This window comes from Sturnira hondurensis, unplaced genomic scaffold, assembly GCF_014824575.4.
Source record: "Sturnira hondurensis isolate 20B ecotype Veracruz unplaced genomic scaffold, ASM1482457v3 Scaffold0008106, whole genome shotgun sequence".
Lineage (NCBI taxonomy): Eukaryota > Metazoa > Chordata > Mammalia > Chiroptera > Phyllostomidae > Sturnira > Sturnira hondurensis.
Genome location: NW_028080737.1, coordinates 232,998 through 305,086, shown reverse-complemented (window position 1 = coordinate 305,086; position 72,089 = coordinate 232,998).

The following is a 72,089-nucleotide window of genomic DNA, read 5'->3' as shown; positions in this document are numbered from 1 at the left end:
CAGACTGGTAAGAGGGGCAGAGTGGGCAGCCCGTGGAGAGGGGTCATAGCAGGAAAAAGCAGTGGCTCCAGACCAACCCACGTGCACATCTGCAATAGATGGCAGATCCCAGGCATGGGGTGGCAATGGGCAAACCCAGTGAGGGCGTAAGGCGGCTGGCTGACTATGGTCACACATTCACGTGCAGATAAACCAGGTGAAAAAATGGACAGTGAGACAGACCGCACAACCCAGGTCCCCAGCATCGGGAAATAGAGCCTAAAAGTGCCAATTGAAAAAACTTTCAAGGGTTGAGGTGCTGTGAGAAGATCCCAGCCTCACAGGAGAGTTTGTTGGAGAGACCCACAGGGTCCTAGGACACACACAAGCCCACCCACTTGGAAACCAGCACCAGAAGAGCCCAATTTGCTTGTGGGAAGTGGCAGAGGGGACCAAAATCCAAGAGAGAGCAGAACAAACGCTATTGCTCCCTCTTTGACCCCGCCCCCAGTCACAACCAAGCAACTGAGATGTCCTGCCCTGGTGAACACATAAGCTTCCACCCCTCATACATAACAGGCGTGAACAGACCAAAACATTAAGGATCAAGCAGAAGAACAACTCAAAGCCCCAGAGCCAATGCTTCTAAGTGACAAAGAGATAGCTAACCTATAGGATGCATAGTTCAAAATACTAGTGATCAGGATGCTCACAGAACTGGTTTATTTTAGTCACAAATTAGATGAAAAAATGAAGGCTACACTAAGTGAAATGAAGTAAAATGCACAGGGATTCAATAGTGATGGAAAGAAAACTGAGACTCAAATCAATGGAGTGGACCAGAGGGAATAAAGAAACAATGAAACAGAAAAGAATGAAGAAATAAGAATTCAAAAAAATGAGGAGAGGCTTAGGAATGGCCAGGACATCTTTAAATATTCCAACATCTGAATTATAGGGGTACCAGAGGGGGAAGAGGAAAAGCAACAAGTGGAAAACTTATTTGAACAAATAATAAAGGAGAACTTCCCCAGTCTGGCAAAGGAAATAGACTTCCAGGAAATCCAGGAAGCTCAGAGAGTCCCAAAGAAGTTGGACCCAAGAAGGAACACACCAAGGCACATCATAATTGCATTAGCCAAGATGAAAATGAAGGAGAGAATCCTAGAAGCAGCAAGAGATAAGGGGACAGTCACCTACAAAGGACTTCCCATTAGACTGTCAGCGGATTTCTCAAAGGTGACCTTACAGGCAAGAAGGGGCTGGAAAGAAGTATTCCAAGTCATGAAATGCAAGGACCTACATCCAAGATTGGTCTGTCCAGCAAAGGTTTCATTTAGAATGGAAGGGAAGATAAAGTGCTTCTCAGATAAGGTCAAGTTAAAGAAGTTCATCATCACCAAGCTTTTATTATATGAAATGTTAAAGGGACTTATCTAAGAAAAAGAAGATCAAAAGTATGAACAGTGAAAGGACAGCAAACTCACAATTATTAACAACCACACCAAAAATACAAGAAAACTAAGTGGACAGCTAGATCAGGAGCAGAACCATAGAAATGGAGATCGCATGGAGGGTTAGCAACAGGGGAGTGGGAGGAGAAGGGGAGAGAAGGTTCAGAGAATAAGTAGCATAGATGGTAGGTAGAAAATAGGCAGGCAGAAGGGCAAGAGTAGTATGGGAAATGTAGAAGCTAAAGAATTGTGACAAATGGACATGAACTAAATGGGGGGAATGGGGGGAGGGGGTGTGCAGGATGGAGGGGAATGGGACAATAGTAATGGCATAATCAATAAAATATATTTACTTTGTTCTTCTTTCTCAAAATTGCGGCTGCTATTTGGGGTCTTTTATGGTTCCATATAAAGTTTTGAAGTGTTTGTTCTATGTCTATGAAATATGCCATTGGTACTTTAATAGGTATTGCATTAAATCTGTAAATTGCTTTGGGTAGTATGGATATTTTGATGATGTTAATTCTTCCAATCCATGAACACGGTTTCCATTTGTTTGTGTCTTCCTTGACTTATTTCTTCAGTGTTTTGTAGTTTTCTGCATATAGGTCTTTTACCTCCTTGGTTAGATTTATTCCCAGATATTTTATTTTTGTTTTTGCTATATTGAATGGGATTTTTTTTCTTGATTTCTACTTCTGCTCTTTCATTGTTGGTAGACAAAAATGTCTTTGATTTCTGGATATTGACTTTGTATCCCACTGTTTTGCCAATTTCATTTATTAGTTCCAGCAGTTTTTTGGTAGAGGCTATAGGATTTTCCATGTACACTATCATGTCATCTGCAAACAATGACAGTTTTGTTTCCTCCTTTCTGATTTGGATGCCTTTTATTTCCTTTTCTTCTCTGATCGCTGTGGCTAGAACTTTCAATACTATATTGAATAGAAGTGGTGAAAATGGACAACCCTGTATTGTTCCTGATCTTAGTGGAAAAGCTTTTAGTTTTTGCCCATTGAGTATGATGTTGGCTGTAGGTCTTTCATATATGGCCTTTATTATATTGAGGAATGCTCCCTCTATTCTCACTTTGCTGAGTACCTTTATCATAAATGGGTGTTGTACCTTATCAAAAGCTTTTTCCACATCTATTGATATGATCATGTGGTTCTTGTGTTTGCTTTTGTTTATGTGGTGTATTACATTTACTAATTTGCGAATATTGAACCATCCTTGCATCCCTGGGATGGATCCCACTTGGTCGTGGTGTATGGTCTTTTTGATATATTGTTGGGTGTGATTAGCCAATATTTTATTGAGAATTTTAGCGTCTATGTTCATCAGCGATATTGTCCTGAAGTTTTCTTTTTTGTTGTGTCTGTATCTGGTTTTGGAATTAGGATGATGCTGGCTTCATAAAAAGAGTTGGGGAGTTTTCCCTCCTTTTGGATTTTTTGGAATAGTCTGTGAAGAATCGGGGTTAGTTCTTCCTTAAAAGCTTTGTAGAATTCTCCTGTGAAATCATCTGGTCCAGGGCTTTTGTGCGATGGGAGTTTTTTGATTACTTCTTCAATTTCATCTGGCGTTATTGGCCTGTTCAGGTTTCTGCTTCTTTTTCATTGAGCTTTGGAAGATTATATTTTTCTAGAAATTTTTCCATTTCACCTAGGTTTTCTAATTTCTTGGCATACAGCTCTGCATAGTAATTCCTTACAATCCCTTCTATTTCTGTGGTATCAGTTGTAATCTCTCCTCTTTCATTTCTGATTGTGTTTATTTGGGTCCCCTCTCCTTTTTTCTTGAGCCTAGTTAACGGTTTATCTATTTTGTTTGTCTTTTCAAAAAACCAACTCCTGGATTCATTGATCCTTAGAGTTGTGCTTTTAGTCTCTATGTCATTTAATTTTGTTCTGATCTTGGTTATTTCCTTCCTTGTACTTGCTCTGGGCTGTCTTTTTTGTTGTTCCTCGAGTTCTTGGAGGCGTCGGGTTAGGTTGTTTGTTTGAAATGTTTCTATTTTCTTCAGGTAAGCCTGTATTGCTATGAACTTCCCTCTCAGGACTGCCTTCACTGTGTCCCATAAGTTTTGGATTGTTGTGAGTTCATTTTCATTTGTTTCCAGGAGCTTTTTTATTTCTTCCCTGATTTCTATCTTGATCCATTCGTTGTTTAATAGCATACCATTCAGTCTCCATGATTTTGGGTGTTTTTGGTTTTTTCCTGTGGGGTTAGTTTCCAATTTCAGTCCCTTGTGATCAGAGAAAATGCTTGGTATGATTTCTATTTTCCTAAATTTGTTCAGTCTCGTTTTGTGTCCTATCATGTGACCTATCTTGGAAAATGTTCCATGTGCATATGAAAAGAATGTGTATTTAGCTTCTTTAGGATGAAGGGCTCTATATATATCAATTAGGTCCATTTTATCTAGAGTGTCATTCAATGCTGCAATATCTTTGTTGATATTTTATTTGGAAGATCTGTCCATTTTTGGCAGTGGGGTGTTCAAATCCCCTACTATAATTGTGTTGCTGTCAATATCTTTCTTGAGGTCCTCTAGGATTTTCTTTATATATTTGGGTGCTCCTAAGTTGGGTGCATATATATTTATGATATTAATGTCTTCTTGGTGGATTCTTCCCTTGAGCAATATGAAGTGACCTTCTGGGTCTCTCTTTATGGCCCTGTTTTTGAAGTCTATTTTGTCTGGTATGAGAATTGCTACCCCGGCTTTTTTTTTCTTGTCCATTTGCTTGGAAAATTTGTTTCCAGCCTTTCACTTTTAGTCTGTGGTGGTCTTTTGACCTGAGGTGGGTCTCTTGTAGGCAGCATATGTGTGGGTCATGCTTTCTTATCCATTCAGCTATTCTGTGTCTTTTAATTGGTGCATTTAATCCATTTACGTTTAAGGTTATTATTGAAAGGTATTTGTTCATTGCCATTTATGTACCTGTGTTCCTCTCTGTCTCTCTCTTTAGTAATTCTTGTAGAGCTGGTTTGGTGGAAGCGTATTCTTTTTGACTTCTTTTGTCTTGGAAGCTCTTTATTTGGCCTTCTATCTTGATTGAGAGCCTTGCTGGGTACAGTAGCCTTGGTTGTAGGCCTGTGTTTCTCTTTACTTGGAATATTTCTTGCCATTCTCTTCTTGCTTGGAATGTTTCCATTGAGAAGTCAGTAGCCAGCCTTATTGGGACCCCCTTGTATGTTACTTCCTTTTTCTCCCTTGCTGCCTTTAGGATTTTCTCTTTGTCTTGGAGTTTTGCCATTTTAATGATGATGTGTCTTGCAGTAGGCCTCTTTGGGTTCCACCTGCTTGGGATTCTGTGCGATTCTTGTATCCGTGTCAGTTTATCTCTCCTCAACTTAGGAAAATTTTCTGTTATTACTCTTTCAAGTAGGTTTTCTATCCCTTGTTCCTCTTCCTCTCCTTCTGGTATTCCTATTATTTGGATATTATTACGTTTCATGTTGTCTTGCATTTCTCTTAAATTCTCCTCATTTTTTCTGATTCTCTTTTCCCTTACTTGGTCCATCTGGGAGATTCTTTCTATCCTGTCTTCAATCTCACTTATGCGATTCCACCATATCGATTCAGCTCTAGTCTTTAGCATCATGATGTTCATTTTGATGGTTTTACAGCACTGAGGTTTTATAGCTGTGTCTCTGCTTTTTGGGCAGTTTGTTTTTGGTTCCATTTCTTCACATCCAGATGTCGACTATTACTGCTGTTGTCATTAAGCCTGCAATTACCTCCGTCTACCTTTTTATTATTAATCTATTCTCGGTTGAGAAATCAGATAACCAAGTTTGTTAGAAATCTGTGTTAAGCTCTGAATGAGGGAGCAGGAAGTTTCCAGTGTTAGTACAACATCTAGAGTGACTAAGAGACTTTTTTTTTTTTTTGAGGAATGGAATGATCTATTTATTTACTTATTTACTTTGAAACTTTTTTATTTAAAAGAAATTAAGCTTACAGAAAAGTTACAAAAATACTATCATAAATTCCTATATGTGCAAGTCATCAAGATTTAACAGTTCTTAACTTTTTATATTTTTTTCTCTGTGTCTGTCTCTTTGCTTTCTCTCTCTATGCTGTTTACACACATGCATACATACATGTATGTTATTACTGTTATTGTTGCTACCAGTATTATTGTTGTTATTGTGTGGCTGAACCACCTGAGAATAAATTGTAGACATCATGATATTTTAATCCTAAGTACTTTTGCATGTACATCATAGGGACATTCTCCTATGTAATCACAATACAATGATCAAATTCAAGAAATTTGACATTTGTACAAGACAGAGATTCAGAAATTTGGCATTGATACAACTATTGTTTACTACATAGGCCTTATTCAAGTAGTGCCAATTGCCCCAATAGTGTCATTTACAGCATTAATTTTTTGATCCAGGATCCAAACCTAGATCCTGTGTTTATTTTAATCCAAGACCTTGTAAAATTACTATTGAGTTAGGGTCTGTGTTCTGAGAGCTGAGGATGCTGAGGAATTCATCTTTAGATAATGAGTGCCTCTCATAGTTGACAGCTAGAGAGGACTTTAAACTTTTCAAAAACTTCTTTCACTTACTTATCTCATCTGACCCTTATAACAGCTCTGTAAGGTAAATAGGGCACAGGTTAACATTTCCATTTTATGGATGAAGAAACAGAGTTTCAGAGTTCAAGCGAGGAAATCTGTGGTATAGCCCTAGCTTTACACTAAGTCCATGGGCCTTTCCTCCACTCTCCAGCAGATTAATGGGAAGATGAGAATTTAGCCAGGCCTCACCCCTGTGGGAGTTTGGCCCTGCTGTGGATGACACCACCTGTCTCCCAGTTGATATTAGTCCCTCTTGTGCCAGGGACTAGACAAGCAGAGGTCTAGAAGAATGCCAAGGTAAGCAAGATAGAGGCAATGGGGGAGAGCCCTTTCCACTCCCCTAGTCCCTGACTGCAGTGTTACTCTATAACATTTGAGCACCACAGTGGGCCAATGCTGAGCTCAGAAACCACTTTATTCATATCCTACAGGAGAAAGGCGTGGCCTGATGATTCTCATGGTGCCTTCCTGTCACATAGTCCAGAATACTTTGGCTGCTCTATCCATAAGCCTTTGGCCCTTATCACTTTAGCTTACTCCACTGCACTTCCAGCTGCCAGCACCTCTGTAGCTCTCTGTCCAAGGGCTTCTGCTGTGCCTTTACACACAGTGAGAGAGGATTGGTGCCAACCTTCAACTCCTGACCCCTCTCCTGGGAGCAAGCCTAAGCCAATGCATTGGTTGGTAAATATTCCAGCTTCCTCTTCCCCCAGATGGGCAAACTCTGAGACATGGGTGCAAGGTATAGTCCTCAAAATGGTGCCACTCTGGGATCTGTCCATTAGTGATGTGTGATACATACAGAAATTGAGACTAAGCATTTAGGAACTTCCATATTAATTTCACAAAGTAGTTATATATCTCCTGTACCTAATGATAATAAAAAATTAGGGTTTGTATTTTATAAGTTTTTGTTTTCTTATTTTTTTCAGTAATTCATTTTTTATTGTATATTCAAAAGTTTAAGGGGAAAAAGTTTTGGTCCATTTTGGCTTGAAAATTTAAAAAATAACCCTAATCCTTCACCATAGGTAATTTGAGGAGAAATGTCCACCATTTCCCATATGGTACAGTGGGATTAAGCCCAGGTTGCCCCTACTGCTCAGTAATGATGCCCTATTGGTTATTTTCCCTTATCTCTTTCATCTCCTCACTACCCTGCAGTGATTCCTGAGATATTTCCGTATATAGACTATTTACACACAAATTCTTCTCTCAGGATCTGCTTCTTAGGGGAAATCCAGCCTAAGACAATGATTCAATTTCTTTGCAATTTATTCCAGAACCTAGTTACATCCTATGATTTTCAAGTGTTTGTACTTTTTAAATGAAATGCCTAAAGATTCTCCAAGAAAATACCTTTTAAAAATACAAGACTTTAAGAGAATTTAGAATAATTCAGGAGGCATTTTTTTCTATTATAAGAAACATGTATTCTCTTACATTTTAAGGCCAGTCAGTGCTCAGTGTTGAGTAATTTAGTGGCTTAGTGTTTCATTAGGTACCCAGGTTTTCCATTGAAAGGCATTTTCAACCCCTTCCATGTCTTAATTCATTAAAAAATTATGGATGAGACTTCTGAACTATGATTATCTATAGTGATCTACACCTTAGTTTTATAGAAGCATCAACTTACCCACTGTATTCTACTCCTTTTCCCCTGTTTTGCCCCCGCAAAAAGCTCAGGTATTGCATATACTGTTTGTACCTATCTGCTCAGCCCAGGAGGTCTCAGGACCCTAGGAGAGACAAGGGCTTGGAAGCAGGATCATATACATTCTTGGAGTCTTCTCATGCAGAGGATTTCAAAGGATCTGATCACAAATCAAAGTAAAAAGCCACAGTCTTGGCTTTGTTCCCTGTCTGCTGTTTGGATATTTTATATTATGCATGGACTGGGGAGTACCCATGGCAGGGCCTACTGGTTATAACCACAATCAATCAATCCTAACCTATTTTCAGAAACTGCCAGCCATTGGGACAACTTCCAGACCTATTGGAGCCCCCCTTTTTTCATTATTTAAAGACTGGTGAAAGGATCTAAAAATACTAAATGAAAGGGTCAGGTTGACCAAGTGACAGGCTGGCTCAGAACTTGAGGCCCAGGCTATCAGAAGAACATTAGCACCTTGATCTCTGAGGCAAGGCAGGCAGACTGGGCACCCAGGCATCATTTTATCCCTGTCATTGTAGGTAACTCTGGGCAAGCTTCACAGCTATAGTCTAATGCAGAAGAGGTGCCAAAGGAACCAATAAAACATTTAATACCGGTTGTTCTACTGTGTTCCCACTCTAGAACTTTGCCCCTAGCCAAGACACAGTGATTAATATTACAAAATGCTGTAAGCAGTGGCCCAGGGTAATATCAATGGTTCAGAACAAGTATGCACAGCAGCATAATTAGGAAAGGGGAGCAATAAAGCGATGGCCTACATTGTCACCTTCAGATTAGGGGTGCCCTATGAAAATACAGGATGGCCAGGTACATGTGAATTTCAGATAAACAAATAAAAGTTTTTAGTATACGTATATCCCAAATATTGCATGGAGTATACTTACACTAAAAGAGAAGATTGATTGTTTTTCTGAGATTCAAATGTAACTGGCCATCCTGTATATTTATTTGCTAAATCTAACAACCATACCTTGGATCCCTGGTACCATTTCTGCACATCCCTCCCCTCTTCATGTGGTTTTGTTCCCAATGGACTGTGATTCTTGTTTTCAGGCCTGCTCTTGGGCTGCTGAAGCTACTTTACTTGCAGATGTAGGCAGTGGAAGTGCCTAGGAGTTTACATACCCCATCCTACCCCAGTGTGGACTTTAGCCAACCTCCAATGATTCTTGGGCACAAGACTTTGAAAGCCCAGTTCTCTTGTCTTGGGTTCAGCAAGAGAAGTTCCCCTCTGCAGAGGTGGGCCCAACATAACACATATGGTTGGCTTCATCCCCTTGTCTGTCCTGCTTCCCCCAATCCTTTACCAGTTTCTACTGGAGCACTTCCTTTATAAGCCAGCTGCACTGGAATTTTCAGCTCAAGGTCTGCTTCTGGGAAACTCTCTCTTAGCTAAGCAAGGCAGGGGTATTTAGAGGGTGGAGAGAAGGTTTATAGTGAATTGTGAAGAGGGAAGGGAAAGGCAGTAGGGATGACTTCTGGGGAGAAAGGCCCTTGCTCATGCAGGAGAGGGAGGCAGTGAAATTAAGGTTCCTTGACTCTTTCTTGGCTTGGCCAGAGTTTGAGTGTTGCAAGACATTTGGCATCCTCAGAGGGGCCTGGGCACCCATGTCCTTTGAGGGAACCCTCAATTGTCATAGGTATTCCAAAGCACAAACTCATATCAAGAGCCCCATAGGCCCTCATCCTCCATGGCTGCTTGTCTCAGTTCAGCCACTGGTAAGACTTGTAAATGCTTAACATGCTGTCTGGCATGTAGAAGGTACTCTGGATATGCTGGAGGAATTAATGATTAAGTGGAGTTACTCTATGCCCTTATAGTCCATAAGCCATGCTTCTCTAAGGCATGCCTGGTCAAACCAAGTTTCTCCAATATGCTAAAAATGCACCAAGACATGGGACATTTAACAAGCCTCCAGATTCTTAAGAGCTGGACCAGGGAGGCCAGGCACCATGCTTTGCACTGTGGAGAGTAAGAGCAGGCAGTGCTGGACTAGTGCTGGAACAGCTCTGGTACCTTAAAAAAGTAAGGTTATTCTCAACCTCAGCTGCACATTGAAGTAACTGGAAAAGCTTTAAAAAATCCTGACACTTGGTTCTCACCTCTAGGGATTTTGTTTTAATTGGTCTGGGCATGGGTCAGGCATCAGGATTTTTTAAAGCTTCCAAGAAATTCTTTATGCAGCTAGAGTTGAGAGTCACTGGACTAGAAAGTTCCTATGCCTGGATGGAATGCCTTTGGGCACCTTAGATTAAATGGGATGATGGTGTTCCTGATGGTCAAGGCATTTGGTTAATTGGGCTCTGTCATTTAAAATTCTGGAGTGTCTTCATTTAAGGAAATAAATGGTTCCTGTACTGAAGGGTGTTGTTATGTTTCAGCAGTTACTAAAGTGGTTCTCAAATCTAAACATACATCACAGATACCTGCAGTGCTTATGAAAACATAGGTTGTTGGGCCCTGCCCCTAGAGTTTCAAATTCAGTAGGTCCAGGGAAAGACCCAAGAATTATAATTTCTAATAACTCCCAGGTGATGCAGATGCTGATAGTCTAGGGAACACATTTGGAAAACTACTGAGTTATTGAGAACTGTATTTGGGTCTGAGCTGCCTCTCTCTCTCTTTTTAAAAGATTTTATTTATGTTTAGAGGGGAAGGGAGGGAGAAAGAGAAGGAGAGGAACATGAATGTGTGAGAGATACATCAATCAGTTGTTTCTTGCATTCCCCCAACTGGGAACCTGGCCCATAACCCAGGCATGTGCCCTGATTGGGACTTGAATCAGTGACTTTTTGATTTGCAGGTTGGCACTCAATCCACTGAGCCACACCAGCCAGGACTGAGTTACATCTCTGGAGAGTGCATTTTGCTTTTACTTATTTACTCCCTATTGGTTTATGCCTCAAAAGTGTCCTTAGAGTCTGTGTATTAGTTAGTTTTTGTGTGATCATGCTGTGTAATAAAGTTTCCAAATCTCAGTGACTTCAAACTGGAAACATGTATTTCATACTCACAGATATGGAGGTTGGCTGCAAGTCAAGCTGGGCTAGATCTAGGTCTAAGCTTCAGTTAGGGTTCACGTACCTCCACACAAATTCATTCTGAGACCCAGGTTGAAGAAGCAATGACTACCTGGGACAAGATCTTTTCAGAATGAAGAACAGAAGATTCAAGAGGGTAGAAGCGTAAAGATTTAGCTTATAACTGACACACTGTCACTTTCACCCACATTCCATTGGCTAAGACAATTCACATGTTGAAGCTCAAAGTCAGAGGATAGGGACATATACTTTTTACATGGTAAACAGTGTCAGAGGCAAGGAGTAAAAAAATGATGGACAAGTAAAATGATCTATTATAGCCTGTTAGGTGTCAGGCTCCACATGAAGTTTGGGAGGGACCCCAAAAAACAGAGCGTCAGCCTCTGAGAAGCACAGATTAGCAAGAGAGACAGACAACGATAGAAAAGGTTGCTATACATGAATTACAGGACAAATGAGTAGCAGAAATGTGGAAGTGAGAGTGACTCTCATGACTAGGATATATACCCTCCCACACTGTGCAACCAAGGTCCTTAGAGCTGTGCCCAAGCTTCAGTTTTGGGACCCAGGACTGTGTATGGGAGCAGCTGAGCTGGACCACAGCTGTAGGGCAAATGGAATTGGGCATGTACCTGAACTGGGACAAGTGTGTTCCAGAAAGTCCAAATTACCTAGTCCAGAGCAGAGAACAACTAAGAAGGAGAACTATCTTGTTTTTTTGGCACAGAAAATACCAAACATGAGTGAGCCATTGAGGAAGTGAAGCCGATGGTGGAGGCAAGAGATTTGAAGGTAAGGGCCATTTGATAGGCTGCATATTGCACTAAATTGGGGGACACTATCAAGTGGGAAGACAGGAAAAGGGAAGCAGATTGTGCAGCTTTCCTAGAGGAGAGGGCATTCCAACTGTGGGGCATAGCTGGTGAGTAGAAGTTCGTTAGGAAATGGAGGTTAGATGGTAGGAAGGGGAGTGTCAGGGATTTGCTATAATTGCAGGAGCACATAGACCCTCTCCCTTGCCACAAGGTTCCTGCAATTGTTATCTTTGACCCCCTATTCCAGCAAGCCAGCATTCTGCTTGGTGCTCAAGGTTGCCTTGTTGCCCATAGCTGTCTCTGTATTTCATAGGTCACTGCAGTTTTGCCTCTGAGGTTCAAGGATTTTTTTCTCTTCAAATATTGTAATCACCATTTTATAATCTTTGATTATAGAATACGGAAAATCCTAGTAGTATAACTTAAACAGTTTTCTGGGGACTGGAGCCTAGAACCAATGTGCCCAGTCTGGGGTTCATAAATAAGATCTGCCAGGATTGTTGCTCTTCAACTGCCCTTGCTGTGTGGGTGGGGGAGAGCCCAGTCTTCTGGGAGTCTTTATGTGGCTCCCAGAGGCAGGGTCAACTTTTAGCAGGCTTTTACTTTTAGAGAAGCACAGTAAATACCCCAGGGTGGCATGATTAAACCTTCAAAGTTCCCAGAGTCAACATTCAAGGAATCTAGAGGCCCCCATGGAAATGAGACTTCTGGGGAGTCTGCCATGACATCCCTAAACTGATGAGTTGATGATGCCAGTAGTACCTCAACTCCATAAAGAAAGGCATTTGAGATGGAAGTAAAAGCTTGCTCAAAGGCAAAGGGGTAATCATGATGGTGGTGCTGGGAGAACACGCTCAGTGAGACTGGATTGGTGGAAGTGGGAGTGGCTGCAGTGACACTGCATTGTCGGGTAGGGGCATGGTGGCTAAGATGGTTGGACTTTGTGTTGTAGGTGGTGGTAATCTTAAAAGCCATTAAAAAGAGAAAGTGGTATATCCCAAACTTTATTAAATTTCTGCTGAAAGTCCCATGGAAGATGGAAGTGCCTGGAGAAATAGAGGAAATCCCAGTTATGGCTATGCTTTTGGAAGCTGGAGAAGAGAAGATGCTGGAATAACTTTAATCTTTTCAGGAGGAATTTTGAAGTCAGCCTGCTACAAGGATGGAGCAGGTGATGTAAGGGAAGGAGCAGGCTGGATATTTCCCCCATAATGGTGTCTTAGGCTTTGTGTGTTAGGTGCAGAAACACTTGCAAAGTAATCACATGAGACAAATTTCTACTTCCACCATGATATATGTTTACTCCCACTTTCCTTTAAAGACACAACCCTCTCTTTTTGGCACTTTTGCTAGAGACATAGTTGTAAGAAATATTTCATGCTCCTCTTAATAACACCATACTAGACCGACAAAATGAAAAGAAATGATTTATGGCAACCGATTCCTGATCTCAATGTCACAGAGTAGTAGAGGATGCTGGGGATTGTGGAAAGCTAGATAGCTATGTCCAGATCTAGAAGGAGCCATTGGTTTCTCTACTTTAGCTGCTGGGCCAGATTTTTTACTTCTTCAAAAAAGTGGGAAAATACTTTAATATAAAGTCTTTCAATTTTGAAACATTGGCTATTAATCCATATTTTCTTGGCAATGCTGTACAGACCAGATGTGGAGTGTGGACTGCTGATTTGCACCTGTTCCTTCACATCTTCAGTGGGGATGGTGCATTGTACACTTTCCCCATGAGTGACAACTTCAAGACAGATAGCTATGGTCCAGATATCATGGCTGTATCAAAAGGCCAGAGGATTAGGGTGGGCATGGGGGTCCAGATGGTGGCCCACTGAGAACTGAAGGGAGAAGAGGTCATTTGCTTCTGGTTTGGTTCATTCCATGTCCCTGGGACTGCTCCCATGAGGTGATAGGGCCAGCTCCCCTTGCAATAATGCCTAATACACAGAAATCTAGATCAATAAAGATTCCACAGGGAGGAGGAGGGCAGGCACATAGAGGGCCAGATGCCTGACCAAAATCCACTGGAGTTGGGGGCAGCCAGACTGGCTGTATTAGTTTACTATAGCTACTGAATCAAAATAGGATCAAATTGATGGCTTAAAACAATGGAGATTGATTCTCTCACAGTTCTGGAAGCCAGAAGCCTGAAATCAAGGTGTTGGAAGGGTCACACTGCCTCTGTAGGCTCTAGGGGAAGATACTTCTTCACCTCTGCCAGCTCCTAGGATTGTTGAAACTCCTTGGTGTCCTTGGTTTGTAGATGCATCATTATAATCTCTGCCTTCTTCTCATGTGACCATCTTTCCTCTGTGTGTGTATGTGCGTCTCCAAATTTCCCTCTTCTTATAAGGAACATCAGTAATTGAATTTGGAATCCACCCTAATCCAGTGTGACCACATCTTAACTTGATTACACATGCCAAGACTCTACTTCTAAACAAGGTCACATTCTAAGCTTCTGGGTGAATATGAATTTTGAGGAGACATTATTCAACCTGGGACATAGGCCAAGTTGAATTCCTTACTTGTTCATCAGGTGAGCATCCAGAATAGTCTGAAGTCCTATCAGGTCATGCTGAGGCCCAGCTCTATGTTTTAGGCAGGAATGTGCCTCTGATAACCTGAAAGGGCAGGTTGGAGCCCAGGTCCCCCAGCGGCTGGCAGAGCTGTGGGCAGTCTCTCAGAAGGGGGTTTCGAGTGGAGGGCAGGCCTGAGCTCACCTGGAAAGGCTAATGGGGAGGCAGTAGGCACTGTGTCCAGTGCTGTACAGAGCATACCATCACCTGTCCCCACAGCTCGAGCAGTCTAGGTCTGACTCCAGGCTGTTGCTGATTTTTGAGATCTGCACTGACAAGGTAAACACAACTGCCACATGGCAAGGGCTCATGAAGACAGCCTTCCAGTGGTATGAGGATGAATCTCTGGGAGGATAGAAGGAGGAAACATATAATTTGCATGATGAAGTTTACTTTTGAGGCAACCCCCAGGGACTGAGAGAGCCTGTGCTTCAGATGTCATACGTGCATATGTATCCAGGACTTTCACATTTCTGTGCCCTCAGTATTTTCTATTCTCCCTCACATAGACTTCCCCCTGATTTTGTGTCCTTAAACTGGCTCTAACAGGAGGATCTCTGGTCTCATGGGCACAGGGAGCTGGGTCTACATAGGAAAGGTGGCAGAGAGCCCAAGGAGCATACAGATCTCCTTTGGCAGTTTGGACCACTGAAGCAGAGGCTGTGGGGTTCCTGAGTTGGAGAAGACATTAACTACCACCAAATCTAACCCTCCTCAGAGCTTTAATTTCTCTCTTTGTGGCCACTTCTCAGGGTCACTCCATGCTTGAAAAAAAACCCCATAGAGATAGGCACTTGCTACCCCCAAGGCAACCCAATTCATTTTAGACAACTCTGATCTTTATCAAATTGGTTCTGATGCGGTGTCAGAATCTGCTTCCCTGGTACTTCACCCCTTAATCCTGGTTTATCCACCAAGGCCTGGTGCACAAGTATCATTCATCAAATCATCAGCTATCAGAGCTGGACACCACCAAGACCAATTCCTCATTTTAAGTTCCCTCTCCTTCTTCTGATGCCATTTCCAGATACACCAGACTTGGCCAGAGTCATCTGCTGCTCAGGCATTTGTCTGTTTTGAATAGTGTTTTATTCTTATTTTTCTGCCAGTCTTTGGTGACTTTTCTGAAAAATTAGGTGGGCCTTGTCATCCCAGGAAGGAAAGGATGGTGGCAAAGGTGTTCTGTAAAGATATGATGAATGGAGGACCATGGCCACACTCATGAGCCCAGGATTGAAGTGTGCAGGAGACACACCACTGCAGATAGGGTGAGGGTGGAGGGTCTGTCTCCCCACAAACCTGAGGCCTGCATGTGACCCATGGTTCAGGCAGCTGCTGTTCTTCCTGTGCACACCCCAGTCTGATATAAAAGCATACCCATCAATGTATTTATAGAACTAGTAAATAAAGAATAAATAGCAAGCTAAAGTAGGTTTTGATTGCCTACGTGTTGGTAAAACCCAGCTGGAATAATTTGATTCATGCATGGAAAAATGCCTCAGAAGCAGGACCTTTTTTTAGTGTGCCTAAACTGAATCCCTCTTACTGCAGATAGAATTTTCTGCTCCTATAGTGTGAGTGCAAGACTAAGAATTAAAATCTAAAATGAGATTCCAACAGAAGTAATTATTTGCTCCCTTGAAATATACCAACTAGCCTTTCCCCAATCTTGCAGACAAAGCTGCTGAATGAAGGAAGGGGTGAAATTGTCCTTTTTAGCAGCTGGCATCTTTCTGGAGGGGCATCCCCACCCCCATGTAAGGGAACAAAGACTCTGTCATCTGCTAGACCTCTGGACATAGCCCCAAAGCACAGAGAGCTGTGTTTTTAAGCAAAATTAGCTGCCATCTGAATTTGATTTCTGTTCCCAGTATCAAGGGGCTGTGACTAATTTTATATTCTGCAAGTGGTTTTTGAGGAATAAAAAAATATATACTTCCCACCCCCAACCACCCACTTCTTTAAATAAGGGTTTCCCTTTCCCAAGACACCAGATTGCTTTGCAGACATTGCCACTCACTTGTTATGGGAGATTCTGTGTGAAGTTGGCATGGAGAAGGCATCATTACTCCTGTTCTAGGCTGTCCTATGGTTTAACAAACCTGGATTTATCTCTGACCCATGGCTACTGATAGCTGCTGCTTTTCCTGCCTATGATACCCCTCAGTTACACATACACACAAATGTGTGTGAGCACACATTCACACACATACACATGCATACACACAGCCTCAATGTGGTGACCATAAGAGTTAGTTTGAAAAATACTTTTGGGTTATATCCTAAGTAGGCTGGTGAAAAGATGGAAAGAAGCTCTAATAATTAGGGGCTTTGACTCCAGAAGGCAGACTCCCAGAAAACATTCCTTCGCTATTCTTGCTAATTTTTCTTTTATTTTAATACATGGTCTACCAGTTGAATTCTTAAGATTTGTTTTTTAAAAAATAGGAACACTTCTGAGAGGATGAAAGTGTTGCCAGTCCCTTACATTTTAGTAAGAATTAGTCCAATAAATTGCTTTCCTTTAAACACCCTTTTTTTTTGGGGGGGGGAGTTCAGCTACAGTGGGACGATGAGATTTGGAGTGATAAAAAGGGGTGATTTTAGTAATAGTGCCTTGGGAATGGAAAGAAGGTTACAGGGGCCAAGGACCCAAATGACAGGACAGTGGGAGGAAGAGAGATGGAGAATAGATAAGAGAATCCTCCTCCACCCCTAAGTAGATTTCCGTTCTCCTAGCATATTGCACAGACTCTGACATTTGGCTTCCAACACTTTCTAGTATTCAGATGCATGCAAAAGCTTTGGTGATTTGTCTAAGGAGACTAACCACCCTTTAAAACACTGTTTTTACAGGGATATTTGTTCCTAGTTCTCTACAACTGGCTTGTAAATGAATTTTTTTAGTCAGTAATTTAGGCTGTTCAAATGACAAAACCAACATTCAAGAAGGCAAAAAGCGATCATGTGTCATAGTGAAAAAAAAAGAAGTCATTCTTCCAGATGTAAGGTGCATCATTTCACAGATCAAGGAATGCTCTCAGTATAAAGATATCTATGAGGAGGAGCCTGCAAGGTCATGGTCACGTGCTTTGTCACTGTAACTGACCATCCCTTCCTCCTCTCTGCCACCCTTTATTTTCAGTTTTGTCCTGATAGAAGTTTTCCAACTTGTGGCCTAGAGGGCACAAATCTTTGTCTGCTGCTAAGGACATCCCTGCAGATATATGTTCTTTCCCACTAGAGGGAACTTCCAAGGAAACCTAATTACCCATATTCCAAAGATTGCCAAGGCTCCAGCAATTGAAATCATGCATAGCTTGTTGTCATAGGGTGTTACTAAAATGGTCAGAGGTCTGCACCTGTGATGGTTTCAGGACTGCAGGCAGAGGCAAGGATGAGAAGGAAAGAAGCCTTCACCACACTGGGCACCTTGGACTGAAGATGCCCAGAAGAAGCAGTGATGATTAAGCATCAGTGTCAAGACTAGAGAGGATGTTTGTACTCTGGAGCAAGTGAATAACTGCAATGGTATGCAAAATGTCATGTGTACATTTTTTTTTTGAGGGGGGAAGAAGAGAGCTCATTGTTCTATCAGGTTCTCAAAGAGATCCTGACCTCTCCCCCAGAGATTAAAAAACTATTGGCATAGATAATAATTTTAGCATCACAGGAAAAGTAAATGGTTTCTTATTAGAGAAGATACTCAAAGGAGAAAGATATGTAGTGAAATTATTGGGTTGATCAGAATATTTAAACTATGCTGCAGTAACAAATTCAGTGGCTTAACATAAAAAAGTTTATTCCTTACTCATGCTTTGTGCCTAAGATGGGTTGACTGGGAGAATATGCCCAGTGCATTCACATAGACATCCAGGCTGAAAGAGTTTGAACCTCCTCATAAGTTTTTCCCATCACCACAGCAGCTAGAAAACAAGGTGGCCCCAAAGCTCACTGTTAAGCTGCTGCCCAGGAGTGCTCATGTTTAATTTCCAAAACAAGTCACACAAACAAACCAGGAGGGGATGTGCTATCCAGCCATGTGCCCAAAAGGAGAAACAGAATATTTATGAACAGCCCTAATGACTACTTGTGCAATATAAAATTTTTGAAAGAAAACCATAAAGTGTTGAGCTCATCCACTTTAAAGATTAAGAGCAAGAAACATAAAACTGTATTCAATAAATATAGTAGATAATAAAAAGAATTTCACTTCCATGTTATGAACAATTAAGATAGGAAAAATTAAGAGGAAAGAGATTGAAAGAGAGTGAGGAGAAGAAAGTAGAAGAAGAGGAGAGAGGGAGGAAAAAAATGGAATGGGCTTTGTGACGATAAAGAGGAGGACAAAGTCAAAGGCCACAGCAAAGTTGGTCTTTTCTACCACCTGAATCCCACATCTCATATCATTTCACCCTGGCCTGTGGTGACCCTCCTGTGGCTCCAGGAGGTCAGATCCTCAGGATCCAGGAAGAAAATATTCAAATTTTCTCAGCACCCCATCTTTCTGAAGGCTGCCTTCAGTGCTCTGCATAGGGCTCCTTGCAAGAAATACCCTCACATGTGTGTTTCATGAGGGCAACATATGGGGGGCATCAAAGTGAAGCTAAAAGCCAGGCATGACCTGTGGGCCAGTTTTCCACCCCAGGTAATCTCTGTGCCAGTCACCATGGTTTTGTTGTATTTGAAGACCACCTGGACAAAGGCTGAAGACCTGCCAAAGTGTGTCAAAGAAGCAAGGAAACACTCCTTCCCTAATACAGGAACTTGATTCAGTGCACATGGTAAAACTGTTACATAAATATGCTAAGCACATACTTTATAATAGAAAAGGCTCGTTTGTTCTCTCTGTACGACTGCATGTTTTAAAGACAAAAACTAACCCCAAGGGCTTCATCTTCCCCACCCCAACTCCTTTCCTGGGCTCCCAGAGCCAAGCCTTCCTCCTGCCCTGGGACAGCACAGGCTGTCCTCCTGTGGCCACCTGCTATTCCTGCTCACCGCCCACTGCTAGGAAATGAACAGGCCAGCCAGGGCTTCTCTATGTGTTCCTGGAGGAGGTAGGTATATACCTACGTGAGGGATAGGAAATACCAAGGACAAAGGGATGAATCTTGGGAGTGACATAGGGCTTGCTTGGGTACCTTATATTTTCCAGATCAGTTTTGGTTCCTCTTTCACTACCATCACTGAGGATAAGGTGGTAAGAACTTTGCCATTCAAGAGCTGCGTTCCCTATATCAGTCAGCTGTTGCTGTTTAACAAGCTACTCCAAAGTTTGGTGGTCTGAAACAATAACTATTATTTGTCACTAGTCTGTGGCTTAGCCAGGTGCTTTTTCTGGTCTGGACTGAGCTCGTATGTCTGTTCACAGCCAGCTGGTGTAGAGCTGGGCTAGCTGAGGCTTCTCTCCCCATGGTCTCTCCTCCTTTGCCACGCCAACCTGGGCTTTTTCACTTGGCCATTGGAGGGTTTCAAGAACAACAAGAGGGCAAACCCCCTTGCTCAGGTGCTTTTCAGACCTCTGCCTAGGTCATTTTTGTTACTATCTCATTGGCCAAAGTCACATGGCTAATCCATATTAAGGGGTAGAGAAATAGACTCTATTCCTTGATGAGAGGAGTTATACGGTTATATTACAAGAATGAGTATATTGGGAGGGGAATAGTTTGTAGTCATGCTTGCAATCTACCACTCCTGGTTCTCAGACTTTCCATTCCACTTCTATGATGTATGATCTCCTTGATATATTCTTCCTCCACCCCATGATCTAGGACATACAGTCAGTATGGGGTTAATGTGTACTATACTGTGACAGATTTGGTGTACCAATGCACACGGGCACAAGGAATATCTCTGAGTGTATATGACAGCAAAAACTAATCCAAAATAACATGAAAGTTCTCTTAGGTTTAATAAGCAGTCTAGAAGCCTTGATGAAATTATCAGAGACCAAGGCTTCTTCTAGCTCCCTGATTTACCACCCCAGACAACTTTCCTCATCTGCATTGTAAAACAAGGCTTCTAGAGCTCCAGCCTTCATATCAGCAAACAGCAATATGGAGAAAAAGAAGAACATACCCTTCTCTTATAGAACTTCCAGTAGTTTCAGTCGCTCCCACTTACATCTCATTGGTCTGAAATTAGCCATATGCTTGGGTACAGAACACGCCTGCATGTGGGAGAGGCTCAGAAAAAGCTGGCACATTAATATATCTAATAAATTTTCTGTGACTAAGGAGGAGAAGCAGAATAGATGCTGGGATCTTTGCAAACGAGGTCTTTCACGAATATGTTATGTGAGTGTGAAATCATGAGACATCTTTGCATAAGTCTCATTTGTTTAATCATCAGACCTGGGGTGGATTCATGTTTTCTAGTTAGTTCAGTTCAGGTGAAGGCACAAAGTCCTCCGTCATAACCCCCAGGCAATTTGTCATTCCCTGTGGTCCAGGCAGCTTCTTGGGCAACACTTGGAGAGGGCCCAGGACCTGCTCACTTACTTCATCCTAGGGTTGAGATTCATTTTCATTTCATTACAATTTTAATTGAGATATGACAATCACACAGTAAAGTTTGCAAATCTGAAGTGTTCAGCTTGATGACATTTTACATATGTATGCATCCATAACTGCTACCCACATCAAGTTATAGAACATTTTCAGGCCCTCTACCCCCACCCAGAAGATTCCTTCCTACCTCTACTCCATCAATGCCAATTCCCAGAGGTAACCATGATTCTGACTTTGGTTAACATCAAGGTAATAAGTTATTTTCAGGCTGTCCAGATTCTTTCACATGGAACCTGTGCTGTAGGCCTCTGCTCTCTGCTTTTTTTTTTTTTTTTTTTTTTTTGCAACTCTCCTTTCTCCCTTTCTCCTGTAGCCAGGGAGGAAGAAAATTAGGAAACAAAGTTGTAGCATCCAGAGTGGGATGGAGGAATGACTAGATACAAACTCTTTCTGCTGCAGTTGACCAGAGCTACAATAATACAACACAATACCCTGTCTATCCCAGCTCTGGTTTCAATAATGTGATCACCTGGATGGCCAGGACCTCTGGACAGCAAGTAGTAAAACAGCATCAAGCAGTCATGCCCAGGTATGTGCTCCTCCCCTTTCCTCTCTGTGATCCTGGTCTCAGTATCTCTTAAGGCATCTTCATGCTCCTCAAGGAATATGGTTTTCCTATGTGGGTTCCCCTCCCATTACCGCTACCTAGGTGGATGTAGGCTGGGATACACCTAGGGATACAGCCCTTTCTCTGCTGGCACCTGATTAAAAAAACCGCATGATTTATAGGACAATTTCACATATTCTTTGTGGCTGCCATGAGTGATGGGTGGAGGTATATGGAAACCCACTGTGGTTCCATCGAATTGGCTGTATGGTGCTGCTAGACAGAGCACAGTCTCTGGACCAGTGGCATGGGCCTCATCTGGGAATATGTTAGAAATTCAGATTCTGGAGTCTCATACCAAAGTCACTGCATAGGAATATGAATTTTCATAAGATCCCCATGGTGTTAATCTATTCATAATGTTTAGATTGTGACACCAAGAGATGCCCTAAGGTGGCATGTGTATATTCAAGGAAGTAGGGTTCCCCAGAAGCACCTGGTTCCGGCTGGCCCCTTTCCAGTTGCTGTGCCCCATGTGGGATGGAAGATGGGTCCTGCTGCTGTATTATTCAGTGGAAGCTTCATTACTTGGCCTTTTTGACCCTGTCACCCCAGCTCTAGTTTTAGAAAATTTTCTTTTCTTACTACGAATCCACAATCCCTTATTTGCAACAGAAACCCACAGGTTTTATATAAGTTTGAAAGCAAAATCTGGTTTGAACTGACTTGGGGCTTTTTATAGTCATTATTTATCCCACTCTGTGTGACTATTCATATGTTTCAGCACAGCAATATTAATGAGTTTGATTACCACCTGGGGATGTTTCATAAGACATGGTTTCTATAGGTCTTCCCTTTCTCATATATGAAAACTTTTCAAATCTGTAACTTATCTGGCTTGAAGGGTTTCAGATAGAACTTTATGTCCTTTCCCCACATAGAGGAGGCATTCTACTTCTTTAAACCCCTCCCCCATTTTAAATAACAACATTGATAATATTGTCATTAATTACAAAAGTAATACTTGTTTGGAAAAAAATCAGACTATGGAAGTAAAGGGCACTGCTCTGCTCCTGATCACTGCTTAGTGTCTGTATTTATCTTTTCTTTTCTTTTCTACATGTGTATAGGTGTAGCCTGAGACATACACATGCATACACATTTTAATAATAAGCAGTCACACTTTGCATAGCCTCCTGTTCCTCCCCCCACAACCCCTCCCACACTTAAACAATGATTCAGGGGAAATCCTATGACAACATGTGTTTGGCAGAAGCTGTGGGTGCCAGGTCATATCCCTGGAGTCTTCCCATTTCCCAGTGTGACTTCTAACTACCAGGTTTCACATTTTTGGGCTTGAGGGCTTTCTCCAATGCTCTGCCAAAAGCAAGGAAGGCTGGAAATCCTGGGGAATTAACAGTCTAGGGAGCAGCCCTCAACCAAGGAATCTCAGGAGTTGGTGTGGGTTGCTGACAGCTCCTTGGTAGCGATAACTTAGAAGTGTTGTTTCCTATAGCTCCCCTGCAGGAATGAGCTCCAATTGCCCACAGTAGTAACTGGCTTGAAAATGCACTTTTTATTGGCTGCCTCCCCTCCCCTATCTCCCTTCTCCATTCCCCTCCACTTCCTACCCACACCTCTCCTGTATTTTTTCCATCTCCTGAATAAATAAATAATTTGCACTATAATGCTTGTCTCCGGGTCTGTTTCTACGGAAACCCAAACTATGACAATATAGAAATACCTCTTGCTCTTTATTAACTGCTGAGTGTGCCACAGTATGGATATACCATGATTTCTTTAACCATTCCCCTATTACAGTCCTATTATTGGATAATTATGGTGCTGCTAATTTTTCAAGGTGACAGATGAGGCTGTGGTAGACTTCCTTGTGCATATATGTGGCATGAACATGAGAATTTCTCAAAGAAAGACTCCTAGTGGTAGAGTTCCTGGGTCAAAAGGCATAGGCATTTAAAATTTTGATATATGTAGGTATTTCTCTTAAAATATTTTCGATGTTGCATAGTTTTGTCTTTTAGTTCATCTGCACCATCTAGGTGGATTCTGTCTTGCCCCTCTATTGAGAATCTGTACGCTCCTGGGAGTTTGTTCCAGAGTACTTGAGCTAGGGGGCTCCACTTGAAAGCAAGGGAGCCAGGGTGCTTATCTGCCTACTCCCTGACCATCATTGCTCAAGTCGGCTTCTGAGGGCTTTAATCTCTAGCACTTCTGTCTGGATCCACTCATAAGCCAAAGAGATTCTGGTGGACCAAAGAAAAACCCTGATGTGCACTGGCCACCTTTGTGTGCAGAGGGGAGTGCACGTCTGTAGGGCATTGACACCCATATCAGCACTCCTGTCCTCATTGGACCCACACCATTAAATTTGTTTTGTTGTCACTCTTCAAGCTCTGTTTCTGTTAGTGGGGACCATAAAAATATTGACTAGCACAACTTTGCTGGCTGTCCCCAGCCCTAGGCACTTGCTCCCTATATAAGCACCTGTATACTCGTTTGTGCCTCGCTTTTGGTGCTGATTGCATTTGCCCTTGTGGGATTACTTGGGTTTTCACATGTAGGCCCCTTTTCCCCAAGAAGTCTGAGGACATAACTCACTGTGTGCTCACTACATGTCAGGCCATAGCAAATCTGTGAGGTGAGTATTCAAAGTGTGTTTGATTGATGAGATTCAGAGAAATTAAGCAACTTGCCCAAGGTCACACAGCTAGGACAGGAAGCAGCAAAAGTCAGACTGGTGTCTGGGTGACCTGAATGAAAATCTGTTTTTTTTTCCCCTGCTTTTCTTGTTGCAGGTTGGTGCCTTGTACCCAAGCTCGGCAGCTATCATTTTTAACTCATCAGCATCTTCTCCCATTAAATGCCACACTATCAGGTCCCACCCTTGCCAAATAAAAACATTTTACATTACTTGGTTTTCCTTTTCCTGTGCTTGCTGGTTCCTCTCTAGATTCTTGGCTCAGTTATTTCCTTGCATTTCTCCCATTTGCATAGAAGTCTTTTCCACTTTGACATTATGGCTTCTTAGTACACACAGAAAGAAAGAAGCCCCATTGGTTTTGAACAAGGCCTGGGTTATTATCATTACCCTATGCCATAGAAAGGAAAACAGAGGTCCAGAGAGGCAGTGTGAGATGCTGAGGCCACACAGCTGGTGGGTGGCAGAGCCTGGCTTGGAGTCTAAATTTTTTTCTGAACCTCAATGTGTCTCCTTAAATACACGGTGTTTACAGAATTCCTGGTGGTCCATCCTATTGTCCAGACTCCCATTGGCAGCGAGCCACATGTGACCTCACTTAGGGGCGGAGTCATGGTTCTTGTCTTTATCAGCATTTGGCAAAATGAATTCCAGTCTCCACAGATGTGTCTGTGAAAGGGACTAACAGTACAATTCCCTGGGGAGCTGTGAGCATGAGAAAGGCCTAGTTCCAACTTCCAGTTATCCTCAGCCCATCTGGTCAAAGCCAGTCTTTCTTCAGGATCCAGGCCTGTGCTCCTCTGTGCTGTGGCTCACACAGCTTTGACACCTAAGGCCTGCAAAGCCCTGGCAGGGGAGGCTCCTCCAGGGGTCCAGGAGCCCGGAAAATGCAGGCCCTGTTCAACTGTCTCCCAGCAACGACACACACAAACATTTGCCGACAGAAAGAGGTGAGCAGCATTAAAGCTGCTTGACAGGGAGGTGATAGGGCAGTGGAGAGAGGCGGAGGTAGACAGTGTGTAATTGCAAAGCTGGAAGGCTGGCCTGTGGCCAGCACATTGAGTTTAACCGCCTGTGTCACTGCCCTTCACATCCAAGGAAGATGGTGCCTGCGGCCATGTTTCTAGGCTGAGTGCCCTGCTGTGGTCTGGCCTGAGCTGACCCTGGAAGTACACATGTGGGGGAAGCTTTTGAAGTGTGTTCCCATCCTTCCATCATAGCCTGGGTGGCTGTACCCAGACCCACCTGCGGAAGGAAGGGTCAGCTCTGGTTCTGGGGTACCACCTCCAGCAGAGTGCCCCGACCTTTGTCTGAACAGCTGGCGGGGCCTTGCATTCTTGAGCCTCCTCCTCCTTCCCCATTGCTGAAAGCTTGCTCTTCTAGAAACAGCCCACAGAGGGTCATTTTGGTGACCAAAGTCCCTTTTCCCAGATACTCTCCCACTAGCAGACCTGGGTGGGGCTCAGCCTAAGCCAGGAGCCGGCACAGAGGACACTGAGGCCTCTAGGTGGGTTTTGGCGATATTAGAAGCATCTGCCCTTGGAAGGCTAAAGATCCTTCCTGCTGTTTCTCTTTCTCTGGCTCACTTTCACTCAATGAAGCTACAGCTCAGCCCTAAATTAGCCACAAAGTCCTTCAAACATACTCACAGTGACTGCACAGTGAGGACCCAGGAAAGAGGCAGGAAAGAGGAAAAGCAGAAGCAAAACTCCCCCAAAAGGCAGCCAGCCCCTTGGCTTATAGAAGGTCAACCCGACAGTCGGCTGTGAAATTGGATAGCAGTCCTGTAGCTTCCAAGAAATAATTATTCCCAGGAAAGTGTTTTCAATTTTTAGATAAACTGCTGTTTAAGAAGCAGAAAGGACAGAACTCGAACAGTGGCAACCGTCTGCGGCTTCCCCCAGTGGGCCCGTCATTAACCATTGCTCCCAGAGCTAAAGGCTGCGGCTCTATCCCCAATTAACAGCCACATTCCAGCAAGCTCCCTGTTTATCAAGGCATTAGCGCTGACATCTGGAGAGGATTGAGCTCCCCATCCACCCACGCTGAGACCCATGGCTCCTCCAGCCTTTGCGTGGACAAAGGGTGGCTGCAGGGGGAGTCTCTGAGGCTCCATCTGAGGCTGGTTTCTTCCTCCTCCCTTCCCACCACCACTGTATCATTCTACAGCCAGTGGAGTGTGAGCCAAGCAGCCCTGTCCCTGCAGTGACACATATGCCTCTGTGTAACTGTGTGTGTGTGCACACACACATGCCTGTTTGTGAGAACCTTATGTTTCAAGAGATGGTGTGTGAGGAGAATTCTCCAAGGAATTCTCTGAGAACAGAAACAATTTCTCTCTATTGTCGAGCCCATGTGTGTATGTCAGGGTTGGGGCGGGAGGGGGGGGAAGTGCCACAGCCACTCCTCTCCTATTTCTCCCCTTCATTATGTCCCCTCTCTTTTTCCCTTCTTCTCTAGTCATGATCATGAAAGCATTGATTAAATACCCTTCTACCCCCTTCTCTAGGCCAGTATAAATTCTGTTGACCCTGTATTGTGCTTGGGTGATGTGAGTCATGTTCCCCCAGCCCTTGTTAGAACAGGAAGCTAGCCAGCTGCCTCATTCAAGGACCCAGGACCCCTGGGCTTGGGAAACTGTTCACTCTCCAACACCAGCTGTTCCCACACATGTCCCTTCACCCAGCCCTGCTGAGCATCCTCTCCTTAACCCTCTGCCTTTCATTCCTTCTGATGAGCTTTCACTGTTTTTGTGGCTACATTCCTTGGCTGGTCCTCTAAATGTGGACATGTCCTAAGGCCCAGTTCTCAGCAGTCCCACTTTTCTCTCTGCTGTAACTTCTCTTAGGAGTGTCAAGCTAAGCTATTTTTATGGGCTCAGTGGTGGTGACTTGAGGGCCTTGAAATCCACAGCTCTGGCCTCAGCCTGTGGTCACTTTCACCTGGATGCCCTTGTGGAACTTTTAAAAAAGATTTTATTTATTTATCTTTAGAGGCGAAGGGAAGGAGAGAAGTATCAATGTATGGTTGCCTCTCATGTGTCCCCTGCTGGGAACTGGCCTGCAACCCAGGCATGTGCCCTGACTGGGAATCGAACTGCGATCGTGGGGTTCACAGGCCTGCACTCAATCCACTGAGCTACACCAGCCAGGGCTGGAACTTTTGATTCAAAAGAATCTAATCAAAATCTTCCCCTCCCCTTTCCCCTAACAGATTTCCCCATTTCTATCAGAGATTTCTGTTACTCCACACACACAGGAGAATCAGGTCTGACTTCACTGACTCTCCTTCAAAGCTGGATTCCAAACCAAAGCTGGTTGTCACTCTATTTCTATACCCCCTCCCTCTCCTTGTCTCTCCTGCTATGCCACCCTTGGACTTTCATGATGAACTAGGAAAAGTCAGGGGTGGGACTCTTTCACTCAGGCTGGAAAGAAGAGCACCCCTAGGCTCATGAGGCTCTTGACCTTTGATCTCTCCTCCACATAGCTGCTAGATTAATCTGTATCTTCCTCTGCTGCAGGCCTGCCCCCACTCTGGGCCTTTGCTGGTCAGTTTTCTCCTGCCTAGAACTGATTTAAGTAAGAGATTAAATGATACAGGTGCCAGCCCTTTGCAATTTGTGGCTTTGGATAAATGCTGGTTACTATTTAAACAAAAGTGAAAAATGGTGGGGTGGGCTTGAGACTTACCTCCTTAGCAGAAAACTTCTGAAGGGGAGATATGTTATTTTGCCTGAACACTCAGTGTACATTGCCTGTCTTCTTTCAAGCCATTAGTTCAAGTCAAGCTAGCCATGCTCCCAGGGTCATGGAGTAGGACATGGCCCAAGGTGGCCAATTCTAGCCAGGCAGTGACAGCTTTGGAGATTTTTCTGGAACAGTTGGGAAAGGACAACTTTTCTATCACAGTTGCTTTATTAATAAAATATAAGTAACATAACCTGAGGTGATAATTATGACTGTCCCATTTTTGCCAATGGGGAAACTAAGGCATGGAATAGTTATACAACTTGACTAGGTTAGTACAATAAATTAGTTGCAGAGGCAAGATTTGATTCCAGGTTGGCTTACTCCAGAGTGCTTGCTCCTAACCACTCTGACCTGCTTCTTCTTAAATGTATTGCTGATACATCACTTGCTTTCCAGGCCCTCTAGGTTGCTTTGGGTTCTGTGTCCCTGGAGCTTCAACTTGGCATCTGAATTTCTTCTCCTACCAGAGTGGTATAGGTGTATCATGACCACCTTTGATTTCTTGGACCCCTCACCTGAGCATGCTTTGGAACAGCTAGAGAGCCTGGAATATTTATTACCACTCACAGCCATCCTCTGAAGGGGCCTAGCCTGGTTTGAGTCCTGTATGCATTATGCATGCCCCACCCCATCCCATTGTGGGTGGGGTGTGAGTGGCTCCTATCTCACACCTAACTGATCTGTCTTAGCTGTCCCTTGGTGTCTTTACTTCCAGGTCTGAGGCCCTCTGGAGAGCCTTTACCTGGTGGCCTGTGTGGCCAAACAGTTTGCATTTCCATGCAAGAGAAGTGGCATTAGAGCTACCCTTGGGATGTAGCCAATTGTCCCCAGCCCTACACTTTGCTGGTTGCCTAATTTTGCAGAACTACATAGCTATAGCATATGTGCTGAAGACAATCCCCCAGAGTCACAGATTTAGACTCAATTGGTGAAAACCTTTCTCTCTCACCATCTCCAGCTATATAACATCTGCACCATGTTACACAGTTTTTTAATTCACATATCATTTTATCACAACAACCTTATTTGTTGTCATTATTCCCATTACATGGATGAGAAAATTGAGGCTCAGGGATGCTACAAGAGATGGTAAGATGGAGACTCAAAGTAATGTGTCTTGGTTTAAAGGGATAGTTTTGGTTTTTTGACATCACAGGGATTTGGCCCCTCAGTGAAGCTCCTCGATTTAACAAGTATACATTAGGCATTTTTTTTGTCTGCCTGGCACTGAACTAGGAGTAGGAAATATGGAGGTGATCATAGAGTTTAGAGCCCTAGGAAACAGCAACTTTCATTGTGATAAGAGCCAGGATGGTGGTAAGGATAGAGTAGTATGAGAACACAAAGAAGGAAATTATGAATTCTCCCAGCTGGGGAAGGTGTCAGTATTAGAGAAGTTTCTAGAGAAGTGACAGTCACCAGCTATTCTTCTATGATACACAAACAGGCCAAATAGTGGAGATATAGAAACGAGCTTCCAGAGGACAGGGACAAAATTCTCATGTTTTACCCAGGCTGGCTTTTATGGTTGCTCACCTGTGAGCTGGGCCCTTCATGCACATTTTTAAAATCCTCATTACAAATGCAAGATCAGCAACACACCCATTTGATAGAGGAGAAAACCGAAGCCCAGAGGGCTCCAAAGGCTCAGCTCTCTTGCCATCTTCACTCTGGAGGTCCCTGTGAGATCACCAAGGCTGTTGTTGTAACCACATTGCCATTCAGCTTCTTTTTTCCCCAATCTTCTTTCTATAGTTACCTCAAGTATTGACCTTGAGTCCACACCCTTAGTAAATCTCCTCCATCAAAATCTGCATCCTGGAGAACTTGATCTAAGACACCATGTTATGTATTGTTATTAGTTTAATTTTGGTCATCTATGAATAACAAATGTCCAAAATATGCCAGAAATTGACTTGTCACATAAATTTCTAGATCTTGGAATTCCCAGGCCAGAAAGATGGTTGGCATAAGGTCTGTAAGATGGAAATGGACAAATGACTCAGATTTTTTTGATATTGTTGCTCTGCCCAACAGAGCTTCCAGTCCCAAAGTTACATCATAGTTCAAGATGCTTCTCAAGCGTTCTATCATATCCCTGTTATAGTGGGCAAGAAGAAGGAGCAGGCAAAGAGGTATGCACTCACTTCTCTTCCAGAACAAATTCCAGAAGTTGCTTCTGCTTATATCCCATTGGCCAGCAAGCTGAGGCTTAGACATGTAGTCTTTACTGGGGGAGAGGAGTACACATTTCACTAAAATTTGGGAATTTTATCTCTAAGGGATAAGACAAAGACAGATATTTGCAACAACTAGCAGGCTCCAGATGTGTGTCCCCACAAAGTTACTAAAGGCTGTGCTGACCTCCAGAGAGGGCAGAGCTATGGGTGGACTCCCTGGCAGTCAGGGTACTCCTGATGATATTGGAAGATCATCCTACATCTCCATATCTTGGTTTGAATTTCCAAGGACAGTCTTCTCCTTGTAATAAGGGTCTTTTGGCCTTGCTTGAGTCTCCTCCAAGGCCAAATCAGGTCATCTCTCCTCCCTAGAAGCTCCCAGGGGAAGAATGACAGTTTCTTTTGCTTTGGCCCTCCCTTTCTCTTTGATCTTGTGGTTCTTTAATGGGAGTCTTTCAGTCTCTCCTGGGGCAAAGAGGCACCCCTTGTTTACCCACAAATAATTAACAGCTATAGTCATTTAACATATACACAGACGGCATCACCATAATTACAGAAAACATATTACACATCAGGCACATGGAGTGGGGGTAATTCACCACCCAGCAGGGCCTGGAATTAGAGGTGAATGGATATAAAAACTGGCCCTGGGTTTTATCCCTGACTGTGCCCCTTTGTGCATTTCCAGCCTTCTCTCCACCCCTGTAGGCCGTGAAGCTGTGATGAGTGGCGCCCTCTGAGTGTACATAGATTGCCAATTCTCCTCCTGCACTTGCTTTTTGCTGAGGCAGTAGAAACGATGAGTTTGGGGAGTACTGACTGTGTAATTGACCAAAGGAGAGGAAGCAACGGAATAGGGTAGAAAGAATAGCACAGCCCTGAAGGGGTTGGGGGAGAGGAAGAGGAGGGAGGGACATGAGAAAGATGAAGAATAACTGGGAGGAGCAGGAGAAATGGCAAAGGTAGAAGGATCTGCTCAGAAATCCTTCCCTGGGGTGTTTCTCAGGAAGGGAGAATAATGCTGAATGTCTATAACTCAGAGAGCAAGGCTTGCCAAGCTTCAGTGTGCATACATATCACCCGGGAGGGACGGGGTGCTGTGATCCTAGGGGCTCTGATTCAGTGGGTCTGAGTGAGACCTGAGAGCCTGTATTGCTAACAGACTTCTGGATGCGGCTGCTAATCTGAAGATCACACTTTGAAGAGGAAGGCTTTACGATAATTTTCAAATTCAGCCTCTTCTTTAATCCTCAAAATGACCCCGTTTTAAAGACAAGGGAATTGAGGCTCACAGATGCCAAGTACCTCGTGTGAGGTCCCAGCCAGTCCATGGCTTTCTGTTTAGTATATCGAGCTGTGTCTCAAAGTAAACTGAAGAATATTTCTGAATGTGGGCCTGGGGAGAATGGGTCAAATTCAGAGGGTCAGAGGACGCCTGGGATATGTCCTGGATATAAACCCAGAGGCCTTGGTTTTCATGTACCAAGAAGGCAAAACACACAGAGAAAAAATGGCTGGGGGCTGGGGGTGGAGGCAAAACAGGATAGGATTAGAAAGAGGGGTTGACTATATCACCTGTTAACCTTGGCAAAGCTGGACTTTGTTACTAAGCTGTGTGCCTAGAATTTCTCAACCTGGGTATTGGTTATCTGCTGGAAAATGCTCACAGGTTACAAGATGAGATCTCTGTGTTCTGCCTGCAAATGTCTTGATTTGGATTCACAGAGGAGAAAGGGCTGCTGAGTGAATATAAGCCACAGAGTTGTTGTTTGAAGAAGGGCATCCCCTTGGGTGGGTGGGTGGGGGAGTGTGCCAAGAGAGTTAGGCATTAAATGAGGTAATGTATGTAAAAAACTTAGCAGGCTGTGGGCTCATTGTGCAATAGTTATTTTGAATTATATTCTGAATTCATACAGGCATCTTGAAATATGATGTAAGAGCTTGGTGGCAAGGACCTTCCTGCCATGGGTCAGCAACACCTCTGATAACTATGAACGTGAGGAGACTTAAAGATGTTGTAAGTTCTTAAAGCACTTAGAGTCTACTAAGGAGACACCAAATTATAAAAGATTCATGAGAAATAGGCCGATTTAGGTATCTGCAAGAAGTCCACATTGACTAGAAGACTAGAGGTGGGTTGTTGAATATGGGAAGGCAGTGTGAAGGAAGAAGGAGGACATGGTAGTGCTTTGGGGGTGGTCTAGGCCCTCCAAAAGCAGACACCAGGAGAAGGTTAAATGTGCAAGAATTTTATTAGGACAAATGAGAGAGATAAGGAGGAAGCTGGGCAAGGCTGGGAGAGCCGAGAGGCTTTGATGCAAGTCTGATCCAAGTAAAGGCAATAAGGCCGCGAGGTGTTTGGGGGCATTCTACAGTGTTGTGCAGTCTCCAGAAAGTTCAGCAAGATCGGCAGGTGGTCCTCAAACCAAAGTCAGATGTGAGAGGAGCCCTGTTTTTCATAGGAACAGGCCTGTTAGCACCCCACCTTGCTCAGGCATTGGCTGGGGCAGCCAGTGGGAAGCACAGTTTTGGCCTGAATGCTGGCATTGGATTTCAGAGCTTGGCAGCTGGGACTCTTCTGTAGTTATGTTCCCTGAGGTTTGAGGGGTGTGAAGCATAGCCTCCAGTACAGTCACTTTCCAGTAAGTTGCCTACCAGAAGGGGAAAGACCTTGAACTCTAATTAGGATAGGGGCCCCAAGCCAATTGCAGTACCTCACATGTAGTTATTATTCCATAACTATTTGTTAAATGACTGCAAAAGTGGAAAGCTAATCCATCCTGAAGTGTTTTTTTCCTTCTGGTAAATGTACCCCTAAAATGGGATTGATTCCTTTATTTCCAAAAATTCTCCTTTTGTGTCATTAATCTGTATTTGCAAAAATTGCTAAGACCTGGTACAGTCCACTGAGAAAGTCCTACAGGGTGAGAAGTCCTAGAGCCTTTTACCAATGTTGGTGGACAACATGTCTCTGCTGGATTATTTCATTCCAAGAAAGCCTTAGTCCAGCAGAGCCACCTTGGGGTCAGATCCGCCATGGAACAGCAATCTGAGAGAGGCTCCCTGCTTCTAGGGGGAAATCCCTGTACATCTTTCATCTCCATGGCTCACTGTCTGTCATTCCTGCCCCTCGGCAACACAGGCAGAGCTTTGTCCCCTTGGAGATTGTGTCCACAGCAGAAAGCCTGCAGCAGACACAACAGCCAGGTGAAGAGGGGGCTTTGGAACTGGGCCTGTACCAGGAGACTGGGCTTGCCATCAGGAGAGAAGTGGCAGCGACTCACGGGACCCAGCCTCTAAGGCCCTTCAGGATTCCTGGAGTCTGACCTTTAGGGGCAGCCTCTGTCATGCTTCCCCAGGAGGTGCAGAGCCAGCTCAGATGTGTTTTCATCTGTCGATGCAGACAGATGCTGTGCATCCATCTTCTATACACGTGCTTCTGCCTGGAGAGGAAGATAAAGCAGCTTGTTTCTCCTGCACTAATACATTACTGTGGTGTGGCCTGTGGCCAACAAGCACTGATTATTGAGTGTGGGCGTGTGTGTGTGCACATGCACATATGTGTATGCACGTGCGTTAGGGAGAGGAGTTGATGTTGAAGAGGGGCTAATATAAGAAATAGTAGATTTCTCACTTGACAGTTTTGTTGCTGAGAATAAATTGAACATAATCTCTTAGTGCCAATAACCTAGAATCCACAAAACAACAACAAAAATAATAATAATAACGGGTAGCATTTATATAGCACTTGCTCTGTACATGCCCTGTTCTTTATATATAACCCTGACAATGCCTGATGAGGAAAGTCCTATTATCTTTCCCATTTTACAGATGGCAAAACAGGGCACAGGGAAATCCACTCATGTTAAAAATAAGAAGATACTTCATGTCTATCAAAACCCCTTCAGTTGGTAAAGGACACAGTTTCTGGCACCAGAGATAATATTTGGAAATATTGGACTGAGTGTGTGTAGATCATAGGCATCACTTTTGGGAACAATTTCTGCCTGTATATAATTTGCTTGTTTGTTACTTTCCAGTAGTTAAGAAGCCAAACAATTCCAGTTATACATTATAGTTTGCTGGAATGTAAATAAACTGAGGTAGGGTCTGGGAGTCATGGGGGCTTAGACACATGTCTCCAATACCTAGGCACTGTGTGATGAGAATAGATACTCAACATGCTGTGCTCTGCAACCCTTCCTTCCCCAAGTGCCTTTTGGCAATCAAAGAAAGAATGGATTGTTTAGTTGTGTTTTGGGAATTACTGTATGTCTTCTATTTTTACTGTATTTAGACTTGTTGACCTTTGAAAACTGGCTTTCTGAAAATAGCTTAGTGGGCTACAACAAAAAACAGCCATTTTTTGATCTCCCATGGTTTTCTATAGATCAGGAATTTGAGATGGGCTCAGCTGGGCAGCTCTGTTCGGGGTCTCTGCTGCTGCTGCAGTCAGAAGGGGGCTGGAATAGCAGGGGCTGGCTAGGCCTTTCTCACTTAGCCTTTGCTCTCAGGGCCTCTGCATGTGGTCTTCTAGCATGGATTGGTTTGAGCTTCTTCACAGCATGGTGGCCTCAAGATAGTGACACATGGTGGGTCAGGGTTCCAGGTCTGAATGTTCCACTGACCTAGGCAGAAGCTGAATCATCTATTATGATCTAGGCTCAGAAGTCACGCAGGGTCACATCCACCATAGGTAGGTTTAAGGGAAGGGAACATAGACCTAACCTCTCCATGGAAGGAGCATCCAAGTCACCAAGAAGAGCCATTTTTATAAAATTCAACTTGCCACAGATGGGGTATGGCGGGGCTTCCAAGACAGTGTGAAGACCACCACAATGGTCTCTTTACCCAGGTCTAGCTGCTTGAGGGAATTTTTCAGTGGGGTCCTCAATGGAGACTTGCCTGGAGCCAGAGCCCTGAGAAATCAAAATTGAAGGAAAGCAGTGAGGAGAGGGGTCCCAAGGGTGAGAGGAGCTGAGTGATACCCATGCAGGAGGGATAGCAAAACTAGTATGATTCAAGCATCCCAGAGCAGAAAGGTAAAATAGTGGATCATGGGGCACAAGGGGCTGAGCTCCTATAGCCCTGTGAATACCACAGACTCAGCTTTCAGATAAGAGTGGGAGCCAGACCCAGAATGTGGATTAGCATTGAAGATGGCTGCCACCCTTGCAAGGGGCCCTGGGGACAGGACTTTGAGAAAGAGAGGCAGGCCCTGGATTTTCCAATTTGTCTGATTTGTCTTGGTATTACTCCTATTCTATCTCCTGCCGCCAGCATCCAGGTGGACAGAAATAAGTCCTACTTTGAGGGGTGGATAGGCTCTCTGGGTGGGAGGTATGGGTACAGGGGCTGCTTCCCAAATCCCTGCCTGGAAGCACGTGGCTGATAGCCAGGCCTACATGAGAAATTGATTACGTGGCCAACTTGACCGCTTAAGGCTTCAGCAAGCAGGGAGTCGCATGTATAAAGTGCTGCCCCCCACGCTGGGAGCCTCAGCGGCCTCTGTTTGAAGGTAAATCCATCCATAAGCCTGCCGTCACTCTGGGCTTAATGTACATGATTTCTGGCATTTACAGCAGCACAGCTCTGAATGCTGGAAGAAACTCCAACAGAATAATTTGCCAGGGGGAAGGTGGGAAGACTGGCAATTGCTCATGGCACATCTGAACAGCATCCGCTCCTGGGAAAACAAGCTCCTTAACAATGCATGGCCCACTGGCCTCTCTGCTGCTACCTCTGCCACTAAGGAGGGTTTTCCTGATGATGGAGGTTGTGTGCTATATGGGATTTTATTCCATGTGTAGGTGCTGATGTTGGGTGTCTTTGAGACCCTGAGTCAGTGCTGGAAGCTGTGGGAGAGGGTGGTGGGTCAGGGTAGGCCTGGTGTGCTTCTTAGCTTGATATCACCACAGCAGAGGGTTGGAGGGTCATTCCTCAGGGCACTGAGCATTGTCTTGGATGGTGGGACCTTCTACTTTGATTCAAGGTGAGCCATGATGGTGAAGCCTGTCCCTTGGCTGGAGGGGTTGGGGGGCAGTCACCAACATCACCTCTGTGGCTGTCTGCTCATGCCTTAGCCCTTGACAACATACTCTGGCATCTTTCTGTGGCTTGCTATCTCTATTCTCAGCAGTCCTCTTCACTCCGTTCTCCCCCTTCTCTTCTGCTTCTCTGAATCAGTTTCCTTTTTCTGTTTCTGTGTCTCTGTTTTACCCTATCTCTGGGTCTCTCTCCCTTTATCTCTCTCTTCCTGCTTTTCTCTCTCTATTCTTCCCTTTGTCTGTGTGTGCTTTGGCTGTGATCTGTGTGTCCCCAAATTTCTTGGCCTCTGTGTGTCTGTCTCTCTCTGTGTTTGTTACTTCCCATCTCTCCCCATTTCTCCCTGACTGTTTGTGTTTCTCCTTCTCTCTTATTGTCCCTTTCTTTCTCTCTGTCTCTGTCCCTGCCTCTACCTTTCCCTGTGTCTCGCACCATTTCTTGTTGTCTCTTTGCCTTTCTGTGAGTCTCTTTGCTTGTGTCCCTTTCTGTTTCCCTCGATTTCTCTTTCTCTATCTTTCTCCTGGACCCTGTAATAGTATATAACCTGAGAGTGGGTCCCTGGTAAACTATGGAGCCAGTGACCTCAACTTGATACACTATTTTCTTTTCTTCACCCAGCAGTTCCCTCAGCCCTGCCTGTTTCCTGTCCTGCCTAGTCCTCCCAGCCTGGCAGTGAACAAGGGCTGCAGTCAGACTGGTTTGCTTTACGTACCAGGCATACTGTATATATTTTTTACCACATTTTGCTCTTGGTCTGCTGGCTTGGGGTTTAGTTCTCTAAGCAGGTTAGAAGCATGCACTCATGAGTGTACCCCCAAAGCAAGGTCTGTGGGCTGCCATGGCCATTTCCCTGCTTCAGGGACTATGTTCTTTCCTCTTGCCTCCTTTAATTACTTGACTTGAAGGCACTAGTGTCTACCCATAAAATGCAGATAAGGCCCCCTTGATCTGGGATGGGTGGTATAAAAGTCTCATACTGGTTCCCCCTTCTGAATAACTCATTTTGGTGAGGTTACACACACACACAAAAAAAAAAACCCAAAGAAATCCTGGGATGAGTATTCACATGTAAGACATTTATAAAGCAAGTGCTTTAAGGAACTGATAAGGGGGTGAGGACAAGATCAGGAAGGTAGGGAGACAGGCAAAGGCAGGAAGGGGGATTTCAGGCAAGGTCCTTGGAGGGTGGCCTCAGCCTGATTGTGTAGGGGAACCCTGGAAGGCAAATTATATCTCTCAATTGTCTCATCCCAAGTCAGGGACTAGGGGACAGTCATCTGTCAGCAGTTGTAGGGGGCAGAGTCCCAGGCATTTTAAGTTCTCCATACTTGCAGGCAGAGGTCCGTTACCCTGAGGGCAGTTCTGGAATGACAGGCTACATGTGCAGGCCACTGAAAACACCCTCGAGACTGGGGACACAGAAGCAGTGAAAAGACATCCCAGGGGCTCTGGTTGGAGCATGATATGCTGGTTATACTAGCCAGGACAGATTCATAGGCTCCTTTGTAAACTTCCCCCATCCCTCTCACATTATTTTCTTAAAGCTTTCAGTTTCACTTCTCCTGTTCTCAAAAGACAAATCAAAAGCAACGCAAAATAGATGTGACATATGGGACCTCAGTCCACCTGGTCTACCTATCCTCCCCAAATTTCTATGAATGCACCTGATGATGATGATCATGATCATGATATATTTATTGACCATTTATATATCCCAGGTGTATAAATTCTACATACATTATGTCCATTAACTCAACAAATCCTCATAACATCCTTTTGAAGTAGTTAGTAATATTATCCCTATTCTACAGATGGGAAAAACTGAGGCAAGACAAATTGCTTCCTCAGGAGATACTATGAAGAAGTAGCAGAGCTGTGATTTGAATCTGGAAAGACTGGCTTTAGAGATCCCATTTGTAACCATCATGCTAAACCCAGTCTCCTCTAACATGTGTTCTGAAACACATAGAAGTGACCCCCTTCCCCCACCATTAGAAACACTGACTTTCATCTTTCCCCAAACACTCCATTTTTAGAAATAAACTCTGAATGTCAACTTGCACTGATTTTTGCAGTGGTTTTGATGTTTTCAGAAACCTACATTACACAGCCTCTTGTGTTAAATTTGTTACCTTTTGGGACAAATGCCAAATTGCACAGCACAAAAAAGAGACCCCCTGAAAAAGAGAGGTCATCCATGACTTTTCTGTAAGTCTAGGCCCTGAGAAAACCTTCTCCTTGTAGCCAACAGCAGCAACAAAAGCTTCTGTCTCAACAGGTAAAGGGTAGGGATGTGGGACCTAGTCAATTTGTTGGGTGGCAGCAACTAGGCAGTGGACAAAAACTCCTCAGGGCATTTGTAAGTCTGGGGCTTCCTAACTAGCCTCCTGGTGTCCATTCACAGCCTTTCTTTTCAAAGCAGCCAGAGTCAGGTGGATATGGTCACAGCAGTTACCTGCTTTTAAGCCTCCAATGGCTTTCCATCACTCCTGGGCTAAAATCAAAGTTGGGGCAGTTGCACTGCACAATGTGGCCCCTGTGGACATCTTCAAACTCATCCTTCACCTCTTGTATTCCCCTCAACCCACTGGGTTCCAGCCATACTGGCCTCACAGAGTCTCAGAATCTCCTTCCTGCCCCCAGGATCTTTGCACATGCTGTTCTTTCAGTTCAGAACACTATCCTCCAATTGCTTTGAGCTAGTTCAGTGGTTCTCACAGTGGGGTCTTGGGAATAGCAGCATCAGCATCACTTGGGACCTTATTAGAAACGCAAATGTGAGGGCCCCATCCCAGACCTGCTGAATCATATTCTTTGGGGGTGGGTTGGGGCCATACTCTGAGTTATAACCAGTCATCCAGGAGATTCTGATGCTTGTTAAAAGTTGGGAAATTCTGGCTCAGTCAACCCTTCCCTATTTCAGCTCACACACCACTTATGTTCTTAGGGATGACCTCATGACAACTTCCACCCAAGTGTAGGTTGGGATCTTTTCTGGCAGAGAGACTGTTTCAGTTTGCAATTGCACAAAAAATGGGATTAATTGGTTATAGTTCATCTCCCTGATTAAACTGTAAGCTCTGTGAGGGCAGGGATCATGTCCATGTTTCTCAGAACATGGATCCTCAGAACTCTGTACAATGTCTGGCACAAAAATTACATGAGATTAACTAAATGAGCAAATGAAGGTTGAATCCTAGCACTGACTTTATTGACTTCCCCAAATCCTAGTTTCTTTTCTTTGGTGCCAATACTTGCCCCTGTCTTCCCGGTCACTCCATGAGGGGACAATGTCACCAGTAGCGGCACAAGCACTGCTAACAGCACTCACTATGGGCCAGGTGCTGTTCTGAGAACTTTGCAGGTGTTAAATACAAGAGAGAGTCCATTATCAATTTTGTGCAGGTGTGGGGATTTCCACTTTGACCACACTGGGAAAAAGAAGTGGGAAGTGAAGTTTAGGTTTGGCCTGAAGCAGCCTGTGGGTTATCATGTGACCTCAGTACATGGCACCTTAAAAATAACAAGCTCCTGAAAGCAGGCGGCATTCTTCCCACTTTATACATTGTCTTAGCTAGCAACAAAATACCACAGACTGGGTGGGTTAAACAACAGATATTTATTTCTGAAGGTTCTGGAGGCTGGAAGTCCAAGATAAAGGTGCTGCCATATTCAGTACCAGGTGAGAGCTCTCTTCCTGGCTTGCAGACAGCTGCCTTCTCACTGAGTCCTCACATGGCAGAGAGGTGGGGGTGCATAGAGAGAGACCACATACTCCTGTCTCTTCATTCTTATTAGTATGCTAATCCCATTACAAGGTCCCAACTCTCATGACCTCATCACCTCTCAAAGGCCCCACCTCCAAATACCATATCATTGGGGGTTAGGGCTTCAACATATGGATTTGGGATAAAGACAAAAATTCAGTCAATAATAACATCCCTCAGGGCCCCTGGGACTGTGCTGGGGGCAACTCAAAATTCTGGATCAAAAATGCCTAGGATGTAGGCCACCAGGATCCTGGATTTGACATATCTTTTCTTCCCCTGCCACCTCTTCAGGGTAGGGGGTTCCTGAGCAAAAGTTGTGCAGCCTCTTAAAACGAGAAAGTTAACCATGCCATGAAGAAGGTTGGGTCAGTGTTCTGTGACACCCTGATTGCCTCTAAGACCATAAAAACTGGCACAGGGGCAGAGTGATATGCCATATGGAGACAGAGAAGGGATGTTGGGACTGGATCCACAAAGGTGTCATCTCCTCACAAACTTCAGATGAGAAAAAAGAAAAAAAATGGCTTCAGAAGAATCAGCTGAGGGTGTGTTGCTCCAGGCTTGCCCAATTTGTTCTTGGTGAGTTCTGCAGGCCCCTTGGGTTCTTAGGGCCACCACTGGCAGGTCCTAGTTGCTAACAGCCCAGGATAGTCTTGAAGGATAAACACACTCCAAAGAGACTGGGATGAGCATGGTAGAGGAGGAGGAGATGTTTTCTTGGAGAACATGGCTCCTGTAGCTTCCATGCTTTCTGGATCACCAGAGTCTGGGGGTCACAGTCTGGAAGTAGGTAAATGGGGTTTCCCTGGCAACGTTGGCCTTCAGCCACCCCTTTCTGTAATTGTGTAGCAGATCACCCCCTTACCACCTCCAAGCCTACCAGCTTTTGGAGCCCTGCAGCTGCTTCACCTAGCAGCAAAGAGAGCAAAGATGCCTGGGAATTTATGTTCCCCTGGAGTAGTCCTTGACCAATAACCAATGGATGTGTCTGTGTAGGAGAATGGTAAAAACTTCAGCTCCATGCTCCTGGGGAGGGTTCTGAGGTTCGACTTTCACTGTTGCCAAAGTTACCTTTCCAGTGACTTTACCTGATATCTCACCTTTGTTTAGCTCCTACTCTCTCCACTCCCATTTCTTTACCCTCTGCTGGGTTTTACTGAGAACATTGACTAAGAGGTCGCTTTGATGTGGATACTTGTCTCAGGGTTTGCTTCTGGGGATCTGCCTTAAGACAGTTTCACCAGCCTTAGTTGTTCAAATGCCACTGATAACAACAATGGCCATTTTTAGAAAACTTGCTATATTCTTACTTCCCAACAGATAGGCTACCCCCTGAAGTCTTCAGAGAAGCTGAGAGATAGTGAGAAAACTGAGGTTAATAAAGAATCTATAGTCTTGGGCCTTCACACTGGAAGGAATACTTCCCAATACTACCTACTTCGTATCATTTCTTCTCCACATTGCTGCAGGGGATCATTTGGCTCCTGTAGGAGCACTTCATTCATTGAACAGACTCTCTCAGCACCTGCCAGGAGCCAAGAACTTGGTGTTGGGATGCAGTGGTGAAAAACTATATGCCCTCAGCTAGTAGAAAAGACTGACAAGCAAAAGAACAGTTTGTGTGGGAAAAATATGTGAAAACTCAGTTTGCTGTGGGAGTTTACAGAAGTAGTGCCATACAGTCTCAAGGCATTGAGGGGTTGGAGGGCATGTCCAAAAAAGGGAGTCCTCCTGTCTTCCCTTCAAATGCTTGGAGAAAATTATAGTTTTTTCCCTAAGGCATCTTCTCTCTAGCATAAATATTTCTCCCCATCTTCTTCAGCCTTTCCTCATTAGACTTGGTTCTTAGATTCCTCGATGTGCCAATTGCCTCTCTGAGTACAGGTTTATAAGTGTCCTTTCTAAAAAATCCCATTTGATATAGCAAAAACAAAAATAAAATATCTGGGAATAAACCTAACCAAGGAGGTAAAAGACCTGTATGCAGAAAACTACACAACACTGAAGAAAGAAATCAAGGAAGACACAAATAAATGGAAACATATACCGGGTTCATGGATTGGAAGAATTAATATCATCAAAATGTCCATACTACCCAAAGCAATTTACAGATTCAATGCAATACCTATGAAAGTACCAATGGCATATTTCAGAGACGTAGGACAAACACTTCAAAAATTTATATGGAACCATAAAAGACTCCGAATAGCAGCTGCAATGTTAAGAAAGAAGAACAAAGTAGGAGGGATCACAATACCTGATATCAAACTGTATTACAAGGCCACTGTAATCAAAACAGCCTGGTACTGGCATAAAAACAGGCACATAGACCAATGGAATAGAACAGAGAGCCCAGAAATAAACCTAACTCTCTACAGTCAATTAATATTCGACAAAGGGGGCAGTAACATAAAATGGGGTAAAGACAGCCTTTTCAACAAATGGTGTTGGGAGAACTGGACAGCTACATGCAAAAAAATGAAACTCGAGCACCAACTTACACCATACACCAAAATAAATTCAAGGTGGATAAAAGACTTAAATATAAGCCGTGAAACCATTAAAACCCTAGAGGAGAGCCTTGGCAAGAAAATCTCAGATATTCCACGCAGCAATATTTTTACTGATACGTCCCCTAGAGCAAGGGACATAAAGGAAAGAATAAACAAATGGGATCTCATCAAAATTAAAAGCTTCTGCATGGCTAAGGAAAACAGTATCAAGATACAAAGAGAAGCAACAGCTTGGGAAAACATATTTGCCAATGATACCTCAGATAAGGGTTTAATCTCCAAAATATACAAAGAACTCATTCGGCTCCACTCAAAGAAGACAAGCAACCCGATTAAAAAATGGGCAGAGGACTTGAACAGACATTTCTCCAAGGAGGACATACAGAGGATCCAGAGACACATGAAAAGATGCTCGATATCGCTAGCTATCAGAGAGATGCAAATTAAAACCACAATGAGATACCACTTAACACCAGTCAGAATGGCTATCATAAACAAAGAAACAAACAACAAGTGCTGGAGAGGTTGTGGGGAAAAGGGGACCCTAGTTCACTGTTGGTGGGATTGCAGACTGGTACAACCACTATGGAAAACAGTATGGAATTTTCTAAGAAAACTAAAAATTGACGTGCCTTTTGACCCAGCAATTCCACTTTTGGGAGTATATCCTAAGAACCCTGAAACACCAATCCAAAAGAACCTATGCACCCCGATGTTCATAGCAGCACAGTTTACGATAGCCAAGAGTTGGAAGCAACCTAGGTGCCCATAGGTCAATGACTGGATCAAAAAACTATGGTACATTTACACAATGGAATTCCATGCTGCAGAAAGGAAGAAGGAACTGCTACCCTTTGCCACATCATGGATGGAACTGGAAAGCATTATGCTGAGTGAAATAAGCCAGGCAGTGAAAGACAAATACCATATGATATCACCTTTAACAGGAATCTAAACAACAAAACAAACAAGCAAGCAAAATATGACCAATGACACTCGAATATAGAACAGGCTGACAGGGTGCAGAGGGGAGAGGGGAGAGAATCAGAGGGGGAAAGGGGATAGACTCACATGAACAAGTATAAAGGACACATGGACAATAACTAAGGGTGGGAGGCGGAAATGGGAGGGAGGTGGGGAGCATGGGGCGGGGGGCCTGCAGGGCTGGGAATATAAGACAGAAAACTGTACTTGAACAAGAATTAAATAAAAAATAAATAAATAATTTCAACAACAGCAAAAAAATAAGTGTCCTTTCTAAATCATGACACCCAGCCTAACTTAGAAACCCAGGTCATTTGATCAGGGCAGAAAACAGTGGGTACATAAACCTTAACCTCCTCTGAATGAGACCCCTTGCTTCTATTAATGTGTCCACAGTTGCTTCCCTCAGAATCTAGAGCTAGTCACACTTTTCAAAAGTTTTTCAAATGAAATGTGTCTCATTTCATGTTGAAATGTCTCTTACCTCATTTTTATGCAACTGACTTTTTAAGCTGAATGTGACATTTTATATGTATTTCTGTTCATCATTGTGCTAGTTAGTCTCCTTTCTCCCTCTATATCCATTCTGTGATCTTTGTTCTCTTCTGTGTCTCAGGAGGCTGAACTTTGCAGATGACATCGCTGGGCTCTCTGGTCCTCTGGCTTCCTGTTGTGTGTGGTTAATGAGAGGTACCTGCAGGAGTTTGGAGTGAAGAAAGATAGTAATGTTGGGTATTTATCCTCCCCTCAAATATCTTTTCCAGGCCACAGTATTGACAGTGGCTGCACTTCTCTACTTATAGCCACAGCTCCTCCTGTCTGGTGGCCCTTCTTCCATGGTTGCCATGCTGAATTGTGGCAATGCCATTCACTCCTATTGCCCTTTCAGGCTGTCTTAGGCCTGTTTGAACTGGTTAAACAACAGGTATGTATTTCTCAGTTTTGGAAGCTGGGAAGTCAAGGTGCCATCAGATCTGGCATCTGGTGAGGTCCTACTTCTTGATCTGTGGATGGCTGTCTTCCTGAATCCTCACATGGTGGACAACAGATAAAGAGAAAAGAACCCGTTTTGTGTCTTTTTATAAGGGCACTAACCCAATTCAAGAAGGCTCTACCCCTATGACCTGATGATCTCCTGAAGGCCCCACCTACTAATACTATCATCTTGGGGGTGAAGATTTTAACATATGTGTTTTGGGGAGACACAAACATGCAACCAAGGCACAGGCCTAGGAATGGTCACAGAAATCTCTTCTTGGTAGTCCCTGGATGAATCACCATTCATTGTGAGTTTCTGTAACTCTACCTCCCCCTCTGTAAATAGCCCCTTCATCACACTCTTTTAAATTAAACCTTCTAAGCATGTGACTTGTTCCCACTGGGTCCCTTACAGATATAATTTAATTATCTTGACTTCAGCTTATCACTCCTGTCCAGTGAAATCTTTTCAAGGCTTAGTTTTTCACCCACCATAATAGCTTTTTATTTCCAGCTTTGCTTTACCTGGAAACTTGCTAAACAAGCCTAATTTCCTCTCCAAAGTCAGCCAAGCCCTACACTGCTCAAATTTGCATACGAGGAGATCTGGTGTGAAAAGCTTACTTTAAGCAGGGGTCATCACTAGTTTCTGAAAATATCAGATGTACTCTCTCCCTCCCACTCAGCAACTGCCATTGGGAAGCTTGCTAGATGGTTGGTTGGTGGGAGGAGAGGAATTGAAAGGACATAGAGAGAGGTGAGTCCTTGTGAGTGGCTGAGTCATATGGAAGAAAGGGCATTAAGTGGAGATCAGTGACCTCCTGCTCCCTGTGGGAGGGGAGATGGGCTATGTGATATTTCAACCCCTACAGATGTGTTGAGTTCTTCACCATTTCTGCACTAATCCCATCAGTGTAAGATCTGGCCATATGGCTCTCACTGGACACTCCCGGTAAGCTGCCTTTATGTAAGGTTGCCTGAATGAATTACACACAAAAGGGGCAATTAGGTATATGCTAAATCTTCATCCAAGCCACCAAAAAATATAACGTTGCTGAGAGCAAGGCAAGTGATGGAGTTTGGCTTGCCACTTAGTCCTTCCTAAAGACTGACATCAATGCACACTGATACTCATGGAAGACACTGCTGGTGCTCACTGCTATGCATATTTTCCTCTTCTTCCTAACTGCATAGCTAACTCTCATCTCCCAGCCCCTTGTGCCAGATAGTCCCTATATTACTGAATTCTGGTCAGTAGAATGTGGGCAGAGGTGATGTACACAATTTCTAGTCCTGGCTGGTAAAAAGTTCCCACACAAGATTCTCTTGCCCCCTGTCCAGAAGCCTTGGAGGTCAGAAATTAAAGATGGCAGCATTATAAGATGGAAAGACCCATATATTTAAATTGACTATATGGGGGGAAAGCCCCTGTTGCTGATTACATTGTGCTGTGATGTAAGCAAGCAATTTTGTTGCTTGAGCCACTGAGATTTTGGGGATACTTGTTTTACCAGTTAGTCTACCCTGACTAATACCAGAATGGGTACCAGAAGTGTGGTTCAAACCCACATAGATGTGCAGTTATTCAATCAGCTATAATTTAACAAACTATACTATCATCTAGCCCAATTTTGTTCATATTTTCTATGAGAATAAGCTGTGATTTGTGAAATTCTTTTCATAAATCAAGAATTATTATGTGTATCACTTTTCCCTGATCTACTGGGTGACTTACTCTGATTTATCTATAAAAAGATACAGAGTAAGTTTTGCTTGACTTGTGTATAATGAATCCATGCTTGTTCTCAATGATCTTTCCTCCCTCCCTTCCTCTACCACCTTTTTTCTCTTTTGCTGGGAATTCAAAAACCATCTTTTTATGAGTTGACTTAAATTTTTTTCTAGGAATCATCCTCAATTTTATAGTTCTACAGTTCTTTAAAATCTACATTTCTCTCTTTTTTAATAAAGCAAGACATTTTTTCTTTTTTAGTAGGTTTTACTTCCATGAACATAGAAAAAATATGTATTTGACCACTTCACAGAAAATCCCAGAACACTATAACAGCTTAACTTCATTTCCTCCCTCTTGCCACAATAACTCACATTTACTGAACACATGCTATGTGTCAGTCTTCTAAGTACTGCATTCATATTGACTCATTTAATTCTCACGGCCATGCTATGAGGCTGGTGATTATTCCATCCTGCATTTGAGAACACTGCGTCCAACAGAGGTGAAGCAATCTTCTTGGGAGGTTCTCAGCTTACCAATGTCAGAGCTGGTATTCAAATATCATCAGTCTGCCCTGAGACCACATGCTCAACCAACACACTCTACAGTGCTCTCTGCCAACTTCTAGGCTGGGCTTGGTTTGTTCTGATTGTTTTTCTTCCTTTGCCAAACATATCATCTCTTCTTCTCTCTCCCTAGCACGTCCTGGTGAATAGAAAAAGGTACCCCAGCCCAGGGCAGTTCCACTCTCAGGCTGGAAAGGGTTCCCCCTTTCCAAACACAGCAGAGAAGAGGAAGGCATCTTTGGACCCTCCCACCTAGCTTCCACATCAGTGGAGCCCACCAAAGCTACTTATGTCTTGGACACTTACTTAGTTGCTACCTAGTAACTTCCTTTGGAGCACTTGGGGGGCAAAAGAGAGGGAACATGCCTGCAATGTAATTAACACTATAACAACTTGTTTCCCCCTTGGAGAATTACACCATTAGCTGCTTCAATTGTGCATGAAATATAAATTACATTACTCCGAGGCATCATGTCAGAGCAGACAAGATGCTAAGTGACGAGGCTTTCCACGGTACATCCCACTCCCAGCCAGCGGGTCAGAGGGAACACAAGCCCCAAGGCCTCAGACCAGCAGATCTTCCTGTGATTTCCCTGACTGTTCCATGCTCAAAGGACCCACAGCAAAGAATCTTTCCTGGGTGATCTGGAAAGCCAGATCCCAGGAACATTGTCCCTAGCACTTTTTTGCTTTCTGAAAGGGTTTGAATCTGGGGACTAAGCCCCTTTTCATCTCCAGCTCCCACACACAAGTGGACAAAAGGAGCTGCTCCCCTTCTTGCATCGTGTGTGTGTGTGTGTGTGTGTGCTGGAAGAGCCAGTCCAGAGTGTTAACTTGTCTGGTTGAGTGGGAAGCAGGTAGGCAAATCCACTTGAGAAGGGAGGGAGGTAATCCTTCACAAGAGAGATCCAAACTTGCCCTTGACGTTCATCCATCCTGCCATCCATTAATTCATTAATTCGTCTTCCTAAAAGTGCACTGATTCCCCATATGGGCCAGGCCCACGTAACTCCCTACTTTCTTTCAATGCCAGCAGTACAGCAGTCACCAAAAAATATAATGTTGCTGAGGGCAAGGCAAGTGATGGAGTTTGGCTTGCCACTGAGTCCTCCCTAAAGACTGACATCTAACACCCAGCAGTCTGGGCGCTAACCTAAGCCAGCTTGAGACCTTCACTTTGTGCATAATTAGAGCTGAGCTGATAAGCTGCTGAGAAATGGGATTCAGGGCTTTTGTCTGTCATCCTTCTTTGAGGACACTGAAGGAACTTTTCAAATCTTGGTGTCATAAGAATGTGTGTTTGCTTTCAGAGGAGACACAGGTTCATTTATATCTGAAGCCACCACATCTCCCATCCAGGGGTCCCCTTCTGCCCTGGTCCTTGTGCCCTTGTGCCTGGTCCCACGGGGATAGTTGGGCGGTCTAACCCTGGGCACCACCAACTGCTGATGGATAGGCTCAGAGGCAGCAGCTTCCTCTCACCAGAACCCCTGTCAGTGCAGGAAGTTTGGAAATTCAGCCTAAAGCTCTGGGAGAAATTTGGGAAAATATCGTGCAATTACCCTAATGACAGCTGTACAAATCACACAACCACCCCTCAAATCCCCTGCTGCTGAGCAGAGCCAAAAACAGGAAGAGCCAAAACCCACATATGGGTTCAGGGAGACCTTTGGAAGCTGTCCCTGTGGGAGGCCTAGGGTGGAGGGGTGCGAAAACATTGCAGGGGCTCTGGTTCTGCCTGGGCAGGAAGAGACCACTTCAGGGTACCCCTCTCTGGCACAAACCCATTCTCGGGAGCCCAGCCCACAGAGGTCTTACCATCTGCCCTCTCTTTGTCCAGCTTCCCAACCTCCCACTCCATCCCAGACCACAGCAATCCAGGAGACTCTGAACAGGGTCTATAGGGGACAGGGTGACAGCTGTCAGCTCCTGGTATTTTTCTAGCTTGGGAAACCTCTTGCATTCTGTAGATCCAAATATTTTCTTGGACTTTGATCAAGACCCAGATCAAGCTTGTCCTCCCCCTTTTCTCACAGAGCTGTCCTGGGCTCCCTCCCACACCCTGGTCAGAATGCCTAAAAACACTCAGTTGTGTTATGCAGTCTGCCTCTTGATTCCTGGTTCCCTTAGAACCATCTGCTGTGAAAAATCACAAAACTGCCAGATGGGGGACAGGAAGGTTTCTGTTTCAAATTTCTCTCTTTCTCTTTCTCTCTCTGGCTGTACCATCGTCCTAGGGATACAGTAGGTATTTAATCACTGATCCTCAGTGAAACGCGAAACAATTGTCCTTTAATTGTCTGATTTTGTGAGATAGAATTCTAGGTAAATATTAATGGTTCCATTTCACAGATTGGGAAACTGACACTTAAGAGACACAGAGGTAGCTGGCAGGTACTCTTTTTTTTTTTTTTTGAGCACTTCTGCCCTTCTCTGGATTAGGTACTGGAGGGTTATATATACACAGAAGTCATCCTTGGCTCCAAGGAGGGTAGGGGGCTTACTGTTGAATAAAGGGGTGGGAGACTGAGCTTCCTTGCTTTGCATATTGTAGACAAAAGTCAAAGTTTCAGAGAAGCCTGTCACTGGGATCCAGCTACTAGGAAGTCCCACATAACTTACCGAAAAGCAAAGATGAGAAAACAAAGACTCTGCATAGAGCTCTTGTCTGGAAGGGCTGGTCCTTGCTCATAGATTAGATGAGAGCTGAAACTATATTAGAGTCTGTGTGGTCTAGTGAGAAATATGAAAAGATCACTGATCTTCTCATGGACAAGATGGCTTCTGGTGTAATTCACAACAACAGTAGGTACTGTTTTTTGAAAGGTCACCTTGCAGTAGGCCTGGTGCTGATTCTGCAGTAGAAAGGGATGCTGGTTACCACTGTGGCCTGTTGCCAGGCTGCCCTAGGTTCCAATCACAGCTCTATCACCATATCTCAGCTATGTGACTTGGGCGTCACTGAACCTCCTTTGTTCTCTGGCCCTGTCTGTAGAATGGGGACACAATAGTTATTTTCTCATCGGGTGTTGTGGGGATTAAATGGATTAACATATGTAGAGAATTTAGAATCCTGGTACTTAAAGTGTGGTCTGTGAACCAGCAGCTTCTGCCTTCTGCTGGGGCTCAGTAGAAATGCAGGGTCTCAGGCCCTCTCCCACACCTCCTGAATCTGCACCTGTGTGTTGACAAGGACCCCTGGAGGTTCACATGAATGCTAGAAGCACTGGGCAGAACAGAGCCTGCAGCACAGTAAGTGCTCTGTATCTGTTGGCTATGATTAGTGTTATTATTTATTATCCTATCTAATCCTACAGCACACTCACAGGGCAGGAAACCACGACTCAGACAAGGTATATATATGCTATCTCAGGTTCCAGACAGGAGGAAGCAGGATTTCAGTGCAAAGAGAGGCAGCAACCAGCCTCCTGCCCCCAGAACTTAAGGGCTTTCAGTGTTAAAATTGAGATGGTCCCAGGAAAACCAGTGTGATTTTGGTTGGTCACCATACATGCAGAAAATTCCAGTGTCTGGAGTCCTTGGCTACTAAGGAGCACAGTGTCATGACAACACACTTTTTTTTTTTTACTGTGATTAAATACAAATGTCAGAGAATTGACCATTTGACGTGTACAATTCAGTACCATTAAGTACACTTATAATACTCTGCAACCACTCACCACACTGTAGTTCCAGAACTTTTTCATATGTTCCTGAATGGCAACCCAGTACCCATTAGCAGTCACTCCCTATTCTCCTTTCCCACCAGTCGTTGGCAACCACTAATCTACTTTCTGTCTCTATAAATCCGTCTATTCTTGACATTTCATGTAAATGGAATGAGACAATATGTGTGGTCTTTCGTGTCTGGCTTCTTTCAGTTAATCAAATGTTTTAGAGGTTCATGCACATTGCAGCCTGTGTCAGAATTTCATTCCTTTCAATGGCTGAATAATATTCTAATGTATGGCTATACCACATTTTGCTTATCCATTCATACATTGATGGGTATCTTAGCTGTTTCCATCTTTGACTATTGTGAATAACGCTGCTGTGAACATTCACGTACAAGTATCTGTTGGAAACCCTGCTTTCAGTTCTTTTGGGTATATACCTAGGAGTGAAATTGCTGGGTCATAGTAACTCTAGGTTTAACTTGTTGAGAAACAACATGAATTTTTAAGTCCCCATATGTGTTGGGCACTCAAAAGACCCTTAAGATCCAGGCAAAAACACTGCTTGGATCATGCCCTTGTGAGTCACAGTTCCAGGGTGACTCATTGGGCCTTTCTAGGGCACCCCCAATTCCCTTGGTTGCCAGGCCTGGCTGGGGAGCCTCCAGTTGGCTTTCCCCTAGTCTGTACCCTCCTTCAGGGAACTGGAGGAACATTTACTCTAGGATGAGCCACCCCTAGAGATTTCCATTACACAGTTACACCGAAGAAAACCAACGGAGGCTAAAGAAACCCAGTGGGGTGCACCCGAGTATGTTGTAGTCCTTCAGTGTAGGGCTATCAGTGCCAGTGAGCTAAGAGATGTTGGAGGGAAGAGGAAGGGGAGAGAGAGTCAATTTCTGGATCTATCCTTGGGGAAGGAGGAGTAACCTCAAAGCAAAGGGTGAACATTTCTTTTTGCTTTCAGTAGGAAGTACTGGCTCATACTTGCGTTAGTGAGTTTCGCTTTGAAATGCTAGGCATGAGAGGGCACACAATAGGGTGTTCAATGCCTGGGTGGTCACCATTCAGGGGCTTCCTGTGTATCCTGAACTAATTAATGGTCATTGGCGATTCCCCAGATTTTTTTTCCAGTGACCTCCAGCCCTCTGAGGAACAATGTCAGGTGAAGGCTGTTATGGGAGACCAGAGGGTGGGCCAGAAGTTTCCTGTAGCTGGAACCTGGGCTCTCTCCCTCTCCCAAGGCCAGGTGAGATAGGAATTGGGCTTTGTTGATTCTTTCAGGTTAGAAGCCAACACAGAGCTGAGAAAGGAAGGAGGAGGAGGAGAGCTTTCCCTAGAGGAAATAATGACCAGAAGGGCCAGAAGTCAGAAAGAGGGGTGGTGGGCACACAAATGGTGCTGCTAAGGTTGTTGGATAATGAACGAGGGAAGAGGGAAGGGTGAGAGGCCAGCGAAGGCCAGCCTCCAAACTATCTGGAATAATGTTTTCTCTCCCTCACGCAGCCGAATAGGCTGTTTTTTTTCTTTCTCTCCACTGTAAACACTCCAGCCTTCACCTCCACCGTGTACTGAACCCCAAAGTAGGGCCCTTATCTGTGTGCCCCTCCCACCAACCTGTTCCTGTTGCTATGGAAACTATCTGGGGTAAGGTGATCTCTCTGTACTTGCAACCTCCCTGCTTTCAGCACCAATCAATCAAACCCCCCAACCCCATCTCTCAGGGGGACATCCTAGGGGAGAGTGAGAAAGAAGAGAAATTAAACACAGGAAAAGGAACAACAGTAATGAAAAATGAACAAAGAGAGGGGATGATGTAATTCTAGCTGTTGATCAATTCCTTTTGTCCCTTTAGCCACCACACCCTTCCTGTGCTTAACTCCTAAAGGAGGAAGGAGATTTTTGGTGGGGGTTTTCCAGAGCTGCCAGGATGAATCCAGGGAAGTTTTTCTGGACATCAAGGTCTTTGGGGAATTTGCCTTCCGATTGTCCATTCTCTTCCTCTGAAGGAAGGTCAGTGGAATGATGAGTCAGCCTGGTCATGGGTAATTAGAGACAGGCTGGAACTTACCTGCCAGAGTGAGCAATGTTATAAGGGGGTTGACCAATGGGACTTATTTCCTGTGGAAGATTGTATTTTGCACAAATGGCTAAAACAACAGTTTCTGCTCTATATGCTATTCTGGAACCTTATCTTGCTCCCATACAGAGGTGGAGCCTGTGTCCTCTCTCCTTGAGCCTGGGTGAACCATATGGTTGCCTCTACAAATAGCAGGGCTGGAGTGATATTATGAGACTTTTGAGGGAAGGTTAGAAAAGGCAGTATACCTCTGCCTGTCTCTCTTGGGACACAATCCTTGGAACGTAGCCATCATGTTGTGAGAAAGCCTAGACTATACAGAGAGGTCACTGTTGAGATGTTCTTGAAAGCAGCCCCCACTGAGGTCCCAGTTAACAGCCAATATTAATAGCCAGACTTGAAATGAACAAGTTTTTGAGATGACTCCAGCATTAGCCACTTCGTAACCGCAGCTAGAAATCGCCTAGCTGAGCCCAGCCAATCCTCAGAACCCATGGAGACAATAACAACAATTTTTACAGTTTTATGCCAGTAAAATTGGGGCAGCTTGTTTTACAACAACGGAAAACTAGAATAAAGTTAGACATTAGAAATTAGAAGTGTGGCCCTGGCCAGTGTGGCTTAGTGGGTTGGAGACAGCGTGGCATTGTCCCATAACCTAAAGGTTACCAGTACCATTCCCAATCAGGGTACATGCCTAGGTTGCAGTTTCGATCCCCAGTCAAGATGTGTGTGAAAAGCAAGCCATCAATGCTTCTCTCACATTGATATTTCTCTCTCTCCGCCCTCAAATGAGAATAAAGTAAAAAAGAAATAAAAAATCTGGTTTCTATGGCAAGATTTGCCACAAGCTCACTTCAGTATCTCAACTGTCTCTGAAAGCATAGAAGTTTAATTGTTTCATATAACCTGGTTAATGGTTGGTTTTGCTCTTGGTGCACATAGCCATTATTAGTCACTGCTCTGATTATGAATGCTGTGAGAGGTCTAGGTGAAAATTATGATGTAGATAATGATTTTGTGCTCCAAAAGAAACAGCTGTCCCATTTCCACTGGGCACTTGTCTAAGCAGTTTGCCCATGGATGTCAGTCTTAACCACACCAGCTGATAGCCTGTTGTCTATTCTTGGTCAGTTACAAAACCAATGGACTATCTGACTGTTTTCTCACTACATCGTTTTATTTGTGAAGTACTGTCTATATTTTAATCCTAACTGGGCATCAGATCTCTAGCTGATAGTCATCACCTTTCTTTCTGCTCACAATCAAACTTCTTGAAAGTCGTACACATCAGTGCTTCTCAAACTTTAGCTTGTATTACAATCACCTGGAGGGCTTGTGAAAAACCAGATTCCCAGAGTGCATCCTAAGACTTTCAGATTTTGTAGATCTTGGGAAAGGCTCAAGAATTTTGGTTTCTAACAAGCTCCCAGATGCTACTGACGCTGCTGGTCTCTGAACCATGCTTTTAGAGGCACTAGTATATGTTACCTCCGTTTCTCCTTCTGTTCTTCCTTCAGCCTAGTACAATATGATTTTTCCCCTTCACCATGGTTGTGTAATGGTCAAATCTAATTGCTTCTTCACATTGCTTACCTTCCTTTGACATCTAGGCTTCATTAAATGTCACTGACAGTTTTTTCCTTCCTGCAACTTCTTCCTACCTTACCTCCTGGTGCACATCTCTTCTAGTTCTAAACCTATCTTATTGCTTTTTCTTCATCTCTTTCTCTTGCCAACCTCTCAAGGATTGACATGCTCTAGTGTTCTCTTCTTGATCTGTTTTCAGTCTCTACCCTTTCTACCTAGGTGGCTCCTATTGCCATCTTCCATCTGCACAGCAGTACCTTTCAAATGTATAACTCCAACTGTAGCCTCTTTCCTGGGCATCTCCAGCTGGGGATCCTGTTGACATTCAAGTTTCCCAAATCATTCTCCCACCTTTCCCAGTAAACCTGCTTTACATCCTTAATCCCCTGAAAGCCAAATGGTCATCAGATTCTAGCCATAAATGTTTCTTTAATCCCCTCTCTCCTCTCTGTTCTCCCCTTCCCCACCCCCCACTTTTTTCAGGTCCCCAGTAGCTCCTGTCTGGACCATTATCATGGTTTTCTAAGTGCCTTCCTTGCTGCTAACCTGTTTCCATGCCATTCCATTTGTTTACACCATTACTAGTTAGATTTCTGACATAGAGATCAGATCACTCAATTCCCTGATTAGAAAAGTGGAGTGACTCTCCATAAGCATGACAGACATGATAGTTCTCCACCTCCTAATCTTTTGGCCATTTGTGTGGACATTGCCTTCCAATATGCCTTCACTCTTGATAGTCAATGGTTCTTTATTGAGACACTGCCCTCCAGGGTGCCAGAGCCATTTCATTGTTCTATGTGGACAGCCCAAAGTGCATGGGGGCACGTCTGAACCAGTGACTGATGGGTGAGCACTGTAAATTCTTTAGCCCTTTTGTTCTAATCTGGACATCTCTGTCTATGAAGTTCTCCTACAGGATGAGGCTAAAATTGTACTTTGAGGGACAAGCTTAGTATGACCCCTTGGTTTTGCTTCTCACTTTTCCCTACTCCTTTTCTAGCTCTTCCTGGTCACATCTCATAAATCATTTTAACAAGAATCCTTGTCTCTGAGTCTGCTTCTGGGAACCTGGACATAGATAAGTACTTGGAGAATAAAATGGAAACTCCTAAATCTGGAAATTAAGGGCCTTCAAAATGTGGTTCTAACAATGTTTCTGGATTCATCTTTTCCAAGTTCCATCTGACATTACAGCCACATCAAAGGGCTTGCATTCCCAGAAAAAAACACGTGCTTCCAGACTCCTGTGGTTCTGATTGTGTGTTACCCCTTTGAGGCATGTAATCCAGTTAATCCTTGAAGGCCCAGTATACATATGAAGCCTTTTGAAATCCTTCTTTGGGTGTTACCACCCCTGTTCCTTTTGTCTTTGTATTTTGTATATTTTCTTGGTACAATATTAACTGAGTTAATGGATATAAGTCTGCTTCCCACATGCAAATATGAACTAAGGCATAATCATTTAATTTTGGTATTCTTGGCAACTTGCAGAGTATTTGATTCTTGGTACGTGCTTGGTATAGGATTAATTGTATTCCCCAGAAACATATACTAATATGTTGCTGTCCTAATTCCCAGTACCCCATAATATGATTTTATGTGGAGGTAGAGTCTTTGCATGTGTTGTGAAGTGAAGACGAGGTCATTAGGGTGAGCCCTAATCCAATATGACTGGTATTCTTATAAAAAGGGAAAATTTAGACACAGAGACATGCACACAAGGAGAATGTCACGTGAACATTAAGGCAAAGATTCAGGTGATGCATCCACAAACCAAGGGATGCCGAAGATTGCAAGAAAACCACTGGAAGCTAGGGGAGACACCTGGAACAGATTTCTCCTCACAGTCTTAGAAGGAACACTTTCATCTTGGAGTTCTAGTCTCCAGGACTGTGGGAAAGTACATTTCTGTTGCTGTAAACCCTCAATTCATGGCAGTTTGTTATGGCAGCCCTGGGAAATTAATAGTGCTTAATATATGTTCATCAAATGAATGAATTTAATATAACAATTACTTAGCATTATAAAAACTAGGCACTGTTCTAAGTCTTATACAAATGTTAACTCCTTTAATTCTCATAACACCAGTATGAGGCAAGTATTATTATTATTCTTATTTTACAAGATAAGGAAGTTTAGAGAGAGAGGTTATGTAACTTAACCAAGTTTGTAAAGCAAGTGATAGAGTCAGAATTTGAAAGGCAGTCTGGCTTCAGAGCCTAAGGAGTTTGCCACTATGCTATGGTGAATTAAGATAATTCTTGTAACAACAGTTGCAAATGAAGTTGTCAGGTAGGTAGGCAGAGGAGGAAACTTAGAGGCTAAATGGCTGAGTTTCACTTGGGTGGTAAGTGGCAGAGGTGGAAATCTACCTCTTCTCTTTGATTTCTAATTTAGTCCCCTCTCTACAAAATAAAAAACATGGGCCTTGAGAGTACCTCATGATAAATACTCACATTTGAGAGTTATTGCCACTAGTCTGAGTATGAACCAGTAAAAATGGGGCAGATTGTTGTCAGGGAGACTTGGCTCACGGGAGAGAGGATGCACTGTTGTTGGTTATGGGCTAACAGTGATCGTGTAAATTTTCATTCTCAGTGAGTGTAACTCCCATGACTGATGGTCATAGATAGAATTGCTTGGGCTTTAGATTTGTGGACCTGATGCCCATAAACCACATTTTCATATAGAATACATGTCTGAGGAGAAGCGGGCATGGTTTAATCTCGTGAGTTACAGCTCTGCCTTCCTCTAAAACCTGAGCTAGTCTCTGATGAGTGAAGAGGTTGCTGTGACAAGGGAAAAACCCACCCAATGCCTCCTAGCCTCCCTTCCCCACTCCCTCCTCAGAGGCCAGCATTTATTTACTCTGTAGGAGGGGAGGATGTTCTAATCGTTTTTTAAGGGCTCTTACTGCTTTGGAGTGGCAAGAAGAGAAGAGATGTGCACATACAATTTTGGTCTCTTTAGTCATGATTCTGAGTAGTTGTTGAGAGCTGAGTGGTTTAGCAATGGACTTGGTTGCAAGGGGAGGTGGTGGTGGTACTGGTGGTGGTGTCTATGTGTGTATGTGCACATGGGCACATCTCTGCTTCTTCATAACAACTTGGCTTTGCTTATCAGGCCTTTTTAATGCTGGGTACTTCTGGGATTGAAGAAGTGGGAGGAAAGAAGATGTGCTCACTGAAGAGCTTCCAGAAGGATAGGGCCTGCCATAGGTGAACAATACCTGTTCACCAACAAAGAGAACAAGTCACAAACAAGCCTTGTGCCAGGAGTTGGTGCTGTGGAGGTGCTGCCAGGTGCCACTGGTATGGGTGCAAACCCTGTCAGGTACTGATATGAGAGGGTGGGTGGTGGGTCCAGAACCAGCAAAGTGACATGGTCAAACATCAGGTGGGGAACAGAGTGGAGTTGAGACCAACACACTCAAATGGGTTCATGGGTGCTTAGCTGAAGGCTGGGCCAAATGCCAGGAGATACAATGCAAGAGGGCAAGACAGAAGCCGGGCTGGGATATGGGCAGGAGATCAAACAATGGGATGCTGAAAGAAAAATGAGACAGACATCTGGGGGCCTGGGTATGATTTGTCTGTGAGGGGAGGCTAGGAAAGCACTGATTCAGTTAGGAAGACCACCAGTAATTCTTTCTCCCTGGAAAGATTTTTTAATGTTGGGAGAACTTTTGTGGTGGTGTTAACCCAATATCCTACAATGCCTTTATCCTAAAATCACCCTGAACTTCACTTGGCTCTCAGGCCATCATCCTCTCCTTGGTTTGTTCATCTCTCTGCCTACTCCTTATCCCCCTCTGCTGGTTTCTTCTCGCCTCCCTGACCTCTCACCTTTGCAGTGCCTCAGGGCTCCCTTGGCACCTTTTCTCTTCTATGTCTTTACCCTTTCCCTAGGTAGCCTTATCCAGTCTCATGGTGCTAAATCTCTACCCAGAAGACTGCCTGATTGCTGTCTGTAGTGCAGATATCTTCACTGGGACACTGAACAGTATGTCAGACTCAGCCATGCTCCTCGTTAGCCCTCGACTTGAGCCTTTGAGCCCACAGTCTTCTGTCTCCATTTTGGTAGTTCTCTAGCTGCTTGGGTCCAAAACCTCAGATTCACTCCTAACTTCTTTCTCTCACCCATTCTTGCAGTAAATTCTGTTGTTGACAATAACTTAAAATATAGACCTAGAATCTGCCAACTTCTCATCCTTTTTGTCACTACCACCCTGGTCTTGTCACTATCTGCTCTCTCCTGGATTATAGCAGTAGCCTCTCAAATGACTTCTCATAGACTGTTCTTAACACCACCATTAAAGTGTGCCTTTAGATACATGGACAACAACTGAGAAGGGTGGAAATGGGAGGGAGAGGGGAGCACGGGGGTGGGATGAGATGGGAGTAATAGACAGAAAACTGTACTTGAACAATAATTAAATAAAAAAATTGGAAAAAAATAAATAAAGTCTGCCTTTAGAAGATGTTTGACCATGTCAATTTGCTGTTCACTATCTTCCAAAGGCCGCCCCCCATCTCACCTCAAGTGAAACTGAAACCATCATGGTGGCTTTCATGGCTCTATAAGATCTCCCTGCCCCCCATTGCCTGGGCTCTACTCCCTACCACCCTTCCAAATGCTCGCTCTGTCCCAGCCAAGATGGCCTTCTTGCCCTGTCTATAACAGGCTAGGCACACATCAAAGGGCCTTTGCCCTGGCTCTTCCTTTGTTTGGAATGCTCTCCCTCCTCTCCTTCAGGGCTTGACTCAAAAGTCACCTTTTCAGTGACACCTTCTTAGAATACCCTACTAAACACTGGAAGCTTATTTTTCCCCTACTCTTCCTAGCCCCTTCCCTGATTTATTTTTCTCTATAGCACTTTACCAACTCGCCAAAGGCTTTACTCCCCCATTAGAATGTAGGCTCCACAAAGGCAAAAACGTGGGCTGTTCGGTTCATAATTGAATCCTTAGTACCTAAAATAGAGACTGAAACAAATTAAGGTGCTTGATAAAAACTTGTTGACTACATAAAATGAATTTATCTCCCTGTTAAATTTAAATTTGTCAACATTTATCTATGTTGTTAGTAACAAGTATATTTTTCCTCCTTTCCTTTCCTCCCTCTTCTTTCTCTTTCTTTCTTTCTTTCTTTCTTTCTTTCTTTCTTTCTTTCTTTCTTTCCTTCCTTCCTTCCTTCCTTCCTTCCTTCCTTCTTTCTTTTTCTTTCTTTCCTTCCTTCCTTCTCCTCCTCTTCCTCTTCCCTCCTTTTTTCTTTCTTTCCCTCTCCCTTTCTTTTTAACTAAATAATTCTTACTACATTTTCAGTTTGTACAGTGCTTTATAGTTTTTAACACCCTCTGTCTTAACCCATTAGGGATGCTGTAATACCACAAAAATACCACAGACTGGGAAACTTATAAACAACGTAAATTTATTTCTCACAGTTTTGCAAACTGGAGGTCCAAGATTAAGGTGCTGGCAGATTCAGTATTCAGTGGGAGCCTGCTCCCTCATAGACAACCATCTTCTCTCTGTATCTTCACATGTCAGAAAGGACAAGGAAGCTCTATGGAATCTCTTTTATCTTGTTCAAAAAGGCTCTATGCTCATGACCTAATTATCTCCAAAGGTCTTCCTAATGACATCACATTGGGGATTAGCTTTCGACATACAAATTTTTTCAGGGGGGTGCACATTCAGTCTATAGCAGTCTCTCTCACACACATGATATTATCCAGTCTTGACAACAACCATTTAAGGCCAGCCTAGCAAGTTCTTCCATCTTCCTATGACTGAGGGCTTAGCCTTGGGCAAAGGAAAATGAAGCAGGTGTTCTAGATATGGCATAGGTTATTCCCTTAGCTCCGGTGTAGAACTGTTCACTTCTAGCTGTGGTAGCCTGTTTCTAGTAAACTGACAGCTTTTTCCCTCCAGCACTTGCCTTTCACTGCCTTTCTGTTCTAGGCATGCTCAGTTGAGCCAGATGCAACCAGGAAGTGCAGAGGAGATAATGTCCCCAGGACAAACTATAGTCATCAGGGATGGAAGTTTGTGGATGTTATGAACTAAATATTTGTGTTCCCCCCAATTCATATGTTGAAGGCTTAGGCCCCAACGTGATATTATTTGGAGGTGGGACCTTTGAGAGGTAATTAGGTTTAGGTGAGGTCATGAGGGTGAGACCCCCATGGAATTAGTATCCTTAGAAGAGACTGGAGCTCTCTCTCTCTCTCTCTCTCTACCATGGGAGGCTACACCAAGAAGGCAGCCAATCTGTAAGACAGGATGAGGGTCCTCACAAAGAACCAAATCAGCCAGCACCTTGATTTTAGTTTTTCTAGTCTCCAGAATGCTGAGAAACAAATGTCTGCTATTACAGCCACTCAGCGTATGGTATTTTGTTATGGCAGCCTGAGCTAAGACAGTAGTAGATACATGTCCCAGCTTCTTTGCCCTCTGGTAGACAAAGTCATGTTCTATATGGTTTCTGGAAGTTTCCTGGGGGGATTGAGTCCCAGTTGCCCACAGGAGTAATATCCTAATAAATGCCTCTTTTATTGGATCCTCTGCAATTCCCTGTGTCCTTGCTGTGCTTCCTGGATCACCTCTTAATTAAACCACCTGTATATGAGTCCTTTCTCAGGGTTTGCTTCTGGGGGTACTTGTTAGGCTCTGAATGTTTGTGTTCCTCCAAATTTATATGCTGAAACTTACCCCACAAGGTAATGGCATAGGAGATGAGGCCTTTGAGAAATATGTAAGTAGGTCATGAAGGTGGAGCCCCCATGAGTGGGATTAGTGTTTTTATAAAGGAGACCCCAAAGAGCTCCCTTGCCCCTTTTACCACCTACAAGGGGGTACAGAGAGAAGACAGTAGCCTATGAACCATGAAGAGAGTTCTCCACTAGACACAAAATATGCCAGGGCATTGATCTTGGACTTCCCAGCTCCCAAACTGTGAGAAATAAATGTCTATTGTTTATAAGTCACCCAGTGCATGGTATTCTGTTACAGCAGCCCAAATGGACTAAGCCAGAACCTACACTGACATTGGAAGGGACCAAGTTTATTGATGATACTAAGAAACCTCTCTGTGCCCCTGGACAAGGGTTATCACATCTTGCTAATAAATGCAGATGCCCAGTACACTTGGATTTCAGATAAACTATGGATATATTTTTTAGTATACATATGTTTCATGCAGTATTGTGGGTACATTTATACTAAAAATGTTGTTTATATGAAAATCACATTCAATTGGGCATCCTTCATTTTATCTGGCAACCTGAACTATGGTTGAAAATAAGGATGAACTAATTTGGAAACTGGAAATGATCACAGGGGCCTGGATTATGTGTGACTCTGGGCTGGATAAAGTTGATCTGTGAACTTTTCGCCTTTAACCAACCTAATCTGGGAATGGTCTGCATCCCATCATCCTCTTGGGCACCCAATGCAGCTGACTGTGAGAGGACAGTGGAGGACAAACATGGCTCAAAGATGTTAAGGAGATGACCATGACTCTAGGGTCTGTCCCCCAAGGTGAAAGCCCTACTGGCCTTTGAGGCAGTGATTATAAGATGTTGCCCAGGTAGCAATAATAGGAGCAGAAGCAGCAGCAGCCACAGTTGGCAAAAGCCTTTGGTCTGGGGCCTGCATGTAATCACAGAGACAACAGTTGAAAACGGAAAGTTTTAGTCACACTCCTTTCTTTGGCTGCCATCTGTGTGACAATGGTAAAATTGTGCTGCAGGGCAGCCAAGATGACCTGCTATAATCACTTCCCAGAGAGCCAGGGGCCTGGCTGGCCTGAGTCCCAGCAGCTGCTCAAATGCTGAGCTGGGAACCTGACCAGAATGGATTGATCCAGGATTCCTGGGTTCTGGGTACGGACTCTAAACCTCATTCTGATCTAAGCATGTCACAGATATTCTTTTAGCCCATTCAACATATAACTCTATAAAGTAAGTAGAACACCATTTGACAGATGAGGAAACTGATGCACACTAACTCACACTGCTTGGAGGCAGAAGATCCAGGATCCAGACCCTGGCAGTGTGACAGCTGAGCTGTCACTCATTCACTGTACCACATATCTGAGAGTTGAAAGTATGAAGGGCCCAGCAGAAGATGAATACCCAAGTGGAGTCTGGAGGATTCTTGATACTGTTGTTTTAGCATTACCATTACTCTCATCTTTTTGTATGTCCTGACATGAGCTGTCTCAGGAGTGATGCCAACTGTAAAGTGGCCAGGTTGGTCTGGCTTCTCCCTGGGGACACCTGGGAAGCCTGGATAAACTCTCAAATGCCCTGATTCCCTGTCACCACAATTGCAGTTATCCCCTGCCTCCAACTTGCAGACCAAGAGTTGATCACACAGCCAGAAACAGCTGCTAGTCCCCTGGAAAACAAGCCTTGAGCAAAGGAGGCATGTGAAGCAAAGCTCCAGGCAGAAGCAAATCCAATAGCCTTAGGTCAGGGAAAATAACCTCTCTATATTTTGGGGACGATAAAAGCTGACATAGAGTTCTGGGTTTCTTTGAGTTTTGTTTTCTTTGAACAGTGGCTTGGATGCTTCGATGAGAGGTGCTGGCCTGCCAGCTAAAACAGGGCTCCCCAATATTACCTCTCAACTTACCAGAAGCCATAGTGGGGTCTAGAGCTCCCTGATTTCTAGGCACTCTTATCTGTCCTCTGCCTTGCTCTCACCTCAAGCTCCAGAGTATTGCTAACCAAGGCAACAGGAAGAACAGAACAGGATTGGACCTTTTATAGCAGATGCTCTTATGCCCTGCCCTGTTCCCTAGTTAGGTTCAGGGTGACTCCCAACTGCCAGTATCTGGATCTCTGTGCCCAGTGGCTTTCTAGCAACTGCACCAGCACTGTGCCCATGCACTTGGAGGAATTATGTCACCCTTAGATACACCCTCAACCAATGACTAGCCAGAGTTGGTGTATAAATACACAGCTCTGCAGGGGGAGGATAACTCAGAGTGTTTGATTCCCGTACCAGTGACAGGCTGTGAAATGTTTATTACTCATCCATTTCAAGAGGAGTACACAAAGAGAGAGTCAGTGTTTAGGAACTTTTAGAGCAATTTGACATCGTTGTGACATTTGTATTGTACTTTACAAAAGTATCCATCTATAGTGGATTGATAACAACACCAAACAACTGGGTCCTTGACCCAGATACCTGGAGAAGCACTGTTCTCACTGTTTCCTAGTTTCCCCAGTGGGATTAAGTGCCAGTTGCTGAAGTGCCAGCTGGCTTGATAATGCACCCATTATTGGCTGCCTTCCCTTCTCTGTCTCCTTTCCCCACTCCCCTACCAATGTTTCTTGCATTTCCCACATGAACTACTAGTACTCATTTCTTTGTCTCAGGGTGGGCTTCTGGGATAACCCAAACTCAGACACTCTCCCATGGGCAGTGTATAAGGCTGCCCATGCTGCCATCTGCTTTCCCAAAGTGCCATTGGTGACTCATTGACCCCTTCCTCAGGGAGTTAAGTAGCTCATTAAGGATGATAAACATAGCTGCCCACCTCCACATTTCTTCCTGCTTCCATGGCCTAAGGCCAAGGTCATTGCCCTTGATGCCCTTTGCTCCTCCAGAGTCTTGTAGATTGGCCAAAGCTGATGGAAGGCACACTTCCAGGCACTTGGCAGCCAAGAATTGCTGATAAAATACTGAATGTCCCCAACTTTACTTCCAAGACTGGCTCTTATAGGAACAAGGCAGCTTCAAGGTAAAAGTCAGAAGCATTAATTTATAGGCCAGAATGGCAAGTCAGGAAAAACCTGTTCTTTTTCTGAAGCCACTTTTGTGTGCATGTGGAATGCTTTTGTTCAGATACAAAGCACCCAGGAGCAGTCTTTTATACGCTGAATCATTTCCATGTGGTTCAGAGCCTCCCTGGACTTGAGCGCTATTATCCCTCAGCCTGTTAGATTGTGGGCTGTATCTGGGGTCTGCTCCTTGGTTGTTTACGGATTTCTCAATCTGCCTGCTCAGGCTGAAAGAGGTCCTGCTGCCCATAAAACCCCTGTGGTTCTAAATCATTTCTCTCTCTCTCTCAACTGAAGTCCACAGGACTCCTGGAGCTCAAATTAAAACCATCTTGAAAGCTAAGTTTTACTTCTCTATCTAGTGACACATTTCCCTTTGCCTTTTTGATGTGCTTATGCAGGCACTTTAGTCATCCCTGTCGGCCCTCAGCCTCCAGTGCTCTGCTCTGCTCAAGGGGCTCAGTGGTGAAATGGTTCTCTTGAAGCTATTTTACAACCCCCCCCAAACAGCTTCTTCTTGGTCTGGTCTAGGCTGGGGTCAGCAGTTCAGTTGCATAAAAGTACACACTGTGGCGCTTATGAATGTGTTCAGCTCTAGGGTTGCTAGTACTAATGGTCATACATTTAGAAATCCCTCAATGAGAGTTCCAATGAGTCTAGCACCATGCCAAGGAGCACGGCAGTGCCAGGGAGTGGAGCTGTTTCAGACTGGCTGTTGGAAACTTAACTGTGATAAGTAAGCCACTAAGAGGGAGGCTAGGAGGTGGGAAGGGGTCAGACTCTGCAGCTGACTGCTCGGGTTTGAACTCTGGCTCTGCCAACTGTGTGGCTTGAACAAGTAATCTAACTTTTTTGTACTTCACTTTCTTTGGCTGTAAAGGTGATAATAATAGCATCTACCTGATAGAATTGTTCCAATGATTTCATGTGCTAATATAATTGAAATGTTCAATTCCTCACTATGTTAGTTCTAGTACTCCTTCACCTCTTTGTAATATTAAATAGAACTGATAGAGAGAAAATTGAGACTGTAGTAATCAGAGAAGGCTTCCTGGGAGGGGGATGAGATTAGGCATGGAAGGGCAGGAAACAGGATATAAATTGTTGTCAGAGAGCAGACACACAGACTGTATTTTCTAAAGATGGTGGCCAACAATATCTTCTAACTCACAGGCTCTTCTACAATGTGACCATAACACTCTTCCAATTAAGAGATTGGGTTTCTGTACATTTTCCTTAATATGGGTTAAATGGCTTTTGACTGCTTTAATCAATAGAACACAGTAAAAGTGATACTGGGTGACTTCTAAGGCTGGAGCATAAACAGCAATGCAGCCTCCACCTTGTCACTGCATCACTTGCACTTGGAACAATGAGCTACCATGTAAGAAGTCAGATTATTCTGAGGCTGCCATGCTGTGAGGAAGCCCAAAGAATATAAACTTTCTCAAGTAGGTGGAAGTTGCCCCCAGCATTTGAATTTTCCTAGCTGAGGTTTCAAACATCTGGGAGCAGAAGCAAACTATTCTCAATACCTAATTTTTTTTAAAAAGATTTTACTTATTTATTTTTAGAGAGAGGAAAGAATGGAGAGAGAAAGGGAGAGAAGCATTGATGTGTGAGAGGAACATGAACTGGTTGCCTTTCACACTTCCACAACTGGGGACCTGGCCTGCAATCCAGGTATGTGCTCTGATTGGGAATCAAACTAGTGACCTTTCAGTTCACAGGCTGGTACTCAATTCATGGAACCACACCAGCCAGGGCTCTGCCTGAATTTTTTACCCACAAAATCCATAAGCATAATAAAGTGATTATTGTTTTAAACTATGAGGTTTTGGAGGACTTTTTAAAGAAAGATTTTATTTATTTATCTTTAGAGGGGAAGGGAAGGAGAGAAGAAGAGAAGTATCAATGTATGGTTGCCTCTTGTGAGTCCCCTGCCAGGAACTGGCCTGCAACCCAGGCATGTGCCCTGACTGGGAATCGAAGCGCGATCGTGTGGTTCAGAGGCCCGCGCTCAATCCACTGAGCTACGCCAGCCAGGGCTGGAGGACTTTTTAAAGCAGCAATGCTACCTGGAGCAGGAGGTGGAAGGGTAACTCCAATGGCAGGGCCAATATAAGCAAAGTCACTATAGAAGGTATAGTGAGAAGTCTGAGGGTAAGGTTGGTGAGGAATAGAGCTATGGAACCTGGAGCCTGTATTTTTCCTATCCCTGTCCAACATTATCCCATCATGCTAGAGCAGGTAATTATGATGGAATATGAGTCATGGTAGTTCCTGAAATCATCTGTGCAAATTGTAGAACACCACCTTAGTTCCATTCATTTTTTGACAGAGTAAAAATTGTAAACAATTTTGCAATAAATGATATGAATGAAATTTTTATAAAATAAATTAAGAAGTCCCAAGGACACTTAGGAGTACCCATCTCTCTTAGAGAGTCAATAGTTTGTTTGTCATGGCATTGGAGTCAGTTTGTTTGGGTTCAAAGCCTGTTTCAGCCACTACTGGCTGTGTGACCTTGAGCAAATTACTCAATCTCTCTAAGCCAGTTTGGTAACACTGTACATCAGGGCTGGGTGTGGATATTGGGGATCTCTGGGACATCGAGTGGGAGGGACACAGCCTGAACAGAATGTGAGGGGTGGCAACCATAGATTCTTCTCTGTTCTTGGCCTCAGAGTAGGTCAGGCTCTAAAAAAATTTCTCTTGATTTCAATGTTTCTGGTTATATTTTGCTTGCTTATTTATTTTGTTGATTAGGCTCCAGTTAAAGGTGAGACCATGTGGTATTTGTCCCTCACCGTCTGGCTCAATTCACTTAGCATAATGTTTCTAGTTCTATCCATACTGTTGCAGGGGGTAGTAGTGTTTACAGAACAGATCTAGGGTGGGGGGCAAACAATATACTATTACTGAAAGGACCCCCTTTTCTCTGGGGGTTCCCCCCACTGGTACTAGGTTTGCTTTGCCCACTGCCAGAAGAAAGACATCTCCAAATGCCAGAGATTGGTGAAAAGGAAATGAATTATTTATTTAAAAGTTATACAGACTTAGAGTAATGACTAAATGTCTTCAGGCTCTCAGCACCATCAGCTGTGTGGCCACTGCAATCTCTAGTTAATCCAAAGCCACGTGGCACCTTCTCATGGCTCACCAGCAAGAGTCCATTCATCCCTCTTCTTCTAGGCAAAGTCTTTCCTGCTGCCTAAGCCATGTGGCAAAAGGGACCACCCCAGAGCTGTGTGGTCTTAACTCTCATCCAAGCTTCGTGGTCCCAACCTTTGCCCAAGCCGTGTGATGAATCCCTCCTGGCTGCAGCATCTGGGCTTAAATCCCTGTGCCAATCTTCCTCTGCAGCCCCACTTCTGATTCCTTCCAGGATCAGTTACACCTACCAGCATTCCTGTATCCTTCCAGCTTTACTGGACTGCCATAGTAAGTCCAGGCAGGCATGGCCCCACAGTGTGGAACTAATCATCTTGAAGCTCTCAAGCAGGTTCTGTAACCAGGGGGAGTTGCTTCCCTAGTTACATCCTGGGTGGAAGTCACTTCCATCTCCCTGGCTCAGAGCTTGGCCACAGTTATTTAACATATCTATGAAACCAGTTAAAGGTTTCTAGATATGTTAAATGACCATGCCAGAGGTTAGCTGCAAAGCTGTTGCTGTACCAAACATCTCTCAGTGTCCCTGCTCCATGTGTCCCATCCCCCTGCTCAGACTGGTAGGGGTGAGGACATCACATATACATTTTTTCTCTAATATTTCCTGAACACCCTGAGTTCTAGACCCTATTACAAATCCCTATTTGGGCCTCCCCTTTGCTGCACCCTGTTACAGTAGCTTCTTCTTTCTTTATGCTGCACAGTATTCCATCTTGTAAATGTACCACAGTTTTTTTATCCACTCACTGATGGGCAGGGTGGGGGGAGGAAGATAACAGGGGAAAGAAGGGAAAGGGTCATAAAAAACATGTATAAAGGACTCATGGACAAAGCCAAAGTGGGGAGGGATGGAGGGTGGGAAGTGGGGTTGGGTGGGGCAGGGGAAAGTGGTGGTGGGAGAATGGAGACAACTATATTCAAACAATAATAAAAATGAAGTAAAAATAAAACAATAAAAAAATTCTCAAGGACAGTTCTGGCAACCTGCGTCTCCAGCCTAATCCAGACTTACAACATCTCTCATGACTGATTCAGCTTTGTGTTCTCATACCTCCACTTAGTGTAACAGGACACCAAGAGATCAGATGCCAGACCACATCCTCTCTTTCTCCTTTCTCCTCTCAAACTCTTCCTTTTGTAGTTACAACTCAAATTCTTCATGCATGGCAATGGCTCTGGTAGTGAGTGCATATGTATGGGAGGATATTTACATTAGCAGGACCTAGGCTCCAGGGAAAACCCTCCCCAAAGATCTCTTAGATATGTATTATGCTAAGCTTATCTATTAGTTGCCTTTTTTTTGCACAACCAAATATCAGAAAATTTAGTGACTTAAGACAACAATCAGTTAATTATTTGCTTACAATTCTGTAAGTTGAGCAAATGTTGGCCAGAACAGCTTATTTTTGCTCCATTTTTTCATCAGCAGGAGCTACTCAAGCATCTGAAATCCTCCAAGAATGTCTTGATTTGGTTCAGGTACCTTGGGCTTCAGTTTTTACCACTGGCTTGGTTTCTCAATTTTCCTACAGGTAGTCTCTTCATGAGTTTAGCTGGAGCTTCTACACAGCATGCTGCTTTTCAAGGTAGTTGGGTTTTCTAAATGGCAACTGAATTCCCCCAAAGCACAAAAGTTGAAGTTGCTAGGCATTCTCCCTGGGAGTGTTTTCCTGCAGCTCTTGATTTTGTTTTCTGAGTCACCTTTCCTTTTTCATAATAAATGTTCATGTTTGCATCTGAGTAGCTTCATCAGTATGATACAGGGTGCAGCAAAGGGGCCCCCAAATAGGGATTTGTAATGGGGTCCAGAACTCAGGGTGTCCAGGAAATACTAGTTAAAAAAGGGGATATCCTCACTCCCAGAAGTCTGAACTGGGGGATGGGACACATGGAGCAGGGCCATTGAGAGTTGTTTTGCTTAGCAACAGCTTTGCAGCTAACCTCTGACATGGTCATTTAACATATCTATAGCTTTTAACTGGTTTCATAGATATGTTAAATAGCTGTGGCCAAGCTTTGAGCCAGGGAGATGGAAATGACTTCCACTTAAGATGCAACTGGGAGGCAACTCCCTCTGGTTACAGCATCTGTGTGAGAGCTTCGAGATGATTGGCTTCATGCTGTGGGGCCATGCCTGCCTGGACTTACTATGGCAGCCCAGCAAAGCTGGAAGAATACAGGAATGCTGGCAGATGTAACTGATTATGGGAAGAGTCAGAAATGGGGTTGCAGAGGAAGATTGGTGCTGGGATTTAAACCCAGGCACTATAGCCATGGAAGGTTGGGACCACCCCTTTTTGGCAAGAGTCAGGACCACGCGGCTTTCATGTACTCCCTTTTGCCATGTGGCTTAGGAAGCAGGAGAGACCTTGCTTGGAAGAAAAGGGGTTAAGGGGCTCTTTCTGGTGGGCCATGAGAAGGTGCTACATGGCTTTGGATTAACTGGAGATCAAGGTGGCGACAAAGCTGATGGTGCTGGAACTCAGGGTTTACCTGAGCCACGGACTTCTACTTCTTTTCTTGAGATATGCTACCCCAGGCTGCGCAAAGGGAAGAAGGAAGGACTGTGTGCATTCGTGGATATTCTGAAGAACTTTAGTATTTTAATGAAGACATTAAGTCATTACTCTAAGTCTGTATAACTTTTTGAATAAATAATTCATTTCCTTTTCACCAATCTCTGACATTGAGAGACATCTTTCCCTGGCAGAGGGCAAGGCAAACCTACTATGGGGGTGACCCCTGGAGCACAAGGGGGGCCCATTCAGTAATAGTATATTGTTCACTCTCCCCCTGACTTGCTCTGTAACAAGTCTGTTCTCTTTCTTAAGTCAAGACCCAGATGACTATTTTTATTTTGAATTCCTTCCTTGCAGTTCAAGCCAATGTAATTCCTTTCAAAATTTAGTGGGTTTCCTATGTATCAAGTTAGAATGTACTCCATTAGATAAAAACCACATCTAGAAATTTCCTTGAGATAGGTCTTTCTCTATTTTATGATGCAAGTCAAGGTTGTGGGAGAGCATCTTTAAGATTCCTAGAATACACATTTGTCTATATGAGATGGTCTACAATTCATTGTACTAAATCTTTTGAGAGCTCAACAAAGGGTCTTATGGCTATTCCCTTGACCTAATCTTACTCTGTGGTCATGTTTTACTGGCAGTCTGGATGTCAATTACTATAATACTTTGAGACCTTTTTTTTTTTTTTGCCAAGAAGACTAAGGATGAAAAATAGTTTTATATTTGAAACTTGCAAGTCCTGGTTCTTCTACATTTTGTCTAGATTATTCTAAAAAAACTGAATAATCCTTTTAGCTCTTTTTTATTTTCCTACATTTTATTGTTATTTATGTGTTCTTTAAATTTAGTGGCTGCGATAGTGGGGATTTTAGATAAAGTGTAAAGCAGAATAACCTTGCAGCAAAAGGGAGTAACCATGCTTAGTTAGGACTGATTAAATAAACACATAGTAAATTGATGCTTGTTAAAATCCACATTTCTAGGCCTTTAGTCAGACCCAATGAGTCAGAGGTGGCTGTGAGAGAGAGTAGTCTACATTTCATGGACCTTCTTATGCCCACTATGTGTGAAAACACTGCCTTACATCAGTCTCTGTAGGCTTCCATTTTTCCCTCCTGTGTCTAGACTGTAGTCCTAGATCTGATCTGTCTCCTTCTTTTATTTCCTTGTAGGTCTGGGTGGCAAACAGATGGCACACTCAAATAGGGTAAGAATTTAATAAGGAGACGGTTTACAGTGATGTGGACAGTGTTTAAAGACACTGACCAAGCTCAGTGCTGTCTGTACCTAAAGCTAAGTAATAGTGGATTGCTGTCATCACCACTAAGAACGGCAGCTAAAAGTTATCTGAACTTGGAGGACCTCAGTTTCATTTGACCCGTTCCCTAAAGAGTGCCTTCTGGGTCATTTAGTGGGAAGACCCTGTGTAAAGGCTCTCAGGCTATCGAGTGGGACCCTTACTTAGTGTGGCCAGATAAAGATGAGGTATCTGCCTCTCTAACAGTTGCCCCCTGGGGACTTTAAGGAGAAAACCTGGCCCCAAATTGTCATCAGTCCCTTGCCATTGCCTTTTCAGGATTTTCCTGTCTTTGGCAGCCAGAGGCCCTCCTATCTAGGCAGGAAGAGAAGCCAATAAATAAATTCATACTAAGGTGGTAGAGAGTGATAATAGCTAATCCCTTGCAAGAGCAATTTAGAATTTAGAATTTAGTTCAAAAGAAAGTGTCTCCTAGAAGAATACCAGTCTTTGGCCACTGGTATGGGAGTAATATATGGGCAGGGCCCCCTTAAACTCTTCAAGTCAGTCCCCTCTTTTCCTTTTCTGTGAATCCTGGTGTTAACCATGCTCCCCAAGAGGCTTTAAAATCCTTCTACCTATGGAAGCTCTATGAAGTAATGGCTATCTTGTTTCTTTTTTTTATTGCTGTATTCCAGGAGCAAAACACAGCTCACTATGTGTTTGATGAATGAATGAATGTATGAATGAATGAATGAAACCTCTCTTCAGGAACCTGGCTTCTGTTGAAAGTTAAACACACTCCGTGCCTTACCCCTCCCTTCAGGCTTCCCTGTAGCTTGCCTAGGATTCAGCTGAAAAATGATTTTTCATACATGTCGCCCTCATTATAACATCATTCCTCAGAGCGAAGCTCTCTGACCACCCTGAAGACCTGTATTTAATGTGATGAAAGGTGATTTAATGGAGCTGAGGAGAACGAAGCAGAAAGCAGACAGCCGTTTCAGAAAAGCAGAGCAGGCTGTCCCTCCAAAGGGAAGAAAAGAAAGAAAAAAGACAAAGGGGTAAAAAATTCAATACCTTCCCCAGAAGACACTGGAATAAGAGGACGTTTTGGTCAGCTCCATAGGAAGGCAAAAATGAAAGCCAGATAAACCAGAGCCCTGCCCTCCCTGGCAGCAGATAACTAACTTACCATTTATTTACCTTGGAGCTGATTATGTACTGGGTTGAGGCAGGCAGGGAGATTTTATTGACATTTGGTCTCCCTTCACACATTTTTGCGACAGCCAGACATCAGGGACTGAGCTGCAGGATATTAAAGGATTTGGGAAAGTTATCAAGAAATGGGACATATTTATCAAAGCCACAGTGATATTAGAAAGCTGGGCTGCTGCTACACCTGGGTATGTTACTTGATTAAAAAAATAATAATGATTCATCCTCTGGCTGCCTTTTGCACCTGGGTGAATGCTGAGAAGTTCTTTGGGACCACCCT